Genomic DNA, 72,089 nt, shown 5'->3' on the forward strand with positions numbered 1-72,089 from the left:
TATATAACAGAAAAATTATCGCGTTTCAGATTTTTACTTCAAGTGGCAAATGTGAACACCATGAGTTTTAATTAACGATCACCATTAGTATTACGCAAAAAAGGGGGTGTAACAGATGAGACTTCTGCAGTTCTGAGTGAAGCCTTATGCGCTCAAAAATGCGGCATCGCGTGCGTTCATTACCTTGTCGGTGTCTAAGCAGCGTCAGGGCGGCAGCGGCCGGCGCAGCAGCCATCCAGCCCGCCGTCTCGGAACTAACTCTCCTCTAACTTCTCCTTACTACAATTTACCGAAGTTAGTTTAAAAAAACTATCTGGCTGTGTTTTCATCTGACCAATCATGGTCTCAATGTTAACCTTAAGCTCCGCCTACAAAAATTCTGTCTATCCAATGAGAAACGTTATACTTTTCGTGGTGGGGCAATGTTTTTAAAGTTTGCAACGTAACAGAGACGCTAAAAAGTCTCACACTAAAACCTGCAGCTAGTGTGGTCCTTTTAGCGTTATCGTAAGATCTATACTGCTCTTCTGGAGGGCTCTATCTTTTAACATGGGCTGGGGAGTGATCCTAATGTAACAGACACGCGAAAAAGTCTCAAGCTAAAACTTGCGGGTGGTAGTGGCCCTTTTTGTGTTATCGTAAGATCTATACTGCTTTTCTGGAGGGCTCTAGCTTTTAACATGGGCTGGGGGTGATCCTTGACGTACCTGAGACGCGAAAAAGCCTCACGCTAAAACGTGCGGGTTGTATAGTCGTACAGGTAGGCTCGCGGCGTGGGTGCCCAGCCCCTCCCTTATCTAGCTTAACACGGTTCTGCTCTCGGCTTCTGTCCTCGTTTCTCCCCTCGGAACTGCGTCTGCCTCACGGTGGGGAGGTACGACATGCATTTAGGCATTCTTGTGTTAGTCTGTGGTATTCCATTTGCTCACTCGTTCCTCGTATTACTTTGGTTAATTTAATGTCACGATTTATTCCGAGCTATGTGACATACTACTGGATTTGCTTATCATGTCAGGGTTTTCATGTAAGGTGTTGGATTTGCCTGACACCTTACATTACCTTGTATGGATCCCAAACACTCGAGCACTACTCAAGAATGGATCGTACCAGTATCCTGTGCGTGGTCTTCTTTACAGATGAACCACATTTTCCCAAAATTCTCCCAGGAACGCGAAGTCAACCATACGCCTTCTCTACCACAATTCCTGTATGCTCGTTCCATTTCATATCGCTTTGCATCCTGGCTGTGTGAAGCAGCACGCTGTGAATGCTGTATTCGGACTTACTTCTTATTGGCTCAACCTGACGTTGTTCGTTGCCGAAATATCGCAGAACTTGCCTGTGTTTCATTCCAGACAATGGCTGCTCAACGTGATAAAACAGAAGGGGGCGTCACAAAACTCTTACTGCTCCATGTAAACGTTAGCTAACTCGTCCTGTGTGAGGACGGCTTAACGATCGAGGCCCAGTGAGTAGACCCACGATCCTTCTGCAGCATCGTCCTGATACGCAGCCAAGGTAATTAACACCTCCTCACAGGAAACCGGTGCCAACAGGTGCTGATCAGACAGAACACATCACACGTTTACCTTTGGACTGTCACGCGCAACTGCCCTGCTAGAGTAGGGGATTTTCGAAGTCGCATATCCTCACACTGTGTCGGTTTACCTTCCCGGATACATGAAAGGGAGCTTCTTCAGTGAAATTCAATACTCTGGGTCATGGCCAGTGCGGCTCAGAAAGTTGCAGCAGATGACCCTCGTAGGCATGAAGCTTCAGTCTCTTCAGGAACAACCTTCGCGCTGTGGTTGGTGGCAGCTGCAACAGCCGTGGCGATTGACGGATTGCTTTGGTTGGGCTCCGAATAAATGCCTGTTGCACCTGTGGCATATCTGCATCAGTCGTGCTCTGATGCCCAGAACTCTACCTGTTCATCACACTTCTGGTTTACGTGAACCTGATGGTCGGACGTGATGGTGGTGTGACACTGTAATGTATCCAGAAGTTCCGTACTAGCTGTGTGTCAGAATTGGCCAGTATTAGATATTCCACACACTCTGCAAATTTGTTGGGTGGGGGGGGGGGGGGGGGGGTGGCTATTTTCGTCAGCAACTAACCCGAAAGAGAAAGAAAAAAAATTTAAGGTTACAGTGCATTAAACGATTTTTCACATAACAAGGACAGACTATGCATCATACAAGAGAGAAAAACAAGATTTAAACATGTAGAACTAGTGCAGTGTGAGGGTATAAGACGACATATCGTGGAATGTTATGTCGGCCATTGGTGCGACCTTCTCCCGGCAGCTGTATTTTTATATTGACGGTCATTTGGACCCGGCGTCGAGAGGCTCGGACAGGACGGCCAACACCTCACTGCGGGCACCAGCCAACAGAAATAAACCGCTGCGCTTGGGTCAGTGAAGCAGATCATCGTGAATGTAGAAGCGGGGATCAATAGCAAATTCATTTTGCTCGCTAAGCAGTCTGTGTAGTTCTTTCTTTTGTGCACTGTAGCTCCCCAACTCTTCTAAACCGTCGTGTCGCCTGATTGTTTCTACATGGAGTATCCCAGGAGGAATGGTCAACATTCAGCGATATGACGGGAACGATTACTCTAAGCAACAAAGACCGGTAAACATGGCCTCTAAAATCTATACTTTAAGAGCTATAAGCACTTCTCCATCTTCGATACTGCGAAGCTGCAAGCTCTTTGCTTTCCATGTTTTGAGAAGTGGTGGCATGGATCAAATCAAGAACACATTGTCCCATTGTTTTTGGTAATTTTGGTGTTACTTTTAACCATATACGGTCTTTTTTTGCCAAATACCGTGTTTTTCCTCCAAATTCCGTGTTTTTAGCAAACTCAGTGTTATTTTGTGCCAAAATGCGAGCGTTTCTTGTTGCCAAATTTTTGCTCTTTTCCTCGTCTCATCAGAGTGTTCTATACGGAAAAGACATTGTTATTTTAAGATTCTTTACGAAACAGACTCGAGGAGATAGAAGTCAAAATGCTTTATTACCATTCGATAACTAACAATTAGGAATATTGGTCAATTACAGGCTTTAGATTTACAGCATTCTCATACGGTCCACAGGTAGCGACGTTGACTACTATTCAAAACTTCCCAATTTCAAACCCAGCCACCGTTTAAATTTTGTATAAAAATCGTCCGCAGTGACGCCCGAAGACTTCAGACATAACGTCACTCTCGGTCTACCGACAGCCTTATCGAAAGTGGAATGATTGTGGGAAGGACTGACTCAGCATATAGAAAAGTCAAAACAACCGTCGCTGAAATTAAAAGCAAGGGTGATAATTTTAAGAGTGCAATGGAAATCCATTGTTAAATGCAGAGGATATAGCAGATAGGTGGAAAGAGCACACTAGGGGCCTGTATGAGGAGGAAGATTGGTCTGTTAGAAGAAGAAGCAGGACCCGATAGGGAACAGATAGGGGATTCAGTATGAGAGTGAAAATTTATAACAACTTTGGACGACTTAAGATCATAATAAGGCAGGACGGATAGATAACACTGCATCAGAATTTGTGAAATCATTGTGGGGAGTGGCAACAAAACGACTCTTTACAATGGTGTGCAGACTGCATGAGACTAAAAATATACAATCAGACTTTTGAAAAACGTCATCTACACATTCCGAAAAAAGTAAGAGCCTACAAGTGTGAGAATTATTGCACACACTGCTTAACATCCCAGGCATCCAAATTGCTGACGAGAATAATGTACAGAAGAATGGAAAAGAAAACTGAGGATTTGTTAGATGACGATAAGTTTGGCTTTAGGAGAGGTAAAGGAACGAGATGGCAGTTATGACGTTGCGATTCATAATGGAACCAAGGCTTAAGAAAACTCAAGAAACGTTCATAGGATTTGTCGCCCTGGAAAAAGCGCTCACAATATCACATAGAGCAAGATGTTTGAACTTAAGTCTGGGTAAACTATAGGGAAAGACGGTTTGTGTACAATATGTACAGAAACCAAGAGGGAACAATAAGAACGGAAGATCACGAACAGAGAACTCGGATTAAAAGGGAACAATGATGTAGTCTTGCGGATCTACCGTTCGACATATAAATCGAAGAAACGATGAAGAAAATTAAAAAAAGAAGGTGTAGGAATGGTATTAAAACTCAGAATGAAAGGATATCAAAGATAAGATCTGCTGTCGACACTGCTATCCTCACTGAAAGTCCTGTTTGAATGGAATGAATGGTTTAATGAGTGCAGAATATAGACTAAGAGTGAGCCGAAAAAGTAAAGAAGTGTAGTGACAAAGAGATTAGCGGTAAACAGCAAAATTAGAGGCGACGAATTACAATATCTCATGGCACTCCGCTACCATCGAAGCAAGATAACACATAACGGATGATGCAAGGAGGGTATAAGAAGAAGAACTGCACAGGCCAGGAGGGTATTCCTAGACAAAAGACCTACATACTAAACATCGACCTCAATTTGAGGAACAGCCTCCCGGAGTAACCGCTCTGTTTGAGGCGTCATGTCACAGTCTGAGCGGCCCCTTCCACCGGCGGTTTGAGTCCTCCCTCGGGCATGGGTGTGTGTGTTGTTCTTAGCATAAGTTAGTTTAAGTTAGTTTAAGTAGTGTGTGGGTCTAGGGACCGATAACCTAAGCAGTTTGGTCCCTTAGGAATTCACACATTTTTGAGCATTTGAGGAACAAATTTCTGTGAACTTTCGTCTGGGGCATAGCGTTGTATGAAAGTGAAACATGTACTGTGGGAAAACCGGGAAAGGAAGAAGTTGAAGCTCTTGAATAATGGGTCTATAGAAGGATGTTGAAAATTATATGGGCTGATAAAAGAATTGAGGAATGTCAAATCAGGCTTTGGAGAGAGATTTTCTGTGCAATATGTAGTGAGAACTATGTTTACATACGTATACTTCTTTGCCAGTAATGTTACTAAAAATTGTTAACGAGTGTGTTACGATGCTAGAATCCATTACGGCAGCTGTTATATATTTAAACTGTAGGCATATTAGTGCATACCTGCTAAGCGTGACCACGTAAAGTTACGAGGATTAGAGTAAGCTCTTGAAAACAGTGTGTCGCCGATTTCGGCTAAGCGTGGGAAATAAATTAGTGTTTATAATACAAGTAAGATGGAAAATGCAAATGTATTCTAAGAAATAAGAAAGTTCGTCGAAGGGACAGGGTGATACCATGTAGCAGATTAGTTTCAGTGGTGCTGGCTGGGACTGTGGAGGCTGGAAACTGCAGGGTAAGATAGAGATTGAAATAGATTCAACAAATAAATTAAAAAAAAGACGCACTACGAAGGAATTATTCCAATGCGACTGCAGTCGTTAGATGTGATGTCTGCGTACAGGCACGTCTTCGCTGGTTATCGGTTCAAATGGCTCTGAGCACTATGGGACTTAACATCTATGGTCATCAGTCCCCTAGAACTTAGAACTACTTAAACCTAACTAACCTAAGGACATCACACAACACCCAGTCATCACGAGGCAGAGAAAATCCCTGACCCCGCCGGGAATCGAACCCGGGAACCCGGGCGCGGGAGCGCTGGTTATCGGGATTCAGTTTTTGTTCTGGTCATCAAGGCTCAGTTAGAAGAGGAACTCATCACTGAAGACAATTCTACTCCAGTCAATGAGATTACAAGTGCAATACATGTCTGGAGACACTCTGGCAGCAGTGAGATAGCAACCTGACTGTCGCTCACCATACGGCCCGATAACCGGGAGTGGTTGTCACCCCCGTCGTACCTACAGCACAGCGACACATCGACGATATTCTGTTACCTTCATCTCAAGCCATCCTGGGCTTACACTTCAGTAAGATAATGCTCGCCCGCACACGGGGAGAATTTCTACTGCTTATGTTCGTGGTTACCAATCTCTACCTGTTCAGCATATCGTCGTATCTCTCCCCAATTGAGAATGTTTGGAGCATTATGGGCAGAGCCCTCCCACCAGCTCGGGATCTCGACGGTCTGACGCGCCAATTGGACAGAATTTGACACGACATCCCTCAGAAGGACATCAAACAACAATCAATGCCATACTGAATAACTTATTGCGTGCAAGACAGATGTGGACCAACGCGTTACTCACTTGCTAAATTTGTAAAGCTCTTCCTCTTGAAAAAATCAATCAAATTTATATAATATGGTAATCGACCGTTTGTCTGTACATATACATCACATCTACCGATTTCCGCGCCATTCAGGTGTCCTTTTTTTTTGTCTTAGCGTGTACTTGAGGTTTTTGGGAACATGCGCTACTCTGAGACGAACAGTTTGGCACTGGAGAGGAAGTCGTGGTGGGAGGCATCAAACCTGTCAGATGGCTGATGATCTCCTACTCCCCAATTGACCCCCTTGTAGTATTTCCCTCCCCCCACCCTCGCCCCCACCCCCGAACCCCACCCGGAAAGAAAGACTTGTATCATGCACAGAGTCATCTGACCTCCCATTGTTTTCCTCTGAAAGTTATTAGAAAATTTTGAATTATTCTGAAAATAGAACCAAAGAGTCTCAACAATGACCAAACTATCAAGAAACTAGTACAGCCACTCAGTAAGAAGACACAATCTGTCAATGTCTAAGTCTTCATACCTTTGAGGCGCTCTCCAGTGCCAGCGGTGTTAAAACGAACGGACGTTCGATAGCCATCAACTTGTTTCCTCGCGCACAAACGCAGGTACAAAGGAAGAAAGACGCAATATCAGATTTTGCTATGTGCATGGATTTTAGCATGTGTCCTGTTGTGGCCCTGCTTTGTCTGAGAACTCTATTTCTTTCATATTCGTTGTACCACAAGAAGAAACAAATGTGACTATGCCTCAAGTGATATCTGATCAACAAAAGTATGCTAAGAGGTGGTCGCATTTTGCTTTAACATGTCGCAAGAATATCGTGGAAAAAAAATTATATTCTGATTGAAACCCAAGAACGTATCTCTGAATAAGATACGATTATGTGTAGTGCAACATCTGCACATATAATGGTGGCAATAAAGCTTCGTAACTTCCCAATTAGAGATTCACAAGCAAGACCGAGCAGTTCAGTATTTCAAACAAAGTATTTTGTGATACTCCTGAAACTGTAAAAGAGTGACTATGGGAACGTTAATCGCATGCTGTTATAGTTGTTACGTGATGTGGTAAATGTATTTTGTTGTAAATATTTACAACTAAAAATATGAAAATGTTCTGAGATACATACTAAATATTAGATCACTTATTAACTTTTTTGTTACAGGTAATTGTATTGAATATATAAGAATACTAACAACAGGCTCCATAAAAACGGTCAAATCGGGGTCCAGAGTATTCCCAGATACCTTATGTGGAGCATGCTTCCTGTTGGAAACCTTTCTTTCACAAATACAAGAGAAAACGCACGATGAACCACACGCGTTGCTCTTAAGTAGACTGCTTACGCACTGCTGTTGCCGTCAAATAGTGCATAAAATTCTCATGAAGATATGCCTTATGAAACGCGCTCTTCATATGCCGCATAAAGACTTCACAAAGTGAGTTAGAAATGGCATTGCACGATAAGACAATTGCGCGACAGAGGAGCAGAAAATGAATGAAATAAAATGATCGTGTGGCATTGATGGTCGGGAGGTCCCGGCCGGGGAAGTTCGGCCGCCGAGTTGCAAGTCTTATTGCAGATGACGCCACACTGGGCGCCTTTTGCGTCAATGATAATGAAATGATGTGGAGAACAACACAACATCCAGTCCACGAGCGGAGAAAATCTCCAATTCGGCCGGGAATCGAACCTGAGCCCAGTGCATGATAAGCAAACACGTTACCACTCGGCTAAGGAGGTGGGCTGTTGTCAGATGAGAGTACATGTTACGAGTTTTGCAGAAGCATTCTGCTGTGCTACCGATAACAAGTGCATCACAGATTTCCTGTCCCTCTTGCCCAATGTACAGACTGTAACATCGGGGATAGACTACAACTCTGTCTCTCTCCCTTCTCAAACAGTACTTCCCCTACATGCCCCTCGTCTCTTACATCTCCCGTCTGGTTTCTGTACAAGTTGTAAACAGTCTTTTCCTTCACATCATTTTACCCCAGTTACCTCCAGAATTTAAAAGGCTGTATTCCAGTTAACAATGTCAACATCATTCTCCAGGTCCACAGGTGCTATGAACGTAGTTTGGCCTTTCCTTAAACTATTTGCTAAGAGAAGTCCTTGGGTCGGTATTGTCTCACGTATCCCATATTTCTCCGGAACGAAAACTGATCTTCCCCGAGGTTTTTCTATTCTTCTGTAAAGAATTCGTCTTAGTATTTTGAAACCATGATATATTAAACTGTTAGTTAGGTAATATACACACCTGTCAGCACCAGATTTCTTTGGAATAGGAATTATTACATCATACCTATCAGTTTTCTCTTCTTTGCTCGGTACTGGTTTCCCATATGAGCTCTTGATATCATACAACTATTTCTCTATCGTCCCATCTCCTTAATTTACTACATTTTGCAATCTATTCAGTTTAAATTAACAATTAATATACCAATAAACTGTGCTCAGAATCCACATCTGTCCCTGGAAATGTTTTACAGTTTAAAATCTGGTTCCGAAATTTCTGTCTTCCGATAATATAATCAATCTGAAACCTTTCTGTGACTCCAAGAAACTTCTTTCTATACAGCTTTCTATCATGATTCTCATACCAAGGGCTAGCCACGACCAAATTATGCTCTCTCCAAAACTGAACCAGGTGGCTTCCTCTGGCATTCCTTTCCCCCAGGCCATATTCACCTGCTATTTTTCCTTCTCTTCTTTTCCTGCTGCCCAATTCTAATCCCCCCATCATAGTTGAACCTTCGTCTCCCTTAACTATGAAAATATTTTATTTCATTTCATCACATAATTCTTCAACATGTTCATCATTTGCGGTGCTGGTTGGCATATAAACTTGTATTTCTGTGATCGGTGTTGGCTTCATGTCTGTCTTGGCTACAACTATTCATTATTAGACCTACTCCTACGCTAATCTTATTTGATTTTGTATTTATAAACCTGAACTCAGTGGATCAAAAGTCATCTTAATACAGCCCCTGAACTTCAATAATTCTCACTATATCTAACTTTATCCGTTTGCCTTTTTACATTTTGTAACCTAGCTGCGCGATTAAGGGATCTAAAATTCCACGCTCTGGTCCGTAGAGCGACACATTTGTTTCTCCTGACGACGACATCTTTCTGGGTAGTTTCGGCCCGGAGATCCGAATGGGGGATTATTTCGCCTAAGGAATGTTTTATCCAAGGGTATGCCATAATCATTTAACCGTACACTACAACTACATGACCTCGGGGAAAAATACGGCTGTAGTTTCCCCTTGCTTTCAGCCGTTCGTAGTGCCAGCACAGCAACGCCGTTTTGGTTAATGTTACAAGGCCAGATCAATCAATAATCCAGACTGTGCCCTTGCAACTACTGAAAAGGCTGCTGCCCCCGATCACGAAGTACAACTTGTCTGGCGTCTCGAAAGATACACCTCCTTTGTGGTTACACCTGTGGTGCAGCTATCTGTTTCGCTGAGGTATACAGTCCACCCCACCAAGGCCAGATCTATGGTTCATGAAGGGGCTTGATGAGTAAAATAATGTTACTTATCTGTGTAATTTGGTATGTAGTGAAGCATTTAATAGAAGTTACTTGCCTGCGACGATAATGTGTAACTTAATTTTGAAGTCATCTGTTATTAAACATGCAGGCATCAAAGAGAAGAATTCTTTTCCAGCACACAGTTGAACATAAAATGTGTATACGTACATTAAGGGTGCGAACAAGTATTCCAGTAATGCCGCATGAGATGGCGTAACTTGTCATTTAACTAAAATGTCATTCCTTGACTCCAGAAGACAGAGAGCTCTTCTCTCTATAATTTCTAATACAGTCATAATCAAATCATATAAAAGAACAAGAATTTTTGCAAAAAACAAATGTCTGCAATTTTCACTGAACTCAGCGTACAAAAACGAAACCTTGCAGACTGCTTGTATGTATTACCTGTGGACAAGGTATTTGAACACAAGGCACAAATATCATACTGAAACGCATCAGCTGTTCAGAGCAATGATTTTTGTCATGTAGAGGGGTAATGACTTACGAACGTCGTAAACTTGGAGAGATGACCGAAAATCAGCGCGCGTGGTATTTTAAGCCACACTGGAAAAATACTGGAGACTAGTGATTTTGATTTCACGCTTCTGTGTTTCCTGTCACTGAACTTCTGGGAAGAGGAAAGAACAAGAGTTAAGGGGTAGTTATCAGACCACTCCTCTACTTGAAAATAGCACTAGGTATTTAGTAGACAGGTATTTGTAGACGCTGGTACATAAGGATGCTACAATGACAAAAACTATGTTGGAATTTTGATTAACAGGTTTCTAGGGAAATATGTAGGTAAGTAGTTCATTCAATATAAGAAAGAATTTTATGACGTGTTTCCTAACACACAACTCATCTAACGAAAGGTGAAAGGTAACTTTGAAGTAATACCAGATTATCGAGACGTCGTAATAAAAAGCAGCGAACACTGTCAACGATTTGGTGCTCATCTAATGAAAGCTTAGAGCAAGTCGTGCGGGATTTAGGTTTATATGCTTGTAAGTAATAGAACCTAGTGAGTGGAACCAAAAGTCTAATGAGAGCACGGTATGGACTGACAGTAAGGAAAGGTAACCCAATACGGAGTTGCAGGAACGGGATTCGCAATTAACATCTCGAAATTGACGGTCACGAATTAGACAATTTGAAGGAAGCAAAGCAACACAAGATGGACAAAGCATGGAGGAAATGAAAAGCAAACTATTACAGGCTATGAGGGTATCCCTGCTCAAAAGAAGAGTATTAGTATAAAACATTGGTCTTAATTTGAGGACGAAATTTCCGTAAACGTGTGTTTGGAGCACAGCGTTGTTTGAAAATGAATCATTGACAGCTATATAATCGAAACGATTTGAAGTGTTTGAGATACGGTGCTATAGAAGAAAGCTTTAACTTAGATGGACGGATACGATAGAAAAATGAGGTTCCCAGAGAATCGGCGAGGATAAAAATATCTCGAAATTGACCATAAGGGAGAGCATGATAGGACATCAGGGAATAACTCCCGTAGTACTACAGGGAGTTGTAGAGGGTAAAAGCCGTAAGGAAGACAGAGATTGGAATACAATCAGCAGATAATTGGGAATGTTAGGTGCAAGTTCTGCTCTGAGCTGAAGAATTTGGCGCAAGAGAGGAATGCATGAAGAGCAGCATCAAACCAGTCCAATTTCTACCAACCGGTAGAAATTTCCTGAAACTATAGAAATTATTTTCTTTGAAAGTTCTTTACGTTTCAGAGACGGATGGGTCGCAGTAGGCATGGAAGTGTTTCTCAGAACCCGACAAATTTGTTACATTGTGTTTGTCACGTCAGAGTTATACGTAACTTCAAACATGTTGCTTTTTAGGAATGTGCACGTGAGAGTCTGGAAGCACCGTGATAGAAATAGAAGAATCTTTCAAGGAAGTGAATAATAAAGTATTTGAGTCGATGTTGTTCGTTCTCAGTCTGAAACTCCAATCCAGACTGAAGTCCCTTAGACGCTGTGAAAATGCGTAAGCTAGGTGCTGACTTGGTTTTAAGCGTTTCTTTTCTTTCATGTAGGTACGTAGTGATCCACAGTAATACGGACACAAAATCACTCTGCAAGTGCACTGAGCGCAGTTCTGCCTGTTACTGGTTCACTTAATATCGTGTAACACTAACGCACATTACTACTAAGCATCTGCCATTAATCTGGGACTATTTACGTTTCAGTGAAAATCCGAGCTGAGAAGGTATCTACAGGTAGTGAGCTCACAAAAAAGGTCTACCCGTTGGGGTTTTTTGTTTCAAATAAACGTCTGCTCAGTTGCAGTGTTATGTCAAATAGGACGTATGTTGTGGAGATGAGCGTGTTGCCAGTCAAATGATCTTGTCTAATGGGATCTCTAAAATAGGATATCATAAGGCACTTAGGCGCACAGGTGTCTGTATCAGTATCTGAGTCCATGTACACACTCAGAAAATCTTTGTACAGATCACTGAGGAGAGTAAATTGTACCATCGATAGTCGACTTTACCTGTTCTATTCGCAAACTGAGCGAGGAAAAATACGAGGTACCTTCAAATAGTAAGTCACTCATTAGCATGGCGAGCCAAGTAACTTCTACTGAATACTGCACTACACTTCCAAATGAGTCAAATACATCACACTATTTTTCAGAATAGTCAAAAAGCTCCTGAAAACAACGGTTCAAATGGCTCTGAGCACTATGGGACGTAACATCTGTGGTCATCAGCCCCTAGAACTTAGAACTACTTAAACCTAACTAACCCAAGGACATCACACACATCCATGCCCGAGGCAGGATTCGAACCTGCGACCGTAGCAGTCATGCAGTTCCGAACTGAGCTCCTAGAACCTCTAGACCACCGCGGCTGGCGAAAACAACGGTCGCAACTATAGTTTTCCAGGATAGAAACAAGTCGCACAAGTCGCACCGGTTTCGCTCTGTAATTTTACAAAATCATCCACAGACTCTCTGCAATTTACATCGAGAAATTAAAACAAAGTGCGTCAATATGAAATCTTACATTGACATTAACGAACACATTCTATTTAAAATGTGGTAACTTGTTTACAGTACAGTAATTGGATGATTACGTTTCCCCATGGCTGTACAACAGGGTTTGCAATGTCCATGGTAATTAGCCGCAAATGATAATGTAGTATTGTTATTGAGCGAGATGTGGTCCTATTTATACATGACACTCTAAGAAAAGCAGAGACGCACCAAGAGTGAATCGTCCGAATAGGATGGAAGTCGGTGGATGCGATGCGCATGTGCAGAAAAACAAATGATCACAGTTACAGATAAATTGGATGATTTATTCAAGAGAAAAATCTTCACAAATGAGCAAATCAGAAACGCGTTGGTCCACCTCTGGCTCTTACGCAAGCCATCATTCGGCTTGGCATTGATTGACAGAGTTGTTGTATGTCCTCCTGAGGATATCGTGCCAAATTCCGTCCAGGTGGTGTATTACATCGGCCAAATTCGGAATTGATTGCCGGGCCCTGCACATATTGCCCCAAATATGCTCAACTGGGGAGAGATCAAAGGCAGTATTTAGAAAACAGAGAGACAAGCAGCAGAAACTCTCTGCGTGTGCAGGCGGGAATTATGTAGCTGAAATGTAAGCCCAGGATGGCTTGCCATGTAGGGCATCAAAACAAGTTGTAGAATATCATCGACATTCCACTGTGCTGTAAGTGTGTCGCGAATGACAACCGAAGGTGTCCTGATATGAAAAGAAATAGCGCTACAGACCATCATTCCCGGTTTTCGAGCCGTGTGGGGTCGACGGACAGGTTGGTATCCCACCGCAGTCCGGGGCGTCTCCACAGACGTCTTAACCGGTCATCGGGCCTCACTTCGAAGCAAGACTCTTCCCTGAAGACAGTTCTATTCCGTTGACTGAGATTCCAGGCTGAAGACGCGTCCCACACAGCGGTGGGATACTAAACTGACTGATACCCACCATACCGCTTGATAACCAGGAGGGACAGTCTAGGGTGCCATTTGTTTTCGCACCAGGATCCCTTTAGTTGTCATCCGCTGTTTCCTTACAGAACAATGGTACGTCGATAATTTTCTACGCCCTGTTTTATTGCCTTTCATGGTAACCCATCATGGGCTTACGTTTCAGCAAGATAACGCCCACCCGGACAGGGGGAAGGTTTCTACTGCTTGTCTTCGTGCTTGGAAAACTTAACTTGGCCAGCAAGATCGTCGGGTATTTCACAAATTGAGAACGTTTGGAACTTTATGGGGTGGACCCTCCAACCACCTAGGGATATTTATAATATTGTGCGCCAATTGAACAGCATTTGGCATGATATCCCCCAAGAATACATCCAAGACCGATGCGCTGCAGACTTGTTCAATTTGTGAAGCCCTTTCTCTTGAATAAATTTTCCGGTTTTTCTGAAAGTGGAACCATTTGTTCGTTTGTAAATGTAAACCGCATCTACTGATTTCCGTCCCATTCGGATGATTCACTTCTGGTGGGCCGTTATTTTTTTGTTGAGAGTGTATGTTTTGATCGGTTCGAATAATGGATAACCAGTGCTATCAATTACTACACAAACTTCGAAATATGGTAAACTACTGCCATTTGTTACGAAATTCGTATTACTACAGGATATAGCAATTTATATTTCAGTCGCCGCTTTTATGTGAGTGTATAGAGACATGCCATTTCTACACTGGACGAATTTCATTATGGTGCCATGGAAAATTTAATTTTAACATTCGCTGTTTCCTCTACAGAGGCCGGCCGTGGTGGCCGAGCGATTCTAGGCGCTACAATCTGGAACCGCGCGACCGCTACTGTCGCAGGTTCGAATCCTGCCTCGGGCATGGATGTGTGTGGTGTCCTTAGGTTAGTTAGGTTTAAGTAGTTCTAAGTTCTAGGGAACTGATGACCTTAGATGTTGAGTCCCGTAGTGCTCAGAGCCATTTTTTCCTCTACAGAAATGCCTGATTCACTAAAAACGCTCAGAACGCTCTACCAATCGTTTAGTTCCTAAACAGTATAAATCTGCTCCTTGATTACGGAGCCATTCGAGAATCGCTTTGTGGATGTCCTCCGTAGTTGGAAAGCGTCCCCCCCCCCCCCTCCCGCACTCCACAGGTATTCTCTCAACTGCCGAAAGGATGGAAATCACATGGTACAAGATCTGCACTTGCTGATCAGCATCAACCATGTCTGTACGGCCTTGGTCGAATTGTTGGCACCATTTCGCTATGGCTGAATGCTAAATTGTATGTGGTCCATACACCGCCAGATTCTGTGTGCAGTTTAGACGTTTCGCTTACAAAAATGGTAGTGTCCCCTGCACCTCATCTTCGGAGTACGATTCCAGTTTCTGAGTCATCTAACTCGCAGACAGTGATGCACCTGTTATTCATACCCCAGCCGAAATGAATCTGCAGAAAAACCAGTACATGTACTCTCTTCTCACAAAGCGCAACGCTTGTTGCGCAATGGTCTTAGCGCGGAACAACATGTGTTACTTAGTTTTTGAAGTTTACTCGTAATCGTCCCTATGTCTTTACTGAAGAGCTAATCTTCCTTATTTTATCCTTAAGCAAACAGAGCATTGGAGGCAACCAGTCGCAAATGCTAATTTTCTTCACTTTCTTAACACTTTGCGGTACGCACGTCTCGTACAAATTTATTTGCGTGCCGGCGGCAGCGCTAATTCAAATTTCTTGGCTTGTCGCCGGCCGCTTGTCACCTTTCCGCTAATGGCAAGCTTCAAACACGTTGACTTTTGCGCGCTTTAATTTTTCTGGAAATCCCCCATTTTGCTGTTTCGTTCCACAAACTCTAATTTTCTTTTCAAGTATCTTATGTGCAAATTCTACACTGTTATAATAATTATCCATGTAGAGGTAATGCCACTTTCCATAACATGTCAATAGTTCCATCACTGTTTTAGCTAAAGGCTGTACAGAGCTGGAATTTATCTGTAATGAGGAAATGTATCCCGTACTCGAATGATGCAGCATCCGAATGAGTATGCCATATTTCGTAATTTTCGACGGATTTTAAACTTTAAAATTTAACCATTCACGCCACGGTATCATTCCTACATCAATTGAGATATTTTTACTTAGATTAAACGTTTCTTTAAACTTTTTGGGAAAACAACTTAATTAACAATTGCACTTTGAAAAGCCGGTCGGCATTATCAGGTTAATTGTTGTTGTCGGAAAAATGTAAAAATGATAATATTTGTCAGAATCGGTTGCGGGACATCGTTTTGCGAAGTATCGGTGTGTCTACCATAGGATTCGTTGACCAATAATCACCGATCCTTGCTTCTTTTTTACGATTCCCATAAGGATAGCTACCTCAGTCAATTTTCTTAGTTCGAGTCCTGTGGCGTCGACAAATTTGTCATTTTTTTAATCCAGTTTCCTTCCATTGCAATTGACTGTATTACTTGTTGATTTCGTTGCTAATATATTGAAATAGATCGTTCCCAATATATAAATAAATAAATATATATATATATATATATATATATATATATATATATATATATATATATATATGTATATACTCCGCAAGCCACCCAACGGTGTATGGCGGAGGGCACTTTGCGTGCCACTTCATTACCTCCCTTTCCTGTTCTAGTAGCGTATCGTTCGCAAAGAACGACTGCTGGAAAGCCTCCGTGCGCGCTCGAATCTCTCTCATTTTACACTCGTGATCTCCTCTGGAGGTATAAGAAGGGCAAGCAATATATTCGATACCTCATCCAGAAACGCATCCTGTCGAACTCTGGACAGCAAGCAACACCGCGATGCAGAGCGCCTCTCTTGCAGAGTCTGCCACTTGAGGTTGCTAAACATCTCCGTAACGCTATCACGTTTACCAAATAACCCTGTGACGAAACTCGCCACTCTTCTTTGGATCTTCTATATCTCCACTGTCAACCCGACCTGGTACGGATCCCTTACTGATGAGCAATACTGAAGAGTAGGTCGAACGAGTGTTTTGCAAGCCACCTCCTTTGTTAATGGACTACATTTTCATATACATATAATTCTAAGATATCCTCGACGCTCTGTGTATCTTTGGGAAATATGTCCGGACCTGGAGATCCTTCAAATTTATTACTGGCCCTCGGTAAATCAAAGTCTGACTATTGTGCACTGTCTTCCTCATCTGATTCATCCGAATCAGTTGGCAAGCGTAGTGTTCGCCGAATTCTTCTCGCACGTATTCCACTGTCTTCCGACGATTCTGCTTCACTTTCATTATTTTTGATATTCAGTGACTTCTTCCCAATCGGCCAAGTCGTCCGGAACGTCAGACAAGACGTCGGCGCATTGATCGTAAATAATCGTTTCGTCTCTTTCGTGTGTCATGGTGTGATGGCACAAGTACTTATAAAAACTAAAAACTTGTTCATGTGTGCAGCTTATTGCTACCTAAACAAAACACGTACAGAATGCAAAAGATACTGAAGTGCTGTCGCCGGCCACTGAGCTATACCATGCACACGACACCACTTTGGTGTCGCCGGCCGTTCACCGCTATTTCGCACACGACAGCACTGTGGTGTCGCCGGACGGCAGAGTGTTAATAGCGTTTCACGAAAAGATCTTTCTTCCAGGGATTCACATTCGGGTTCACAGAGTATCTCTATAGCACTCTCGTACTTCTCGAACAGACTGATGGCAAATCTAGTAACATGCCTCTTAATTACTTCGAAATCTTCCTACCTAGAAGAAATCCCGAATACTTGAGCGGTACGCAAGAAACAGTTGCACTTATGTTCTATAAGCGGTCTCCTTTAGAGACGAGCTACGCTAGAATTCTCCGTGCAAACCGATGTCGACCATCCGCTTTCTCTACAAAATTTGCTCGTACCAACTTATATAGTTTCGTTACGTTGCATCTAGATATTTAAAAGACATTCATCCGTGTCTGCTCGTTCTACGCTCTTACATCTTTGCCTGCTGGCGCTATCGGTCTCTGTCTAGTCACCGGGTGGCGCTGCAGTCGCCTGTTAGTTGACTTTTAGCTGTAGTTTCTTGCAGCGGGTTGTTGACCACATGGGCCGGCAGTCGGTCGCTGTCAGCGAGCGAGGGACGAGACGCACATGTGACGTACAGTGAGCTGATCACGGAGTTTACAGGGCACGTTTATCTACCGGCAGGTGGTCGGTAGAGTTGTGTTGGTCTGCAGTATTTGGGCCTAACGTCGAAGCAGTCGGTTTACTTTGGATTAAGAAGATATAGTATGTGTGTGTTGGAGTGCTGTTCACTTTCGAGTGCCGTCTGTTCTTCCCTTTGGGGTAAGGTACTCGATTATTAATTGACATTTGTGCTCCCGTGTTGAATTTGCTCCCGCTACGCTGGATTTCCCGTGGTTGTCCGTTAGCGTCTCAAGTATTAAATTTGCTTTCTTGTGCCTCTGTTTGAAATTATCTGAGTGCCATATTTGACGTGTTTTAAAAGTTCTTTTAACTGTACATATTTGGAAGATGACTGTTAACAGCTGTCAAATAATGTATAAAGTGACATTTCACCATTCGCTGCTTTTTTTTTTAATTTAAACCCAAATATCGACCGGTTTGTCACAAAACATCTTCACAGATTAGGGTTAAAACAGTTTAAGCCACAACATTACATCTGTCATTTCGTAAATAGTGGCCACGTCTTGCCATGGAGTTCAGTTTAATTGCAACTTGTTCAATGCCTGCTTACCTTATCATTCGGGCCTGAAATTAATCGTGTCATATGTTCTAGGCCACCATGTGCATTAGTGACAAATGAGATCGAAACTGAGTCTTATTTGTATTCGAAGTTATTGCTTCCGTGACTGATGTAACGACCATAAAATTGCCTACTGCCGTGGTAAGCAAACGCTAGCGGCCCAGTGAATTTTGGCTATGTGAGTAATTTAGTTCCATAACTCTGGTAAAATTTTTGCCCCTTCCACAGAAGCTTAATATCCAGTTACTAATGTAGTTATTTCAGTGTTAGCCTCCAAGACTTGCCTTTCACTTTTTTAAGTCACCAACGTTAATGTGTTTGAATAGCCCTGTGATTTCTTGATTATTACATTAACTTGCTATATTTTATTGTAAGATTAACTGGTTAATCCTCTTAGTAATTCTTAGTGCAATATTTTTGTTGTAATACGTAAGGTTTGGTTGTTACTTGGGGTCACGCTCACAATCAGTTTCTTGTCTTGGTTTGGGCATTTTCATATGTTCTATGATTATTATGCCTTAATTACATATCTACTTGTTTGCTCTCGGCTCTCTGAGCTGTACGTAGCGTTTGGAGGCGCTGCCCCGGTGTGTTATCTGTTACTCACCGGTTAATCGGGCGTGGCCTGCACGCGTCGGCTGTGTACGCACTGCGGGCGGTGCACGGCTTCTCGTCTCACCGTAGCCTTTGAGAAGTTGAGGCCTCCTGACTTACTACAGGATCTCTAGTAAGCTGAGTTTCTATCTCGCAGCAATCGGGCGTTAATGTAACCTGAAGTGTCCGTTATTATAAACCATCTTACTCAAACCTGGCCGGACGCTCCTGTACCTTCCAAGTTGTCCCTGTTTGATGTTTGGTTTTAACAGTTTTTATAATCTTATAATGCTCAATTTGCTAAATTGTATGCTATTATTTTTCCACATCAATAGCTGATTGATCAAGTATTGGGTAATTGCGTTGAGAATTGTTCCTGTGCTCGTTGCATAAAATAGTAGTACTTAATGGGCCTCAGCTCGCCAGATACCACACTTTTGAAATTTCATGTTACTACATTTCTTGCAAGCTATATTCAATAATGTCAGCCGGCCGGTGTTGGTGAGCGGTTGTAGGCGCTCCAGTCCGGAACCGCGCTGCTGCTACGGTCGCAGGTTCGAATGCTGCCTCGGGCATGGATGTGTGTAATGTCCTTAGGTTAGTTAGGTTTAAGTAGTTCTAACTCTAGGAGACTGATGACCTCGGATGTTAAGTCCCATACTGCTTCGAGCCATTTGAACCAATAATGTCAAGCACATTCTTAGACCACCCAAATGTTGGAATTGTAATTTTTAGCACTGTTGCTGTCACTGTTTGCTCAGTGCTAAGCGTGTGTTTGAGCTATATTTGATTGTATTACTTGTTTGTTAGTCCTTCCTAAAGTGGTGAATCTTATGCGTTTAAATTAACTAACTGATCATTAATTGATTTAACTGTGGGAATTTTGGAGTAACTGTCTGAACGTATTTCCTTAATTGTTTTACCTAATTTTCCGCTCAAATTTGAGCTGCTGTTAAAATATTAAATCTGTTCGTGGTGCTAATTATTGTCATTCATTAGTTGCATCTTCTTAATTGTATTGCAAGCAGCTATTACCACTTTATTTTATTAGTGTTTTTAATATCTGTGCAATAAAAGACTGTTGAATTCTTGTGAAGTAACAAATGACTTGTGATAAATGGCCTGCACCTTTCCCATGCCCGTTTAGTTGTTCCTTTATCCTGGGGCGGCCACTGACATTGCAGAAATTACTGAGTCAAGCACCGCGTCATTAATACTGTATCCCTGTATTTCGATCACGTTTATTACGCTGCAATCGGTTTCGTTCTAAACCAACATCTCAAGGTGACGATAAGTTTACCAACGGATTTCGTAACTAATTTATGCATGGTGACCAGACATTTTTGAATTATGACTCGGAACATTTCTGACACTTTATGAGAATTAGTTACGAAGACTATTGGTGAACTGCAGGTCACCTGAAGATGTTCATATACAAGGAAACCGGTTGTGTCATAATTAACGCATCTGTAATACATGTCTGATGGTTTTTGACACTTAGATTACTCATCTGAGGAGCACAAGATGATCAAAATAGTTACATGATTACTTCCTCTTTGCATTCATACGAATTCACATATACCGACATATAACGCAAACTACTATTCAACGCATCAAACAGAAATTTTCCCAAGTCACCCTGATTTCTCGCCCCCCTGTCCCCTTTCTTTCTCACCGCGTCGATTGTACTTGCTACATATAGGCACCATCAAAGAGACTCATTGTGGTCTTCTTATCTGACAGGTCATTTATGCACTTGGAGGACAGGAGCACACCATTAAGAACAGGACACTCCTGGAATATCTTTCTCGACTGATGAACACACGAGGTTCATGATAACGCACTGGGTACTGTCACTGAAAATGCGTTAGACCAAACCACGTATCTGAGAACACATTTTCTTATACTCGCGCCTTTATTAACCATCTTTAGTGTGGTACAGCGTCGCATACTTCTTGGAAATCTAAGAACACGCTCGTAGAAACTGCCTGTAGACCTGGGTCCGTAGTTCAATGCATGTCTCGTGTACAAGTGAGGCTTCCTAAATCCACATTGATTTGTGGACAGCAACTGACCTCATTCTAGGATACCAATTATACACTGACGGAAAAAAAACTAAACACCGAAAAATAAGTAATGTAGAGTAATAAAATTACGCCTATACATCCGTCTATGGTAATATGTTTAAGTGAAGAACATTGCAGAATTGCAGGTAAATGTAAGCGTGCGATGAGCCATGGCAAATGTGAAATGCTGGTACATTAATAACGGGCGTAACCACCAGACTGTTGAATCTAAGCATGCAAAAGTGCATGCATTATGTTGTACATGTGCCAGATGACAGTTTGTGGGACGGAGTTGCATGCCTGTTGTACTTAGTCGGTCAATATAGGGACTCTTAATGCTGTTTGTGGACGACGCTGGAGTTGCCGTCCGATGATGTTCCACATGTGCTCGATTTGAGACAGGTTTAGTGATCGAGAAGGCCAAGGCAACACGTCGCCATTTCGTAAAGCATGTTGGGTTACTACTGTGTAATGTGGGCGACGTTATTCTGTTGGAAAACACCACCTGGAATGGTGTTTTTTTTTGTTATGGTTTCAGGGCACAAAAAGCTACGGTCACTAGCGCCAGGTCTGTGAATTAGGAAAAGGTAAGAAAACGAAACCGGAAACCAGCAGCAATGGGACTGAAACTCAAAAAGCGCGGAAACTAAAAACAGAAGGATAGCTTAAAAAACCACTATAGAAGGGGGGTTGTTTGTCCCCAAAAAGAGCTTCAAATGACTGACGCCATCTCACTGGCACTAATAAACTCGAGAACGCGATCGGCTGAGCGCTTGTCATCTGCTAAAATGGAAGATATATCAGCCGACGGCTGTAGACGGGCGCGTAACGGAGTAACATAGGGGCACTCAAGTTGAAAGGTGTCTCACCGTCCACGTTTGAGAGCAGTGGGAACAGAGTGCGGGAGGAAACCCCCCTTAAAAGATGTCTATGGCTAAAAAGACAGTGCCCTATCCGGAGTCTAGTTAAAATTACCTCCTCCAGAAGACGAGTTCGGGAGGAAGAGGTCCAAGCACAGGGAAGAGCTTTCACGGCCCGCAATTTATTATTGGGAAATGTCGACCAATGTGCGTGCCATAAAAGAGCAACACGACGACATAAAACACTCCGTAGATCGGCGAAGGGAATCAGGTGAATAGCAGGCTCAAGAAGATAGACTGCAGCCTTGGCCGCTATATCGACCGCCTCATTCCCACAGATACCAACGTGTCCTGGGATCCAGAGGAACGCCACAGAGACACCCCCCCCCCCCCCCGCCCCCAAGTGGAGCAAGTGGAAGCAGTCCTGAATCCGGTAGACCGGAGGGTGGACAGGGTAGAGAACTTGGAGAGTGAGGAGAGAGCTGAGCGAATCTGAGCAGATAACATGCTGTTCACGAATGGCAGCACGACACGTCGATTCACCAGACTGACGTACAAGTTTGCAGTCGCGGTGCGTGGGATAGCCACGAGAGAGCACCTGATGGCATACTATCCCAACCCAGACCATAATTCCTGGTGTTGGTCCAGTGTGTCTGGCATGACAAGTTGGTTGCAGGATCCAGTGTGTCTAGCACGCAGGCAGGTTGGTTGCACGCCCTCAGCATGCTTCCTTGTAGCCAACAAACGGCCGTCACGGGCACCGAGGCAGAACCAGCTTGCCCTACAAAGATCTCTCGCTTGGTACTATTGAAGTAGCAAGTGGGGGTAGGTTGAGGTCAATGGCATGAGCTTTACACGGCGTCTGGCATTGAACTATCCTTAAAGTAAAAGATTTGTAACAGTTCGTTGTGTCACTGTGGCGCGAACTTGCGCTCAAATCACTGCTGCAGATGCAGTACGATGTGCTGGAGGCATACACCTAACAAGACTGTCTTCCTCTCGGTAGTGCCACGTGACCGATCGGAGTCCAGTCGTCTTCCGGCCGAACTTTCCTGTAAGCACAGCTGCCTGTAATCATGCACAGTGGCTACGTTACTGTTGAGTCCTTCTGCAATGCTGCAGAAGGAACATCCAGTTTCTTGTAGCTTTATTATACCACCTCGTTCAAACTCATTCAAGTTTGATAGTGGCGTATTTGTCGTCTTTAAAGACATTCTTGACTAACATCAGCTCACCGAGTCTCACGACCGTTACTGAGTGTATTTAAAGTAAACCTGATTTGCATTCTCATAGTGGCGTTACTAGCGCAACTCTTATGCGACTGGCGCGAAATTTGAGTAGACGTAGTGTTTCACGTGTAGAAACACGTTTAGCAACTGCCGTTTACATCGCACAACTCTTTCTTCCTGTTTTCGTCTGTGTCTTTTAGCTTAGAACGTGCTCAAGGACCGCGCATCACGCACACTCCACTGAAACTCCGTTGCCTCAGCTCCCAGCTGACTCTTTGCCAATCCGGTCCTCACAATCAGCGCTCCTTATCATTGTTTCTCGTTCGTTGACACTTCCCCTGACATTGTGCGGAACTTCCAGCATTTGTCGCGCTGAGCTAAACACATTGTTACCTAACAGGGACACACCGATAGTCTCCGGCGCATACTTCCGCGGTAGGAAGGTGTCTAAAAACAGAAACATACAACAATACAAGCAATAATCTCTGGTTAAGAGTACCTACAGCATCACAAACGACAGATATAAAGCCTTTATCGATTTGGATAAGTTTACCATTGTGGAACCAGGGAAATGAAGGCAAGTCAGAAATGGAGGAGGAAGTAAATTAAGATGAGATCGGAGATATGATACTGCGAGAAGAACTGTACGCAGCACTGAGATACCTAAACGGAAACAAGGCTACTCTAGTAGGCCACGTTCCGTCAGAATTACTGATATACTCGGAAAAGCCATCCATGACAAAGCTGCTCTGCCTGGATAAAACCAGTGAAAAAACTGTCTTAGTCGCGAGGGTTATTTTATTAAAAAGATCGGTTTCGGCCTAGGCTTATGGCATTATCTGATAGCACCATCAGGGGCTGAGTTCAACTGACTGTTCAACTCATCGTAAGCTTTAATAAAATAACCATTGCCATCAAGACTGTTCTTTCATTGATTTTGTATGGATTACAAGATCACTACTTTCCAAAAATGATACTGGAAGTTTTGAATGCTCTACCTATTGTACGAGGCGAAACGGAATGTAATAATTCGAATTCCAAAGAAAGTATATGCATGGGGAGAATTACATCAATGCAGTAGTGCTTAAACTTTATTCAAAGTTACTTTGGTATTGACACGTCCTCAGGAGCACGTGAAGGCGCGGAGCTGGGTTGCTACGTCCGGCACGGGAAACGCGCTTTATCTGACGCCTCATTCAACTCGACAAGTAATCAATGTTCGGATGCAAAACTGCTGGAATGAATGTCTTATGAAAGAGCCGCACTATGTGTTCATTTTCGTGTTATTTACGGTAAGCCCACTATGCGGACAGTATACGAAAATGCATTTCCCGACGATGTTACCTATTTATTTATTTAGTTTATTGAACTTAGATGAGCACCTTGTGCTTGAAAGCTTGAAAACCCAATCCGAAAGTCTAACACTAAATAATTCGAGTTAAATACCGGTATTATTCACAATGCTCCCTCTTGAGTCGAAATCCAAGACGTCGCTCGTTTGGTTTCATTGCGAGAAGCGTACCAGTACATTGATAATTAACCTGTTATCGTCTTTTATGATCAAACTTTCTACTAATTCTACAAAACATTACAACCGTTAATTGATATGGGAAAACTTATCGGTCTGGAAGAAAAAAGGATTTGAAATGCTAAGTACATGATTTCATTATTGTGGCAACTGTATTGCGACCAGTGATTGATATTTGTTTCGTATGACAGTGACTGAGTTCCTGAGATGAGCTTCATTTGGATTCAGTTGCCTTATTGTTAATAGTAGGAACTTACGGAAACATAAGAACTTACCGTGCATATGCTTGAACTGCATGCTCTAATTTTTTTTCCCCTCGAGACCACGGGAAAGGTTGACTGACATTACTCTCGTAATTATCATAATTTTCTGAAGTGACACTGTCGCTGCCGTTATTTGATGATATGATCTGTCCTTTTCTGAAATTTGTCCGCAGCTCGTGGTCTAGTGGCTAGCGTTGCTACCTCTGGGTCACGGGGTCGCGGGTTCGATTCCCTGCCGGGTCAGAGATTTTCTCTGGCCGGCCACTGGATGTTTGTGTCGTCATCATCATTCGTGAACGTAGCTATATTGGACTGTGCACAGATTGGGAATTTGTACGGGCCCTGATGACCGCGCAGTTGAGCGCCTTACAAACCAAACATCTTCTGAATTTCCCACAACAGCTTAATTATGCGTATAACTGAAGGCTCTCGTGCAGTCTTCAGAGGTGACATTCCTATTTCGTTGGTGACTTCTTTGCCTGCAGACACAGTAATGTTGTTATTGCTGGTAACTTCGTTGCGGATCACAATCATGTAGACCTTTTCGAATGAAACTTCTCCAGTTTGACTGTATATTAATATTCATTTGTTTCACACAGTTGCGATTTCAACTTTATAGCCATTATCAATTGCTAGGTGAACTGAAAATCAATGAAACGTACAGATTATACAGCGCAGGCATAATGTGAAAAACGTGTCAGCCGTTTTATAAGACCAGATATTTATGTCGCAATTGTTCGACAATGACCTGTCATTCAGGCCTGATATTACAATGAAATCCAGACTATTAACTGCTTACAGGCGTTGATAAATATCAACGGAGACAGTTGACAGTGTGTGCCCCGACCGGGATCGAACACGGGATCTCTCGCTTACATGGCAGACGCTCTCTACCCGACCTTTTTTTTATTTTTTTATTAGGGCAGAATGTCGACACTCGATTCCTGGCCATCCGCCGCCATGAACAAGCAACGTGTTCTAGGATCGGTGAGAGGATGTAGCGGGACTGTCTGTGTTGTTTTATTTTTTTTTGATTGTATTTATGGATTTATTTTTGTCTAGCTAAAAAATATCCTACTACTGCCATAGCCGAGATTCCGAGTCGTCTTCTCGCCTGCTGTGAGAGGTTCCTTCCTATTCCTTCCTTAGAGGAGTCTTCTTCATTTTCAGCGTCTCATACCCTGAACGCCCCAGTGAGTAGGAGATGCGCAAATAATGAGCCTGTACTTCGGGTGACGGCTGAAAGCAGCATGTGTCGTCGTCAGTAGGGACCAAAAGTCGAGTGTGCCTTTGCAGGCATCGAAAAATATGTAGTAAAGGGCCATGCCTTTTAGCCAATTAACGGCGTTCGTCCTGGTCGATGGAAAGTATACGCCGTAAGGGGCGCAACAGATCATCAGGGGAGATGTACACCGGCAATCGCCGCAAGAGTAATGCCAGCATGCGCTGCGTCAGAAGCCAGCACTCGCTGGTTGCACACAAGTCAGGCGGTGTGCATCCGAGTCAACGACTGAGCATGTCGGACACAGGGGTCGTCCGTCAGATGAATGGAATGCAGCCACTGACGAGTAGCGAACTTTCTATTCACAACCACGCACCACAATGAACGCACCGTCGTAGGTAGAAAAGGTATGTGTACCACTCGCCACACCGTGTTCCAACCAACTTCTGTGTGCGGTCGTATTGATAGCCTGCTGCTGTTGATAGAGGTGATAATAGTCTTTCGTGCTGGACATCCGTGTCGTCGGAAGGTCTGACCGTTAAGTAGCTGAGATCAGTCAAGAGCTCTCTGATGTGGGAGAGTGCCGGTGAAATGTGTTCTATAGGAACCGGGGGATGCAGATAGTGTGGTGTACTTCAGCTATCAGGTTGCCCGTCAGAGGGGCGTGGGCAGAAGTCCAAAGATACCTGAATGGTGCGAAAATTGGAAGTTGACCCTAAATAACGAAAAGTGTGAGGTCATCCTTATGAGTGCTGAAAGGAATTCGTTAAACTTCGGTTACATGATAAATAAGTCTAATCTAAAAGCCGTAAATTCAACTAAATACCTAGGTATTACAATTGCGAACAACTTAAATTGGAAGGAACACACAGAAAATGTTGTGGGGAAGGCTAACCAAAGACTGTGTTTTATTGGTAGGACACTTGGAAAATGTAACAGATCTACTAAGGAGACTGCCTAAGTACGCTTGTCCGCCCTCTTTTAGAATACTGCTGCGCGGTGTGAGGTCCTTACCAGATAGGACTGATGGCGTACATCGAAAAGTTCAAAGAAGGGCAGCACGTTTTGTTTTATCGCGAAATATGGGAGAGAGTGTCACAGAAATGATACAGGACTTGGGCTGGACATCACTAAAAGAAAGGCGTTTTTCGTTGCTACGAAATCTTCTCACGAAATTCCAATCACTAACTTTCTCCTCCGAATGCGAAAATATTTTGACACCGACCTACATAGGGAGGAACGATCACTACGATAAAATAAGGGAAACCAGAGCTCGTACAGAAAGATATAGGTTTTCGTTCTTTCCGCGAGGTATACGAGATTGGAATAACAGAGAATTGTGCAGGTGGTTCGATGAACCCTCTTCCAGGTACTTAAATGTGATTTGCAGAGTATCCATGTAGATGTAGATACATTTGTAGTGCCCCTGGCCACAGGGCAGTCAATCTATCAATCTACCGATTCCCGTAAGAGTTTGAGCAATGTGAATGCATCCGCACTGAAGATCATAGACCGGTAAGCCTTATCTATATGAAGATGGCATCTATTGTTTCGAACAAAACCAGCCAATGATCTTCTTCAGTGCGGACGTACTCACATTGCTAAGACTCTTACGGGAATCGGTAGATTGACTGCCGCGAGTAATGATAGTGGGCAGGGGCTCTACAAATGTAGTACATGGACAATAAGTTGGAAATGTGGGTCTCACGAGGAACGTGCCAGAGGTAAGTAAGTCCCTGCAGTCGCACTATACTCTGTGTTCTCGATGGCTTAGTCGGATAGAGCGTCTGCCATGTAAGGAGGAGAGCCCGGGTTCGAGTCCCGGTCGAGGCACACATTTTCAACTGTCCCCGTTGATATTTATCAACGCTTGTAAGCAGCTAATGGTCTGGATTACATTGTAATTTCAGTCTTCGAGAGCTGCAAGATCACCAATGTATCTTTACTTCCGTCCATGTCCGAAAGAACAGATACCATCTTCATATATGTTATTCAGAAATGACGGACTCTTGTGATTCACATATGTAACGACTTTTACGTTCTTCACATTATTCCCTGCACGTTATGATCTCTATGTATGTTTCATAGAATTTCAGTTCGCCTTGCGCTTGATAATGGCTACATCAGCATCTACATAATCACTCTGTAATTCACAATTAAGTATCTGCAAGCGGGTTCCCACTTGACGCTACTTCTCTATCGTTCGACTCTCGAAGAGAGCGCAGGAGAAACGAACACGTAAATCTTTCCGAGCGCCAACAAAATATTTTCACTTTGAGGAGAAAGTTGATTATTGAAATTTCATGAGAATGTCGTGAAATTTCTACTGTGTGAAATAGGTGAATATTAATACGTATGCAATCAAAAGATTGAGATTTCATTCAAAAATTTAAACTTTAATATTGACGTGAAATGGCTGTCATAAGATGGCAGTTTAAAGTTTCTGCCAGACCATCGATTTAGTATCTGGAGGACGGTGGTTTTGGAGCGTAAGCTTCGCCTTTTTTAAGATTATCAAAGATTGTCTCTTACTTCGACGCTCCGACAATGGAGCCGACCAATCATTTACTTCTTTCGCTTCAGCGTGGCAACCATCTGCTGAATAACAGAATGGTTGAGGGCATTGTCAAGGATAATATTTGACGCGCAAAGTACTCGTATTTTTTCTGGACTGAGCTCGTACGGCAATCGCCTGGCCACGAGAGAAACCTCGAGCTCTTCCACTGAATGACATCTGAGTAACTAGCTTCAGACACTGTTCAGTATCAACAATACACTACGGACAATAATAATAACAGACGAAAATTAACCCTTCAACAGTACGGGATTAAACCAAAATCTCGGCATGCTAAGGACATGTACATTTACATCTACATGGCTACTCTGCAAATCACACTTAAGTGCCTGACAGAGGGTTCATCGAATCACCTTCACAGTAATCCTCAGCTATTCCACTCCCGAACACCTCTTTATCTTCCGCGCGAGCATTCTCGTGCACACTACATTCAAGTTCGCAATAAATTTTCGAATATCATACCGTGAAATTTATTGCGTTTGTGCATTCTTGGAAGAACAAACTGTTACAGTTGGCAATAAAGGTTCGAATATCATACCGTGAACTTTATTGCGTTTGTGCATTCTTAGAAGAACAAACTGTTACAGTTGGCAATAAAGGTTCGAATATCATACCGTGAACTTTATTGCGTTTGTGCATTCTTGGAAGAACAAACTGTTACAGTATTCATCTTTCGTTTGTACACTTCAGACTTCGTCCAACCCCATAAACAAAAATCTGATGGCGTAAGGTCTGGCGTTGATGGTGGCCAGTTAGTCGTACTACCACGACCACTCCACGGCTGAGACCTCACACGTCTGGTCAAATTCTGAGGGGCTCCGTTATGGCGGAAGTCTATTGCAGTCCGCGTGGCCAAAGGACCGTCCTTAAGGTGTTCAACAAAATAGTTTTCAAAAATAGTTTAAGTAATCCTGTCCCGTCATTTGCTCTTCTAAGATTAATGGGCGTATCAACACGTTACCGATTATGCAGTACCAAACATTTACCTGAAAAAGAACATTCATCTAAAAACGAACTTGGAAATTGATTTCCTCTGTAGCATATGGATTTTCCTGTGACCATCGATGATTATTACGTGAGTTGTTGTTTCCATTCCGTGTACATGTGGCTTCATCAGTGAATAGTGCTAATAGCAACAAATGACGATTGTCATTTAACCAGTGACAAAATTGAAGTCGTATGGCACTGTCGTTATTGTGAAGATTGTGGATACGTTGTATGAAAATGTTCGTATGCAATGTTCGCCGTACACATTTTTGTAGGATGTTGGTAAGTGCAGAAATTCGCCGCGTGGTGGTAATAGGTTATTGGAAGAATGTGTTTCACACAATGTGCTGAAGAGTCTGGTAAACATTCTACGCTCAGGAAGATGACGTGTCGGAAAGCGTCGACAGTATTCTTCGACAGTAGTAGGAACACTAGCTCCATAGAAGCCGTTAACAAACACTATATCTTCGTGAAACTTCCTGGCAGATTAAAACTGTGTGCCCGTTCGAGACTCGAACTCAGGACCTTTGCCTTTCGCGGGCAATTGCTCAACCATCTGAGCTACCGAAGCACGACTCACGCCCGGTCCTCACAGCTTTACTTCTGCCAGTATCTCGTCTCCTACCTTCCAAACTTTACAGAAGTTTGTCGTCGTGAGTCGTGCTTCGGTAGCTCAGATGGTTGAGCACTTGCCCGCGAAAGGCAAATGTCCCGAGTTCGAGTCTCGGTCGGGCACACAGTTTTAAACTGCCAGGAAGTTTCATATCAGCGCACACTCTCATTCTACTATATCTTCGTATTCTTCATTAGCGTTGATGTGTGACATTTTAATTAGCCTGTGCACAAACGCAGTTAAACGACGTTTCTATCTGACACACTCTCAACCTTCACTCTACTTCACTGACAACACGCCGTGGACAACTGCACGCTCAACGAGCAAGTTTAAAGGCAGAAAGACATGCCGGGAAGAGAGGCCGACAGCAGTGGGATACGTAAAAGTGGTTGGGTGCGTAAGACACATACGTGAGCACCCCCTAGCCCAAAAACAAATGTACAATAAATGTGTTCCGTCTCGGAAACTATTCAGAATAGGGCATACGAGTATTTTTGCTTCGAATGAACATTCCTGTCACATCCTTGTATACTGACAATTCTCCTGGGCCAGGCTGTATATGATTCCATGGCTAATCTGCACTCGACTGTATGATTGTATATTTACATGGCATATTCATTAATATAAACACTATATTACAACATCCACTTCTAGAGCCTAAGAACCTTGTCCAACAGTGTCTAAGTGAAGAAAGTGACTTTTGTGTCTACCTCCAGAAGGCACGAACTACTTTCCCTTATTCCCGAGTATGAAAAACCAACGACAACGCCCGCACGCAAGAACACTCTGATATAAGGTGAGCAACGAGTCGACAGCTGTGCTTCGCAAAATCACCGAGGCGTGCTTCCGAGCTTTGGTAAGCCGCGCAGGGCCTAATTACACATGCCGGGTCTCAGCACGCTTTCTGCACACTCATATAGAGCGACACAGGAATTCGTCGCGCGAAATAGGTTAGACTTTTTTTTTCTTGTTTTGGGCGCGTAGCGTATGGACGTTGCGCAGACGCGGGAGAGTTAAGAAATGTGTTCAGAAACTTTATTGAGACAACATTATAATTCATAAATTTTTGAGAACAGATCGTCAGTCGATAAGAACCGAAAGAGCCTCTAGAGGCACGTATGTTGGGCAAAGAGACTGACTGAATTTTCGTTTTCTTGGACTGGTGTTCTGTGAGGAGATATCTAGTTTCAGATTTCATATTCGGAATTTCTTTCACTTTACTTACGTGTCTCTTTACGACTTCTCTGCTGCTGAACGGCATTTCTTCTTAGCCTGCGCCGTCGCCGGCCGCTGTGGTCGATCGGTTCTAGGCGCTTCAGTCCAGAACCGCGCTGCTGCTACGGTCGCAGATTCGAATCCTGCCTCGGGCATGGATGTGTGTGGTGTCCTTAGGTTAGTTAGGTTTAAGTATTTCTAAGTCTACGGGACTGATGACCTTAGATGTTAAGTCCCATAGTGCTTAGAGCCATTTGAACCTGCGCCGTCCGTTCAGTTGTGTTTACTCTCTACGTCCAGCGTCCTCAATAATGTATGTAGTAAATTCAATTGTATTACTTACCATTTACTGCTTTTCTCCAGGTAACGATTTTTAGATACATCCGCATGTAAGGATCTCTTCGGTCACTTGTCTTTTTAGTGCCATTGTTAGCTATTTACTTGCATTCCTCTCTCTCTCTCTCTCTCTCTCTCTCTCTCTCTCTTTGGAGGGAATTCGATTTATTCCTACAGTATGTGGCTAAAATTCTTGAGGTATCAAAATTATTCTATGTCGGACTACGTATCAGATAGTTCGAGTATGAACGTGGAGCCACAAATTCTGTATCACGTCGAAATGAGTATTCGGATAGATGTTATTTAGTTAAAAACTGACATCAAGATCCGTAGATTCTGTCTGACAACTGAATAGTAACCAATCCCTGGAGACAGAATTTTATTGTGCGTGAGTAGTTTCACTAAATGCTACATAACCTGGACTTTTATACTTGCCCTAGAGTCGGCCGCGGTGGTATCGCGGTTCTAGGCGCGCAGTCCGGAACCGTGAGACTGCTACGGTCGCAGGTTCGAATCCTGCCTCCAGCATGGATGTGTGTGACGTCCTTAGGTTAATTAGGTTTATGTAGTTCTTAGTTCTAGGGGACTGATGACCACAGCAGTTGAGTCCCATAGTGCTCAGAGTCATTTGAACCACTTGCCCTAGAACAATGAAGGGAGGAAGTAAGTAATTTGTGTAAATTTTCTTTCACTCTTGTCCTCCAACCCTGCTATTTTGTACGCAACGATTGTTGTTTGTTGTTGTTGTCTTCAGTCCTGACACTGGTTTGATGCAGCTCTCCATGCTACTCTATCCTGTGCAAGCTGCTTCATCTCCCAGTACCTACTGCAACCCACATCCTTCTGAATCTGCTTAGTGTACTCATCTCTCGGTCTCCCTCTACGATTTTTACCCTCCACGCTGCCCTCCAATGCTAAATTTGTGATCCCTTGATGCCTCAAAACATGTCCTACCAACCGATCCCTTCAAGTCAAGTTGTGCCACAAACTTCTCTTCTCTCCAATCCTATTCAATACCTCCTCATTAGTTATGTGATCTACCCATTTAATCTTCAGCATTCTTCTGTAGCACCACATTTCGAAAGCTTCTATTCTCTTCTTGTCCAAACTAGTTATCGTCCATGTTTCACTTCCATACATGGCTACACTCCAAACAAATACTTTCAGAAATGACTTCCTGATACATAAATCTATATTCGATGTTAACAAATTTCTCTTCTTCAGAAACGCTTTCCTTGCCATTGCCAGTCTACATTTTATATCCTCCCTACTTCGACCATCATCAGTTATTTTACTTCCTAAACAGCAAAACTCCTTCACTACTTTAAGTGTCTCATTTCCTAATCTAATTCCCTCAGCATCACCCGATTTAATTTGACTACATTCCATTATCCTAGTTTTGCTTTTGATGATGTTCATCTTATATCCTCTTTTCAAGACACTGTCCATTCCGTTCAACTGCTCTTCCAAATCTTTGCCGTCTCTGACAGAATTACAATGTCATCGGCGAACCTCAAAGTTTTTACTTCTTCTCCATGAATTTTAATACCTCCTCCAAATTTTTCTTTTGTTTCCTTTACTGCTTCATCTACATCTTCTTCCATTTCCATAATATTGTCCTCAAGTACATCGCCCTTGTATAAACCTTCTATATACTCCTTCCACCTTTCTGCCTTCCCTTCTTTGCTTAGACCTGGGCTGCCATCTGAGCTCTTGATATTCATACACATGGTTCTCTTCTCTCCAAAGGTCTCTTTAATTTTCCTGTAGGCAGTATCTATCTTACCCCTAGTGAGATAAGCTTCTACATCCTTACATTTGTCCTCTAGCCATCCCTGTTTAGCCATTTTGCACTTCCTGTCGATCTCATTTTTGAGACGTTTGTATTCCTTTTTGCCTGCTTCATTTACTGCATTTTTATATTTTCTCCTTTCATCTATTAAATTCAATATTTCTTCTGTTACCCAAGGATTTCTAGCAGCCCTCGTCTTTGTACCTACTTTATCCTCTGCTGCCTTCACTACTTCATCCCTCAGAGCTACCCATTCTTCTTCTACTGTATTTCTTTCCCCTATTCCTGTCAATTGTTCCCTTATGCTCTCCCTGAAACTCTGTACAACCTCTGGTTCTTTCAGTTTATTCAGGTCCCATCTCCTTAATTTCCCACATTTTTGCAGTTTCTTCAGTTTTAATCTACAGTTCATAACCAATAGATTGTGGTCAGAGTCCACATCTGCCCCTGGAAATGTCTTACAACTTAAAACCTGGTTCCTAAATCTCTGTATTACCATTATATAATCTATCTGATACCTTTTAGTATCTCCAGGGTTCTTCCATGTATAGAACCTTCTTTCATGATTCTTAAACCAAGTGTTAGCTATGATTAAGTTGTGCTCTGTGCAAAATTCTACTAGGCGGCCTCCTCTTTCATTTCTTAGCCCCAATCCATACTCACCTACTATGCTTCCTCTCTCCTTTTTCCTACACTCGAATTCCAGTCTCCCATTACTATTAAATTTTCGTCTCCCTTCACTATCTGAATAACGATTAAGTACATGTAATACGTTGATTAGACAGAGACGTAGTGCGCGACACATAAACGCCCATTACACATGAAATTGGATGGAATGTTGAAACTAAAAGTACTTTATCTTATTTGTCTTTCTTTATTAATACATTTTTATCTTTCAGAGTAGCAACTGTAGCATATAAGAGTGTACCACGATGATAAATGTTTGGAAAGTAACTCTGATTAAAATGGTGATTTATTATACTGATGAACGGATGAACGACCCTTGTGAAACTTTGATCTACATTACTGGCCATTAAAATTGCTACACCACGAAGATGACGGGCTACATACGCGAAATTTAACCGACAGGAAGAAGATGCTGTGATATGCAAATGATTAGATTTTCAGAGCATTCACACAAGGTTGGCGCCGGTGGCGACACCTATAACGTGCTGACATGAGGAAAGTTTCCAACCGATTTCTCATACACAAACAGCAGTTGACCGGCGTTGCCTGGTGCAACGTTGTTGTGATGCCTCGTGTAAGGAGCAGAAATGCGTACCATCACGTTTCCGACTTTGATAAAGGTCGGATTGTAGCCTATCGCGATTGCGGTTTATCGTATCGCAACATTGCTGCTCGCGTTGGTCGAGATCCAATGACTCTTACCAGAATATGGAATCGGTGGGTTCAGGAGGGTAATACGGAACGCCGTGCTGGATCCCAACGGCCTCGTATCACTAGCAGCCGAGATTACAGGCATCTTATCCGCATGGCTGTAACGTATCGTGCAGCCACGTCTCGATCCCTGAGTCAACAGATGGGGACGTTTACAAGACAACAACCATCTGCACGAACAGTTCGACGACGTTTGCACCAGCATGGACTATCAGCTCGGAGACCATGGCTGCGGTTATACTTGACGCTGCATCACAGACAGGAGCGCCTGCGATGGTGTACAGAACGACGAGCCTGGGTGCACGAATGGCAAAACGTCATTTTTTCGGATGAATCCAGGTTCTGTTTACAGCATCATGATGGTCGCATCTGTGTTTGGCAACATCGCGGTTAACGCACATTGGAAGCGTGTATTCGTCATCGCCATACTGGGGTATCACCCGGCGTAATGGTATGGGATGCCACTGGTTACACGTCTCGGTCACCTCTTGTTCGCATTCACGGCACTTCGAACAGTGGATGCTTACATTTCAGATGTGTTACGACCCGTGACTCTAACCTTCATTCGATCCCTGCGAAACCCTACATTTCCGCAGGATAATGCACGACCGCATGTTGCAGGTCCTGTACGGGCCTTTCTGGATACAGAAAATATTCGACTGCTGCCCTGGTCAATACATTTTCCAGATCTCTGTCATTGAAAACGTCTGGTCACTGGTGGCCGAGCAACTGGCTCGTCACAATACGCCAGTCACTGTTCTTGGTGAACTGTGGTATCGTGTGAAGCTGCATGGGCAGTTGTACCTGTACACGCCATCCAAGCTCTGTTTGACTCAATGCCCAGACGTTCCAAAGCCGTTAGTACGGCCAGAGGTGGTTGTTCTGGGTACTGCTTTCTCAGGATCTATGCACCCAAATTGCGTGAAAATGTAATCATATGTCAGTTCTACTATAATATATTTGTCCAGTGAATAGACGTTTATCATCTGCATTTCTACTTGGTGTAGCAATTTTAATGGCCAGTAGTGCAATTTCAAACCAATGTTAAAATTATACTGATGCTTACGTGCATGATAATTATGCTTCAATAAAATTACAGGCGAAAACCGGCATGAATGACTTCAGAGGCATGGAATGAAAACAACGAAACCATATAGAAAAAGAGAATGTGTGCTGCCATCAGAATAACCACACACAGTTCCTCCTCCACCACCATTGAACCACTCAAGTGATAGAGACTGAGCCACAGAGTGACCAAGTTGAAATCAGAGCCTTCCCACTAAAATTGATAAATTCCATGTCTACCTTTAATTTGAAAAAAAATTTGTGCAAATTGGTACTCATTTTGCATGCAATGACTCATACTACAAAGCAGGAAAGCCATTATCACGATGTCTTCACTTTTTTGAGATGTGTTGGTTGGGACACACAAAATTTCTTAGGCCAGAAATAGAGGAATAAGTTCAAATTACGCGATCAAATTCACTGAATTACATATCAAGGCTATGAGTTGATGGCTTAGTTAAGTAGCTGTAAATTTTACTTTATACTAAATTATCAATCTGTTTATGTTGCAAGAAATTAATTTACATGTGCATCATTATGCTAACAAATTGAAGAAAACATTAGTTTTAAATAAATGTGGAAAGATTCTCAATTAAAGAAACACCAGTGTTCATGGTATAAGGTTGCTGTCGGTATGAATAAAGGAGGAACTCAGGTTCACACAACACGATTCAAAGCAGGAAAAACTCTGACCATTTAATGATAATGATGCTGTTTCCAACAGAAGTGTCTGCCCTCATTAAGAGAAATAGATCGCGCGAAAATTTGTTTTAAGAAACATTCATGCTTACCAGCTCGGTGACGGAACCCAGAGCGCTATTCAAAACAGGCACCGAGCGGCACTTACCTCAAAGGGTCGTTTTTTAAGGGTTTAGGTGAAGATATCATAGGCAATAGCTCGGAGAGAAAAATAGGGAAACTCTGAGTGGCAAAGAAGCTACTTTGCCAGACGTCTTTCGAAGGTTGCCACTACACTGTCAGAGTCCATAAGAAAGTCTGTTTCCGTCGCCGGCAGATTTGGTTCCATACGCCCTTATATTCATACTTTCAGAAATGATTCTTGGATATAGAATGAACGAAGAGAGGATTTTGGTTATTACACAAGATAAGTATTGTCGTTCCTTGCATATTCTATTCTCAAGGGACTAGAACATACGTAGCGTATATACGAGCTTATGGAACGGCGTCATACGAGAAAAAAATGGAAGTGCGCCTCTTTCCAACTACGTAAAAACAGGGTCTTCTTCTTTGTCTCTTCATACCGAAAACTAGTAGTCACGGTCATACTCGCCCCCTCCGTGATGCTAGTCTCTAGAGGCTTTCTCACCTTCTAGCACCTTTAATTTGAACCATTACCATTGTTTTGTCTGTTGTAACACACCACCATACACTTTGTTTTTTGTACCATGTCTCAGAGGCCAGTGTCAGCTGCTGCTGAACCAACTTTGACACGTTTCAATCCTTCGGCTCTCACAGAAAGCTGAAAAACTTCCCCATCAGCAGGGTAGCGGTAGGGGGGAGCCGAGCCGCGCGGACTGTGAGAAGACGCCCTAGACCAAACGGCTAGGTACAGATGTGAAGATGTTATGATTTGCTTGGTGCAAAATACGGCAATTTCCCTTGTGGTAATCACACACGGTGGACCGAATCTTGACGGAGAGTATGGCTGCTCTCCCTTTGCCATACACTCCAACATCGGGCCACTGCCACATCCGAATGCCCCACAAATTTAGCAGTTCAACCAGCCAGCCAACTGGAGACCAACAACACTGTTTCATACGACTACACGGCATCTCCATGTTCTTCACAGTAATCACTCAACATCTCCCGCTGTTCGCACCACTTATATGCCATACCAGGGCTGGTGAAGTCACTAAACACGAGAGTATTAAGCACTACGGTGTCTGTTCTACTTGTAACAGAGAATTGCAGCTCTAATCATTTACATATTTGCCGAAAGTGAGCACATGTATCAAGTTCCCTTGACAACCGATCATGTCTTCCAGGTGCCTTACTGTGTTTACGCGCAGGGTATTTCGTATAGCTTTTTGTTGAAGGTGTTAGGAAGGCAATACACTAAATTACTTCTCTCTCACGTGAGCGTAAGGACACAGGCCTGCAAACCGACGCAGGAACTGACATCTTCATGAAGTGAAGTCTGTAGCTGTATCGCCCGATAGGACACTGGCAAAGCGACTGAAGGCAGACTTATTCTCTGCTTAAGCAACCTCTGAATATGAGTACCACAGGGAGGACACGGATCTCCGCAGCTGTCTTCCAAACTGCGTTAAGACTACTCCAGTAACTAGAATCGATCCTTCAGCGGCCTCATGCGTTGCCTACTACATAAATGTTGCAAATTACCTTATTTGGCGGAAGGGATCATCAGTTTTCTTACTGGTTTTATGTGAAACTTCCTGGCAGATTAAAACTGTGTGCCGGACCGAGACTAGAACTCGGGACGTTTGCCTTTCGCGCTTAAGTGCTCTACCATCTGAGCTACCCAAGCACACTCACGACCCGTCCTCATAGCTTTTATTTCGCAAGTACCTTGTCTCCTTCCTTCCAAACTTCACAGAAGCTCTTCTCCAAAACTTGCAGATTTAGCACTCCTAGAAGAAAGCATATTGCAGAGACATGGGTTAGCCACAACCTGGGGATGTTTCCAGAATGTTTCATTCTGGTTTTATGTGACCCGCCAATTGTGACAGGGCACTTTTCTAGTAGATACGCGTTATGCATCTTTAATGCTGTGGTCTCCATTGCCTTCTTCATCGCCATATGGTAAATTATTGCTAATTATCCTCTCTTTTAGGGATAGTTTCCCACATGTTGGACAATAGAGTTCCGTGAAACTCTTTCACATTCTCCTCCCTCTTTGATAGGGATATTGGCAGAATGTTGACCATGTCTGTACTGGAAGTCTAGCTTCGTAACAACTAGTCAAAATAAAGGAGAGCAAACTAGGAGCTCTATATCTTTGCCAACAAAATCACAAGAGGCGAATGCTATGCTACGAACATACTTACAACAATCGGGAGAGTCGAACGTAATATCATCCGCATACCACTCTGGTGGCTTAAGAACTGTTCCACCCCTCTCACTAATGTTAAAAGTACGTAATACTGACTATTGCGCTTATAGGAACCCCTGTTAAAAGCTCGGAACACTCTGATATAACTCCTGATAGCTTAAGGAGATAAAAAAACACAATGTATGGTGTGCATATCCTCGCTTCATCTTTCACGAATAGTTGTGTAACAGCGATAGATCCATGTTCAATTGTAACGGACAATGGGTGAAGAAATGACGTCAGGACACATTTCCACGGAAACCACGCTTAGCACTGTCATGATTCTATATAAGTAGAGCCGCTGGGAGGTTGAGGCAGTCCGTCAGAGACAGGCCGCAGCGAGCACACAGCATGCTGCAGAAGCGAACGTATGTGGAGGGCGCCGCCGCCATGTGCGAGTTACTGGAAGCAGAAAAGATGAAGAGGAGGCGGCGTCCATGCTGTTTGCGAACTCTGCGGAGGTATGGCGTGGTGTCTGAGCACATACGAGCTCCCACGAGTCACAGTAAAGTTATGCTCATGCGCTCTCTTTCTTTTTTTTTTCAGAGGCATGGATTTATTTGATTACGTCGTCGTCGACGACGACGACGAAGACGTGCATAATTTACTGGAGGCGTACAGCTGAACAGGTGGCGGCGTACATGTTATTTGCGAACTATACGAAGGTATGCCATGGGGTCTCAGCACATACGACCTCCCATGTCTCGCGGTAAACTTCTGCTCATGTAACCTATCTTTTTTTTCAGGGGCTTGGATTCATTTGAGTGTGTCGAGCATAACGCAAAAGCTGAGGAGGTGGAGCGCCGATTCTGTTTGAGCACTAAGATTCACAGCAAATTTTACCAAGCAAATGTTCATGTACTCTTATTTTTCAGACCCTTGGATTTGAGTACGACGACGACAACAACGACGCTATCGCCATCTAAAAGTCGCTGGAAGAGCAAAGGCTGAGGAGGGAGCGGCGTCGATGCTGTTACGAAGGTAGGCCGTGGTGTCTCAGCATGTACGAACTCCCACGATTCGCAGCAAACTTTGGTTCATGTTCTCTTGATCATGTACTCTTGTTCATGTACTCTTGTTCATGTACTCTTGTTCATGTACTCTTGTTCATGTACTCTTGTTCATGTACTCTTGTTCATGTACTCTTGTTCATGTACTCTTGTTCATGTACTCTTGTTCATGTACTCTTGTTCATGTACTCTTGTTCATGTACTCTTGTTCATGTACTCTTGTTCATGTACTCTTGTTCATGTACTCTTGTTCATGTACTCTTGTTCATGTACTCTTGTTCATGTACTCTTGTTCATGTACTCTTGTTCATGTACTCTTGTTCATGTACTCTTGTTCATGTACTCTTGTTCATGTACTCTTGTTCATGTACTCTTGTTCATGTACTCTTGTTCATGTACTCTTGTTCATGTACTCTTGTTCATGTACTCTTGTTCATGTACTCTTGTTCATGTACTCTTGTTCATGTACTCTTGTTCATGTACTCTTGTTCATGTACTCTTGTTCATGTACTCTTGTTCATGTACTCTTGTTCATGTACTCTTGTTCATGTACTCTTGTTCATGTACTCTTGTTCATGTACTCTTGTTCATGTACTCTTGTTCATGTACTCTTGTTCATGTACTCTTGTTCATGTACTCTTGTTCATGTACTCTTGTTCATGTACTCTTGTTCATGTACTCTTGTTCATGTACTCTTGTTCATGTACTCTTGTTCATGTACTCTTGTTCATGTACTCTTGTTCATGTACTCTTGTTCATGTACTCTTGTTCATGTACTCTTGTTCATGTACTCTTGTTCATGTACTCTTCTTTTTTGTTTTCAGACGCTTGGATTTGAGTACGACGACTATCGCGGTCTAAAAGTCGCTGGAGGCGCAATGGTTGAGATGACCTCGTAAATGACGGCGTCAAATATGGAAACGACACCAAACTACACCGTGGTGTTTGACGGTGGAGGAGCAACCAAATCGAGCTGCACCTGGCAGGAGTAGGAAATAGCACGTGCACACTACATAACTGGACCCAATACTAACGCGATTCTAAATAAAAAATAAAATTAAAAAACCACTTATTTCTAACTGCTATAGCGGCAGACGGGCTTTTAACACATACAGCCCGTATAAATGTTTAAAGAGGAAATATGAAAATATATTTGTTCTATCAGGAATAGCGGTAAATGAATGCGGAGTATATCAGTTTGAGACTCAATTTTTACTAAAGAAGCAAAAAACAAATCAATCAAAAATTTACAGCCCATGCGATCACTGACACACCGTACTTGGAACTTAACTACTGCTGAACCTTCAGCATTCCGCTTCTTATGAGTCACACAAACCGTCATAAAAATCTATAGGTAATTATCCGATGGTTGAAATTTTCAATGAGAGTTTACAGTGGAAATAAGGAGAAAAGCTCTAAATTCTGAATTTGTAATTATATCACACCAATATTGGTGTGAAAATGTTATGCTTCTAAGTCAACGCATTCAAATGATACACCCATTTATGTCATGCATTTTGATACTCGTAACCTCACTCATTAACCTATAGGGCACTTCCATTGACATAGAATCATGAAATTTGGTAGGAAGAAAATTTTCAACAGTACAAAAAAAAGAAAATTTTCAATTTATAATAAATTACGCCACACGTAAAACTATTCAACTTCAAAGTTAACGTTCTCGAAAGCCTTGGAATAAATGAGACTGATATCTTGTTGATAACAGGCAGAAGTCGTCGAGGTGTTAGATTCCCAGAATGGATGCGCTGTCTATACTGTATACGTAGTTGAGTTTGTACGGAACCCTCGGTGCGCGAGACCTGCTCACAGCTGGATAAGTTTTTACGCAGAGTGTTGCTCGCTGTTTTACTCGCTTCCAGCGTTGCTGCTGACGCAGAGTCGTGTAGTCAGTGGAAGCAGCTAGTAGAACGGACTGCAGAATTATGGCTGATGGGGCGCTATGGTTCCCATCGTCATTTGATAAGGGACGCTCCCCCACCGCTTTGTACACACTGCGCCCAAGTTTTAACTGTCCGCTACTTCCTGACGGAATTTCCATTGTTTAACCGTTTACGTTGCCGCTTGGGTTTGCCGTCTGAGTTATCAGCCGTTTTAGCAAATGACGCGCGGGCTGTCCACTACGTTTTACTTTTTATCCGCCAAACGATATGGCCTTATGGCGCAGGCCATTTAGTTTTTAGTCTTGGACCTCCGTTTCTGTATGACGTCCTTTTTATCCCTTTCTCCACGTTCCTCTTCTGTGAATTGGGACTGGCGTATAGTCGTTTTTTGCCTCCTCTCTGTCTTCGCCCTATAGTTTTGACTTGGTTGCGTATGACCCCAGTTGTTTTTGCACTCTAAAGAAAAAAAATCAAAACAAAAATACTGCCAGGCCTGTTAATGTTATCTATGACTAAAAAAGCTACACGTGTTGGACTGCAGGGTGCAATTCACATCTTACTATTTTTTGAGCACAGACAAAAAAAACATACAGAAAACAGAGCAAACGTGCTGCAGCTGTTGAATATATGGTTGGAGGTTGTAACATTATGTGATTGCCTTATTATTTTAAATCATTCACTAATCGAGCAGCCGCTCGGCAACAGCTACAGTTAGCAAATAATGTTGGGAGAATGTAAAAGGTGAACGACCTGTGACGTAATTTGTTTATTGTCGAAGCGCCGTCAGAGATGCAGTGAGTTATTGACTTTCAAAACCGCGGCGTGAAAAACGGACAGAAGAACACTTTTACACATTTTTTTTATGTACGAGATATTCTCGATGAACAGTTACTCATTCTTCTCTTGTCTCTTGTAACTTGTCGGATGCGCGTGTCTTGCCGCCGATTTTTATCGTTAAAAATAATATTATTTTAGTGTAAAGTAAAAGTGCAATACTGCATAGCAGTAGATTTATTGTGCGACGTGACTATTTTTATTACGAGAAGAGAAGTGCCAGTCAAAACGGCATCCATGTTAAATCTTTCATTGCAGTGTAAGTTCTTCTATTAATTGTCATAAATTCAGATATACATGGAATTGGTGTATGGACTATTTATGTAATATGGAATCTATGTCTCACTCCTTCATTAAGTTATTTTCTTTATGTTTCTGCCAAATAGAGTGTTCACAGTCACGAATTCTTTCGTCGAAATCGGACGGAAGTTTTTTCGACGAAATATTTTCTCCACGCCATATTCTACTGGTAAATGCATTATAAACTACGGTCCCTTAGGAAATTCATGTTGAGCTATCCAAAAATAATTATATTTTGAATAGGCATTTACTCTCCTCTGCAATGCAACTTCCGACTGATCAGACGATCCACCAAGAAACAGCCGCACACGGTCGGCGTTCGCAAATATATTTCCACCGCTGATTATAGCTATACGTTACAGCACAAAAGCAAACCTCTCGGTCATCAGAGGACTTCCGTCCTGTTTGACACATTCCTCTAGACGAACGAAGATTTATGCGACGTACTCCATTCCCCTGCCACATCTTGGGCATAAAATCGAGTCTTTAGTTTCACAACTACGGTGATTCTAAAATAGGCACAGGTATCTCCGAGGTAATACAATCCCCGTGTATATATTTGCTTGACAGACGTCCTGTTTACGGAGCTAAGGGCGGCATGACGTGTAATTTCACATGTGAAACACCGCTGCTATGCACTTGTCTCTTTCATTGTAAGAGGCATTCTCTGTTACTAAAGATCATTTCAAAAAAATAGTTCAAATTCTCTGAGCACTATGGGACTTAACATCTATGGTCATCAGTTCCATAGAACTTAGAACTACTTAAACCTAACTAACCTAAGGACAGCACACAACACCCAGTCTTCACGAAGCAAAGAAAATCCCTGACTCCGCCGAGATCGAACCCGGGACCCCGGGCGTGGGAAGCGAGAACGCTACCGCACGACCACGAGCTGCGGACAAAAGATCATTTCTCATTGGACTGATGCGAGGATAGTATAATTTTTGAACAATGATCGGATGTGAACAGTGGGGTCTATACACCTATGGAAAGCTAAATTGCACATGTATCACAAGGAATCGATGTTTTAAGGAAGTGTCTGTGTGTTTTGCGGGAGCAGCAGCAACAACATGATTTACACTGTGCAATGTCTGCGGAGAGAAGGAGTAATGGGCTTCCAGAAACATTATTAGTTATCCCAGACCTTTGGCCGGCTGCTAAGTAGCACGCAGGCTAGAAAATTATCGTCCCACGCGTCGCCTAACGTTAACACCATGGTACAAACACATGTGTCTAGAGTGGTACCGCGACCGGGAAGAATTAACTGCTGATGTATGGCGTCGCATTGTGTTCAGCGAATCAAATGTTCTGCACTGCCCCTGACGACGATTTCTGACAAGTATGGTGGCGACCAAGGGAGACGTTCCATCTTTCCAATATTTTAGAGCGGCACAGTGGAGTTACTCTACATCTGAATCTACATATATACTCCGCAAACAACCATATGGTACCTGGTGGTGGGTACCTTGTACGACTACTAGTCATTCCCTCTCCTCTTCCACTCGCTAACAGAGCGAGAGAAATATGACTTGCTATACGCCTCCGAGGGAGTCCTAATTTCTTTTATCTCCCTTTCGCAGTCCTCATGAGAAAAGTACTTTGGCGCCAGCAGAATTGTTCTACAGTGAGCTTGAAAAGCATTTCTCTAAATTTACTCAATAACGTAACAAAGCTGGCAGCTAGCCTCTGAACTGCTTCGATGTCTAACAATTAATCTGATATGGTAGGGAGCTCATACACTTGAGCGTACTCGAGAATGGGTATCACAAATATTTTATTCGGGTCTCCTTTGTACGTGGGCTACACTTTCCTAAACTTTCCCAGTCAACCGGAGTTAACCATTCGTCTTTCCTGTTACCAGCCTTTCTTGACAAATGGTTCAAATGGCTCTGAGCACTATGGGACTCAACTTCTGAGGTCGTTAGTCCCCTAGAACCTGGAACTAGTTAAACCTAACTAACGTTAGGACATCACACACACACACACACCCATGCTCGAGGCAGGATTCGAACCTGCGACCGTAGCGGTCTCGCGGTTCCAGACTGCAGCGCCTAGAACCGCACGGCCACCCAGCCTTACTTGCTCGTTTCATTTCATACGGGTTTGCGACGTTACTCCTACATAGTAAATGGACGTGACTATGTCAAGCAGCACACCTCTAATACCTCATTCGAATATTACAGGATTGTTTTTCCTACTCATCTCTATTAATCTACATTTTTATACCAAATATAAATTATGTCTAAATCATCCTATCTCTATGTACAATCACTCAACTACGGCAATTTCCTATACATTACAGTGTCGCCAGTGAAGTATCACATTTCCATAGGAGGGTCCTGACGATGTCTGTTCTCTGATGAACACTCGCCTCCGTGGTTCATGGTGTGGGTTCCTGTAGTCATGTCCTAGTTCATGAACCACGGGCAACGCATGAGTGGCCAAGTAAGTGGTCCCGACAGTCGGGATACCAGTTACTTTGGAATAAGGCTGGGCATCACGGACATATCCTGACTTGTGGTCACCTTTGTGCTCATACGGCAAAGACTACCAAATTCACCGGTTAGTTCCTCAGCCGTTAGGGGTTAAACTCAATGGGATTCGGGGCAAGTAAGGCTAGCAACCTGCTTCCCTGGCACTTTAAATATGATGCTGGAAACAATCAGAGCAAAATGCCTCGCACCTTTGGAGGTGACGGAGTCCCACCTCTAACTGACAAACCAGGGACTCCAAAGATACGACTCGGCAAACAAATGGTAATGAGATGGGGAGCTATTAATATCAATAGGGGCTACTCTGGGAAGAAGGTAGAGTTGGTAGAGGCTGCAAGTAAGATGGGACTGCACGTTTTAGCTGTTAGTGACATTCGGGTAAGGGGTGAAAAAAAAGAGGAAGTGGGAGAATACAAGGTCTACCTGTCAGCAGTCAAAGCAGGAATAACACAATGGGGTGCAGGGCTTTACATCAGGAAAGAAATGGAACCCAGCGTAGTTGCAATAAGGTTTGTAAACTAACGACTGATGTGGTGTCGAGCAAGAAAATTAGGATTGTGTCAGGATCGCATTGTGAAGGGACAGATCAAGATAAGATGGATAGTTTTTATGATGCACTCAGTGATGTAGTTGTTAGAGTAAAGGACAAGGACAGTGTTATGTTCATGGGTGATTTTAATGCCAGGATTGGAAATCGAACAGAAGGGTATGAAAAGGTGATGGGTAAATTTGGAGAGGATATGGAGGCCAACAGGAACGGGAAACAACTCTTGGATTTCTATGCCAGTATGGGCTTAGTAATCACAAACTCCTTTTTTTTAAACATAAGAACATTCACCGGTATATTTGGGAAGGCAGAGGAACCAGATCTGTCATTGACTATATAATAACAGATCAGGAATTCAAGAAGGCTGTGAGGGACACAAATGTATTCAGGGGATTCTTTGATGACACTGATCATTATTTAATCTGCAGCGAAATTGGTATTGTGAGGCCGAAAGTGCAGGAGGTCAGGTCCATGTGTAGGAGGATAAGAGTGGAGAAACTTCAGGATTAGGAAATCAGGCACAAGTACATAACAATGATCTCAGAAAGGTACCAGTTAGTTGAATGTAGTCAGTTACAGTCATTGGAAAAGGAATAGACAAGGTACAGGGACGCAGTACTAGAAGTGGCTGAAGAATGTCTTGGAGCAGTAGTGTGTAAATGTAGGATGAAGCAAACAGCTTGGTGAAATGACACAGTCAAGGCAGCCTGTAAAAGGAAAAATAAGTCGTATCAAAAATGGCTACATACTAGAACTCAGGTAGACAGAGAAAGTTATGTTGAAGAAAGAAACAAAGCCAAACAGATAAATGCAGCATCCAAGAAGAAATCTTGGGAAGACTTTGGAAATCGGTTGGAGACTTTGGGTCAAGCTGCTGGAAAACCAGTCTGGAGTGTAATTAGCAGTGTTCGAAAGGGAGGTAAGAAGAAAATGACAAGTATTTTGGACAGGTCAGGAAAACTGCTTGTGAATCCTTTGGATTCCTTGGGCAGATGGAGGGAATATTTTGAAGAGTTGCTCAATGTAGGTGAAAATACGATCAGTAATGTTTCAGATTTCGATGTACAATGAGATAGGAATGAGGATGGAAATAGAATCACATTTGAGGAAGTGGAGAAAATGGTCAATCGACTGCAGTGTAATAAAGCAGCTGGGGTGGATGAAATTAAGTCGGAACTCATCAAATACAGTGGAATGTCAGGTGTTAAATTGCTACACAGGATAATTGAAATGGCCTGGGAATCGGGACAGGTTCCATCAGACTGGACAAAAGCAGTAATCACACCAATCTTTAAACATGGAAACAGAAAAGATTGTAAAAACTACAGAGGTATCTCTTTAATAAGCGTTTTGGGTCCTATCTTCTCAAGTATTGTTGAAAGGAAAGTACGAGTATAGTTGAGGACCAATTGGATGAAAATCAGTGTGGGTTTAGGCCTCTTAGAGGTCGTCAGGACCAGATCTTTAGCTTACGGAAAATGATGGAGAAGTGTTATGAATGGAACAGGGAATTGTATCTATGCTTTATAGATCTAGGAAAGGCATATGACCGAGTTCCTAGGAGGAAGTTATTGTCTGCTCTACGAGATTATGGAATAGGAGGCAAACGTTTGCAAGCAATTAAAGGTCTTTACATGAATAGTCAGGCAGCAGTTAGAGTTGACAGTAAATTGAATTCATGGTTCAGAGTAGTTTCAGGGGTAAGACAAGGCTGCAACCTGTCTCTACTGTTGTTCATATTATATATGGATCATATGTTGAAAACAGTAGACTGTCTGGGTGAGATTAAGGTGTGTGAACATAAAAGAAGCAGTCTTCCATATGCGGATGACTTAGTTGTGATGGCAGATTCAATAGAAAGTTTGCAAAGTAATATTTCAGAGCTAGATCAGAAATGTAAGGACTATGGTATGAAGATTAGCATACCCAAAACGAAAGTAATGTCAGTGGGAAAGAGATATAAACGGATTGAGTGCCAAATAGGAGGAACAAAGTTAGAAGAGGTGGACAGTTTCAAGTACTTAGGATGCATACTCTCACAGGATGGCAACATAGTGAAAGAACTGGAAGCGAGGTGTAGCAAAGCTAATGCAGTGAGTGCTCAGCTACGATCTACTCTCTTCTGCAAGAAGGAAGTCAGTATCAAGACTAAGTTATCTGTGCACCGTTCAATCTTTCGACCAACTTTGTTGTATGGGAGCGAAAGCTGGGTGCATTCAGGGTACCTTATCAATAAGGTTGAGGTTACGGATATGAAAGTAGCCAGGATGATTGCAGGTACTAGTAGATGGGAACAATGGCAGGAGGGTGTCCACAATGAGGAAGTCAAAGAAAAACTGGGAATGAACTCTATAGATGTAGCTGTCAGGGCGAACAGGCTTAGATGGTGGGGTCATGTTACACGCATGGGAGAAGCAAGGTTACCCGAGAGACTCATGGGTTCAGCGGTAGAGGGTAGGAGGAGCCGGGGCAAACTAAGGAGAAGGTACCTGGATTCGGTTAAGAATGATTTTGAAGTAATAGGCTTAACATCAGAAGAGGCACCAATGTTAGCACGGAATAGGGGATCATGGAGGAATTTTATAAAGGGGACTATGCTCCAGACTGAACGCTGAAAGGCATAATCAGTCTTAGATGATGATGATGATGATGATGATGATGATGATGACACTCTCCTCCCAGGACGCGAACTTCATTGTATTACTGAGGAAGTCTTCCAGCCACTCACAAATCTGAGAACATATTCCGTATGCTCTGCAGACTTTCGTTAACTGTTTGCAGTGTGTCACACATTTGATAGAGATAGAGAGAAAGAGAAATTACGATCGTACTGAAAATGGAATTTTCTCTTAGGTCTGGTAACAACAGTAAAAACGATCAACGCTTATGCTCTCAGGTGGCCGTTTTACCTGGAACAGAGAATCGTTCACATAACCGCTGGTGATGTGTACGTGCACGAAGCTACATTCACATCCGATTTTGTCTTCCAAGTACTTCACTTTCCTTGTCAGGCATTGAGTTTGAATGATCTTATTGTCTGTTCAAGATTGATTTTGTACTGAGTCTTTTTTACCAGGAATTGCGTGTGAGCAAAGGATTTCCGCCGTAGACGTAGTGAGCGAGTCTATTATATCCATTTACGAGAAGAGCTTTGAAACAAACTCAGAGATTCAATTGTTTCATCATTAAAAGTAACATTGTTGGCTGAAAGATACCAGTAATAACGATATCTCTTTTTCGAGCACTGTGGTGTCTTAAAATATCTGTTCACTGTAAATGTCTGTGATGAATGAGTGTGGAGTCCTAGCATCGTGCTTGTGCTGTTAATAACGGAAAGTGAGAAGCTTAGGTCGAAGTCCACGTTCGAATGAGACGCTGTGGAGAGGTTTGTAATTTAATCCAGGGCCTTGGTGCAAAGTGTTCTAACGGGGAACCCCTGTCGCCTTGCCTGCTGGTGGAAAGTTCTTTCACCTCCGCGCTCTGATCCACCGGGATCTGAAACGACTACGTACAAGTCGAGCATGTGTAATACCTAAACAACTAGCTCCCAATATCATACCTTTTTCTTTTCTTTCGATATAAATTTAAATGAATGTTTTCTTTTCCTCATTAGTAATAAGAAATTTGTAGATTTTAAGAATTTTTGTTACAATTTCTCTTGAGAGTACTTATGTTTTAGATCTCACACAAAAAGGACGTAATTTTTACTCGTGCGTATTACATTTTTGGTCATCAATATTCAGGCGAATGACACGAATGACCATTAGAAACAGAAAAGTTAAACCTGAGTTCTAAAACGCGTACTTAAAGAGCTATGAGCAATTCTTGATCTTCTATATGTGAAACATGTCTCTGCGAGCTATTTGCTTTCCACATTTTGGGAAGTGTTAGTACGGACCAAAAGAAGAAAAAAAATGTCCAGTAAAAGTGTGCTCTAAAATGCATATTTTAATAGTTACGAGCACTTGTTCATTACAGCAGTTGTGCTTAAAAGTAGCGAAGACGAACAAGTGTTCGTAGCTCTTAATGTATGCATTGTAGAGCACATGTTTCCTTGACTTTTTCTTGTTTTGGTCCATACTACCACTTCCCAAAATATGGAAAGCAAAGAGTTTGCAGTCGAGCAGATTTGTCTCACAGTATCTAAGATCAACAATTGGTCGTAGCTCTTAAGGTATGAAGTCTAGAGCCCAGGTTTACTTTACGTTTTTGCATCGAATAATCATTCCTGCCATATCCTTGAATACTGAACATTAGTTATGAAACACTCTGCATAGAGTATGCAGCTTTTTTAAAAAAAAAAAAATCAGTAAAAATATTAGTTAAAAGAAGTCGCTGCATCAGTTTTCATTGTATTGATCTTTGGAACTCAAGAATGTAAATGTGTGCAACAGTCTTCGAGAAAGTATGGGTTAACTGTTCATGTGTTAACGAAGTATATTGGAGAATTGGTTTTTCCAACCTTGCAGCGAACAACAAAGAGTTTCTTCTTCGAGTATCTATGTCGGCAGTGTTGATTCAGGGTCCGTGAAAAGTCTCTTATATCGACGTGGATTGGCCGGTGATGTCCGATGAAGCGGGTACAGCGCCACGCTCCATCGGTGGTCAGCTGCTGCAGCTGGCTCCGCTCCCCGAGATCAATCAGCTGTTTTTACGGCGCTCGCCCATCTTGTCGCCGGTAATTTTGCCGCGAGATCGTGAAATGTTACCAAAAAGCGAAAATACTTATCACAGTTGTTGATTTAGCTGAAAAGAGTCGTAGTTAGATTCCACTCATTAGGCAATTGTGTGTATGTAATGTAGTATGTAGCATGAAGCAGTGAGTCGAGAATTTAATACATTTGTTGGTTGTTGGCTTTAATTGTGTTAACTGACCTACAGAGAGCATTGCTTTCTTATCTTTCACTGCATTTCACTAGCCCGCACTGTCTGCATACACTATGGTTAGCGTTCATCACAGGCGTAACGGGTTCGTAGTGCTTTCCGAATTCACAACTGGCACAACTGACATTGCAACGTTCAGATGTCACGATTCTAGTTGTCACTGTCTGCTTGGTGAGTAAATATAGTGTGACTCTGGAAGTGGGGATGAGGGGTACACTTACGATGGAAGGCCAAGACCTCTTTAATGTCATTCCTTAAACAACAACTATCAATTTCATTGTTTATTCAAAACAAGCAAGGGACACCGTGAGCATATTTTATAAAATATTACAGATATCTTGCTTCTCAAGCAAGACAGCAGATAACAATTATCAACAGACTTAAAGAGGTGACTCACAGAGATTTCAAATAAATAACAGTTTGAAGCTGATTTAAAGAAATGGCACTAATTTTTTTTTAAACTGTAAGGTGTCAGGCAAATCCAACACCTTCCATTAAAACCCTGACATGATAAGCAAATCCAGTAGTATGTCACATAGCTCCGAATAAATAGTGACATTAAATTAACCAAAGTAATACGAGTAACGAGTGAGCAAATGGAATACCACAGACTAACACAAGAATGCCTACATCTACATCTACATGACTACTCTGCAATTCACATTTAAGTGCTTGGCGGAGGGTTCATCGAACCACAATCATACTATCTCTACTATTCCACTCCCGAACAGCGAGCGGGAAAAACGAACACCTAAACCATTCTGTTCGAGCTCCGATTTCTCTTATTTTATTTTGATGATCATTCCTACCTATGTAGGTTGGGCTCAACAAAATATTTTCGCATTCGGAAGAGAAAGTTGGTGACTGAAATTTCGTAAAAAGGTCTCGCCGCTACGAAAAACGTCTATGCTTTAATGACTTCCATCCCAACTCGTGTATCATATCTGCCACACTCTCTCCCCTATAACGTGATAATACAAAACGAGCTGCCCTTTTTTGCACCCTTTCGATGTCGTCCGTCAATCCCACCTGGTAAGGATCCCACACCGCGCAGCAATAGTCTAACAGAGGACGAACGAGTGTAGTGTAAGCTGTCTCTTTAGTGGACTTGTTGCATCTTCTAAGTGTCCTGCCAATGAAAAGCAACCTTTGGCTCGCCTTCCCGACAATATTATCTATGTGGTCCTTCCAACTGAAGTTGTTCGTAATTTTAACACCCAGGTACTTAGTTGCATTGACAGCCTTGAGAATTGTACTATTTATCGAGTAATCGAATTCCAACGGATTTCTTTTGGAACTCATGTGGATCATCTCACACTTTTCGTTATTTAGCGTCAACTGCCACCTGACACACCATACAGCAATCTTTTCTAAATCGCTTTGCAACTGATACTGGTCTTCGGATGACCTTACTAGACGGTAAATTACAGCATCATCTGCGAACAATCTAAGAGAACTGCTCAGATTGTCACCCAGGTCATTTATATAGATCAGGAACAGCAGAGGTCCCAGGACGCTTCCCTGGGGAACACCTGATATCACTTCAGTTTTACTCGATGATTTGCCGTCTATTACTACGAACTGCGACCTTCCTGACAGGAAATCACGAATACAGTCGCACAACTGAGACGATACCCCATAGCTCCGCAGCTTGATTAGAAGTCGCTTGTGAGGAACGGTGTCAAAAGCTTTCCGGAAATCTAGAAATACGGAATCAACTTGAGATCCCCTGTCGATAGCGGCCATTACTTCGTGCGAATATAGAGCTAGCTGCGTTGCACAAGAGCGATGTTTTCTGAAGCCATGCTGATTACGTGTCAATAGATCGTTCCCTTCGAGGTGATTCATAATGTTTGAATACAGTATATGCTCCAAAACCCTACTGCAAACCGACGTCAATGATATAGGTCTGTAGTTAAATGGATTACTCCTACTACCCTTCTTGAACACTGGTGCGACCTGCGCAATTTTCCAATCTGTAGGTACAGATCTATCGGTGAGCGAGCGGTTGTATATGAGTGCTAAGTAGGGAGCTATAGTATCAGCGTAATCTGAAAGGAACCTAATCGGTATACAATCCGGACCTGAAGACTTGCCTGTATCAGGCGATTTGAGTTGCTTCGCAACCCCTAAGGTATCTACTTCTAAGAAACTCATGCTAGCAGATGTTCGTGTTTCAAATTCTGGAATATTCCATTCGTCTTCCCTGGTGAAGGAATTTCGGAAAACTGCGTTCAATAACTCCGCTTTAGCGGCACAGTCGTCGATAACAGTACCATCGGCACTGAGCAGCGAAGGTATTGACTGCGTCTTGCCGCTTGTGCACTTTACACATTCCGTGGTTTCGGGAATATGACTCGTTTTCGGAATTACGATGGTGGGGAGGTGAGCCTTGCTGGGAGGCCAGCGGTGGAGAGGCGAGGTCTTCGTTGTGAGCGCCGGTGTGTGACGGTCGCTCGGTATCAGCTTTCGTTGGTACAGACGGACTTTCTGTCTTTGCCCTCAGGGTAGCTTATAGTTAGAACAGTTAGGCACTGTACTGTTGCGAACCTTTACTATTCTGGACTTCACCTCCGGACTGGAAGTCGTCCTTTGAGTACACAGCGTTCAGTGATTGAGGGCACCTCCTCTGCCTATACTTACGTAGAGACGTTATCTGGACTCCGTCCTTGTGGCTGGGGGTTCGCGTTTCTCGTCTGTAGAACACAGATAGGAGAAGACAGTATTAGAGTATATTAGTCAAGGAACCACCTTCTGGCGTCCTTGTGTTTGAAAGAGTTTATTTGTGGCTGGAGTTCTTCAATCGTCGCAGTCGAGTTCGAGAACCATCACTTCGACGAACCGGACGCAGTACATTCAGGGATATCGCAAATTGCTATAAAGCTATAAAGCTAAACAGCTGTGATCACGTTAGTATATTTCCACTGAGGTTCCGCACAACTGTAGATCATATTTGAAAGTAGTGTCTTTTAGTGTTTGGTACGTAGATGATGTCAGTCATTTCGCGTTGTTGATATTAGACTGCGCAGTGATCGTAAGGGCAGAGTTGGGCAACTGATTAGCAATTTTACTTAGGAAATGTAAACTTTATAATATAAAGTTTTCTTTTAAATCTACAATATATCTATAAGCAGGAACAACGTTTATCATTTAGTAGGATTAGTTGCCTTCCTCATTCATTTATGTTTAGACTGTAATTTATAGAATTAAGAGATACTAAAATCTGCTTCAGGGGGTAGTCAGACAGGGCCAAATCTTCATTTTAGCGTTTATTATTTTCCGTTGCGCACATTCATTTTACACCCGCCTGGAGTAGCATCTTGGAATATATAAAGTAGACAAATCATCTGTGACTTTTAACAACGACACTTAATTGTTATATATGGCACTCACAAAAAATAAACCTTACTTTTCTTGCTGTCGAACCTTTAATATCAGCTTAATCAGGGGCAATAAAAGGTTTAAAATGTGCATATAGACCTAGTGTCGTTTGATTAGCTAGAAGGTAACAATCTTCTTGAGGTATTTTGGCAATTAGATGTCGCCCTGTATACAACAGTCGCCACTTTTTATTAATTTTCTTTATGCTAGAGGCTTTTAAGTCGAAGCTGGTTAAAATTCGTATTCCTTGAAATTTTCGTATCTGCTCTTCCACATTTTCAGGTCGGGTTCACACTGGTATGACTATCTTGTTCAAATCGCAAAAATCAAGCACTAGGCGTATGTTACCATCAGAGTTAGGGGCAGCGACTAACGGACTGCTACAGGGAGATAAGGAAGTCTCTGTCATCCCCTATTTAATCTTATGCTGTATTCCATAGACTCTGCCTGCATTTTACTCCATGGTACCGTATATGTAGCATGATAATAGGTCTCATGAGGTTTTACCTGTATATCGTAAATGTATCCCTTAACTGTCCCTGCTTTTGGAGAATACCATTGCATAATGTTTCAATAACTGTGCAAGTTGTTGCCGCTGTTTATCATCGTGATTATTCAGTGACGTTTACGTCTATGTTTTTTCTTACGGAGTCGACCTCACTTTCGCCGTTTTCAATTATACACAGGTAGTTTTGCCGAGTATGGTCACTGGCTATGTGCAATAGTTTGGGGATTCATATAAATTACCTTCAACTTTCTGCAGTGCTGTCAGTGTAAAGCAAATGCTTTTATGATTTCCAGTTCGACTAATCTTCCTTCATACAGCTCGAATAAGGTCGATCGTCGTGTCCCTTTCTCTTACATAATTCCCAGCCTAGAAAGCAGAGCACTATTCTTGAAGCTGACTGAATCTGCTGCGTACATACACGTATGACGCCTTAAATTCTACTATTTCGACCTGGCAATGTTCGTAACTTAATTTATCTGACTGATGCACTCGAAAAGGTCGTAGTCCATAACGGATACACTGGTACCGCTATTAATAATTCACTGGCATGCCGTGTGTGTTTTCTTTGATTGCGGCTTCTACCAACTCAGTATTTTGCTGACCTCTCGTTCTCGGACCTGCACACAGTTCTTCTTTCAAATCCAACACCTCGCTGTATATGAGCGCGGATGCATTTACCTATCGATTGCCCTCCATTCGTGCTCCCACAATCACCTGTGGAAGGCTTACATTAGTCGTGTAGAGTTCGACGCTTGCGATGTACTTGGTTGTAGATCGTCCACAATTTGTGCTATTCTGGCACAGTGAGATTGCCGCATCTGTTGAGGCACCTCATTCTGTGGCTGTAGCCACTGCTGTTGTTGATTAGGATCTGGCAATGGTATTACATAATGTTATTCACAGGATGGTTCCTACCCTGTGGTGTTTGGTTTGAATGCCAGGTTTCTGGCCCTGCCTTTTGTTCTTGTTCATTCATCTCCCTCATATTCTTGGGTCGAACTGAGGTATTATAGTCCCCTTCATTTCTCCTCTTTCTCTTAAAACTGTTGCTCCCGTTCTTAAAGGGGTTCCCAGTGGAAATGTTTGTATTATTACATCCACTATTTCCTTGACTTCCATGCACGTTCTGGTACAAAGAAAGCCATGAAGTGGCAACCACGGGAGTCTGTTTTGATATAGACATTACTCTTTGCAAAATGTATGAAATTTACTTGACTTCAGATTTGTTTATTCAAGAAATTAATTGTAACCCATCTTCTTTTGGTTTTACGCCACGTAATAAAGGAGTAATTTGATAAAGAATCTGCTGTCTTGCAATTTGCGGCCAACAATACTTATTAAAATCACACTGTACGGCATGTTATTGATATCTGAAAAATGTAAAATTAATTTTTCATACATGTAGGGACGCTAACACTACTGAAATATGTGGTTTGGTTATAAATAACAGCATATATTTACCGGAAATACATTAAAAATACATATCTCCAACCACGTCTTTCTTGTAGGAAAATTCGAACCAGAATAAAAAAATTATGAAAATCTATTTCTATTGTTCTTATTGTTCTAGTTATCTGTACTACATAAAATAAATAATCAGGAAATGTTGATACCGCTTTTCACATACATCAAAATGAGATAATTAAAATTTTTACATACTCGTTTGTACAGAGAATAACAGTTCGTTTTATTACGTTAACATTTCATCTCAACCATAAATTAATGTTTCTCGTTTCGAGAGGACCACCACAGTATATCCATGGTTTTGTCCACCGTCTGCACATCATTAAAAAGATGGAAGTGTGTTGGGACCCTTGTTGATCACGTTGGACTCGTATATTTACATGGCAGGCAATATTAATACTCCTCAAACCTTTCGAAGATTATGCAAGTATCTGTAATGAATTACTGCCTGAAAAAACATGCTTAGATATTCAGTTAGATCTCGATAACATTTCAAAGTGGTGCAAAGATTGAAGAATTTCTCTAAATATCAGAGGTATAAAAGTGCGAAAGTTGCTACCCACCATATAGCGGAGATGCTGACTCAAAGATAGGCACAACAAAAAAATTGTTCAAATGACTCTAAACACTATGGGACTTAACATCTGAGGTCATCAGACCCCTAGACTTAAAACTACTTAAACCTAACTAACCTAAGCACATCACACACATCCATGCCTGAGGTAGGATTCGAAACTGCGATTGTAGCAGCAGCGCGGTTCCGGACTAAAGGGCGTAGAGCCGTTCGGCCACATCGGCCGGCCAACAAAGAGACTGTCACAATATAAGCTTTCGGCTAGCAGGGGCTACGTGAAAAATAGACGACAGACACACACTCACTCACGCAAACGCAACTTACACAGAAATGAGTGCAGTCCCTGGCAACTGAAGCCACATTGGGTGCAGAAGCACCAGTGCATGATGGAAGCAGCGACTGGGGAGGTCGCCACTCCCATCTACCACTAAGTATCGTTTTCTGCTTTGGATCACGTTCAAATTTCGTCGAATAGTTTCGATTGTTTTTAGCGTTTCCAACCATGTACAGAATAGCAAAAATTGCGGTCGCACTGCAATCCAGAGGACTGCGATCACTTTCATGTCCCACAACGCCAGTAGCATCAAAGGTTGTCAAGAACGTCGTCCTGTTGCTCATAGCACTGAGAACTGCAGTTTTACCGTGAAATGTCCGGAAATCAACACTCCAATGAAAGCAGTGGTTTCACTGACGCCGTTTACGGCACCCCCTAGGTTTTTTTGTGTCAGTTTTGATCGGTGGTGAGTCTAAAATCTTTTCTCATCACATGAAAAAAAAAGTTGATTTCAAAGCTAGGTGTAGCCATTCTGACCTCCGTTACACAGGTATCAAAAGGAGTGAAATGTGGGTAAGAGAATGTGTGGCGACCATTCCGTCGTTTGCCGCATCCATGACGGCGTTGGCAGAGTTGTGGTGAATTTGGTATCAACCTTGCACGCCGCATGAACAGTCGTCGGGCCTGAAGGTGAAGTCGCAGGGCACCACGCATTTGCACCATGACAGAAGGGAGGGAGGGAGGGAGAGATGTGTCTGTGGCTGAAGTTCTTTGCATGACGAATCGGAAAGGACATAAGCGCCTGTGTTTAGGCAACTCATTCACCTGTGCAGTGCACAGATTTGCGTGATCTCAAGGGGAGAGTTTTCAGTAATGCTAGTAGATACTGAAGTAGATCAAAAGTAGCTGTATTTGGAAAATACATTGTCATGTGCAGATACTAGCCACTGATTATCATTGTGTCTAGTTATTTGGTTACCCTTGGTTTAATACAAGGGTCGGATATCATATGGCATGAGTTCTTATAACTTACAAACGCGCTGTGTCAGAAAGCAATTTTTGGTCATTTTAGGAGGAGAGTGCATTGCTGTCCTCCAGTTAATGAATCAGATAAGCAGTAGGGCAGTCGCGGCGTCACTGTTCTTTTGGCACGAAAGGCACCACAGCACGTGGGCTCGTAACTCCCAAGTCGCCCAAAGACACAACTGCGACACATGCGCTGCTCGGACACGTGACTGGCAATCTACTTATGACCACTTGTCTGCTTCCATCAGGGGGGTGGAGGGGCGGCGGCAGACCGAAGGTGGAATCGGTATACAAATCCACTCTCAAGGTGCGCTTTGTTGGTCATTTCAGGTTTAGAAAGTTAGCGTCTTCCCCCACAGCTCTGTCCTAAGAATAACAGAAACATATATTTCGAGGGATGTAGCTGCCACTGGGCGTGTCAGACTATCCACCTGTTCAGGCTTAACAGTGTTTTTCTAAAGTTAGCAGGTGCATCCATTTTTCCATCCACTAGCCGGGAGCTTGAAATTTCGTCGTAAGATATCGAAAAAAAAGGAAAAAGAAACGCCCATCGAGAATCATTCCGTGGTGCCCTAGCCATCTTCTCCAGCCACCACTGATATCAATTTGATAGGCTGAATAATTAAATTGATCATGAGGGTCAGTTTGCATAATGGATTACACTAACCACATAGGTCAAATGGAAATCCACGGATGGAAGACGATGTTCTTTTTGGGGAACACTATTGAGATCCGGCATCTGAAGCTGACGTCCGATGGTTTCTACAGCATACATTTTGTAGTGGCTACGTTACCGTCACCCTGCACAGAAAGTGGTCTTGAGTCTACAGGTGCCAGCCGAAGTGTCCAAGCGGTTCAAGGCGCTACAGTCTGGAACCGTGCGACCGCTACTGTCGCAGGTTCGAATCCTGCACGGGCATGGATGTGTGTGATGTCCTTAGGTTAGTTAGGTTTAAGTAGTTCTAAGTTCTAGGGGACTGATGACCTTAGAAGTTAAGTCCCATAGTGCTTAGAGCCAGCCAGTCAACAGGCAAACACAGGAGTCGTTCATAGCATTATGCATTCGGGTAGAAATGCTGTCTGTGAATTGGAATCAAGTCTATCCATTCTATCACATACTTGCATTGATCCTGTAGAGATAGCTTTTAGTGATTACAGCCACTGATGAATATTCGTGCCAATCCCACATCTCGAAACGAATCACATTTTTCGGATCTGTTTGCTAAGGATCCCATATAGCAAAAACTCCAGCACTGTTCTATTTATTTATTTTGTTTGACAGTCTCTCTGCATCATGTAACTGCTCCTCAGTGTCTGGCCTGCCATCCCAGCAACTTCGTCCGTGTGATCGCGGATGTAAATAGATGACTGAGCAGTACGTTCATTCATCGTTAATCCTCGAAAATATACTCCAAACTTTACCAAACAACGACGTACATATCTCTAGCACTTCGATCATACTCCAAACTTTACCAAACAACGACGTACATATCTCCAGCACTTCGATCATAGTGCATAATTTGCGATCTTTCTCTATGTGGATGGGAGACACAGGACATTCTTGTATTCTTAGGATAAAGTTAGATACCAAAAGATCTCCTCGCATAGTCTTCGACCAAAGCTCTCTGCAGCACTGGCACTAATTTAATCTGCAGTTGACCAGAAGTAGACCGCTACATTCCATGAACAGTGCGAACCGAGGCTGTGATTGCTGTCCTACACCCATCCAAGAGCACAAGATTTCTCCAGATGTGCGAAGGTCGAGAACATTGGCTCCACTTATCGGTGTATAGTAGACATGAAAATGTTGTGATGATATAACAGATGGTTAAGAAGAAGAAACGGGTAGTTTTTCAGCATGATGGAGCTCCAGATGGACGGAGTTTGCAGTATTTTGCGTAAATCAACTGTGCTATCAATTGTAAGTATAGTTCTAGTTTCTGGGATCATTACCAAGAAGAGAGAACATAAACACATGCTGTCGAAAGGTTACAACATTCTGCATTTAAAACACGCTATAACGTTAGATCGTTGCGGTTTTCAATCTATTAGTCATACGGAATCGCTGTTACTATCCCAATGTAAGGAATATATCCCAGTGTAAGAAATACATTACCTGCGCATTACATACATTTTCTTTGCAGGTTTCTCTACGATAAACTATGATGACAAACTGTAAAATGTAAAACTACTTTCTTAAAACATCGATTCCTTGTGATACATGTACAATTTAGCTTTCCATAGGTGTGTAGACCCCACTGTTCACATCCGACCCTTGTCCAAAAATTATACTATGCTCGCATCAGTCCTATGTGAAATGATCTTCAGTAATGGAGAATGTCTCTTACAGTGGAAGAGACAAACGCATAGCAGTGGTGTTTGACATGTGAAAATACACGTCATGCCGCCGCTAGCTCCTTAAACAGGACATCTATCAAGCAGGTATATTTACACGGGGATTCTAGCACCTCAGAGACACCTGTCGCTAACTTAGAATCACCGTAGTTATGACGCTGAAGACTCGATTTTATGCCCAAGATGTGACAGGGGAATGGAGTATGTCGCATAAATCTTCGTCTAGAGGTATGTGTCTAAACAGGACAGAAGTCCTCTGATGGCCAAGAGGTTTGCTGTTAAAGATCGCAAGTAGACAGTGCTCTGAGTCACACACAGAAGACGCAGTTGTATGCGAGTCGAACGCGGGCTATGTCACACAGCTAATGCACCCCGTCAGAGCAACGGAACAAAATGGTCAAATGATCTGCAGCCTCTCTAGAATGTATCATCAGTCTACCATTAAATCCTATCTCGTCACGACTCCATTTTAAGCGATCACTCCATACACTCTCTGTCATTCTTTAACGCATAAGCAAGTAAGTTTAGAGACATGCACATTGATGTATTTTACCTCATTTATACGTATTTTCCATCATTTTTTTGTAATTTTATCGATTTTATGCCATTTCTATCCATGCGGAAATAACAACACTTCTCGTTCCATGTTCTAAAATGGTTTGTATATATAGTACAGCTGCCAACACGCAGCGCTATTTTTCTGGCCGGGTGGCATAGTGTAGCACTGTATTCGAATGCATCCAGTCACCTTCAACCATATATTCAACAGTTGCAGCACGTTTTCTCTGTTTTCTGTATGTTTGTGATTGAGCACGCAAAATAATGAGATGTGAATTGCAGCCTGCATTCGAACGTAAAAACTATACCGATTTTGCTCATAAAACTGAAAGAAAATGGACTATGCCTATTTTCGTGGAAAGAGGACATTTATTATCGTTATGATTGTGTTGTCCTTTCATAACAGTTTCTTTGTTATAGGAGTTGCGTTGATGTTACAGTCCAGTGCCCGCAACGGCGTGCTAGGAGTTCCATACGCGATTGCGTCTGGCCCCTTAGAGAAACAACCCGCAGTCAGGATAGCCCTCATTTATCACGGTTTTGTTCTGAGGGATGTTGGTATTTCACTCTGTTGTACGTGCAGCTTTTTTTAGGCATCGATAACACGAACAGGCCTGGCAGTGTGCTCGCCAGAGCGCATTGGGGGTTACATGCAACCTGACATAAGATGACATCGCTGACCGGAGTGGCCGAGTGCCTCTAGGCGCTTCAGTCTGGAACCGTGTGACAGCTACGGTCGCAGATTCGAATCCTGCCTCGGGCATGGATGTGTGTGATGTCCTTATGTCAGTTAGGTTTAAGTAGTTCTAAGTTCTAGGGGACTGATGACTTCAGATGTTAAGTCCCATAGTCCACGCACACACGCACCGTCATACATAAGTTCTGTTTATTGAACATGGTCACGGTAATTTCTGTTTATTGAACATGGTCATGTCATCGTCAAGAATTTCTGTTTATGGAACATGGTCATACGTTACTGTGTATGTTTTTATTTTTTGATTTATGGCCCAAAAACCACTGCGATCACACGCGCCCTGTAAAAACTATAGAAGAAGAAGACAGAGAGGAGTCAAAAAACGACTATACGTCAGTTCCAATTGACAGAAGAGGAACTTGGAGAAAGGGCTAACAAAGACACCAACAGAAACGGACGTCCATATTGCTTTGGCGGATAAAAATTAAGACGTGGTCGACAGCCCTCGCGTCATTTTCTAAAACTGCCGATAACTCAGACGGCAAACCGAAGCGGGAACGTAAACGCTTAAAAAATGGGCATTCCGTTAGGAAGTGGCGGAGAGTTAAAACTAGGGCGTAATGTGTACAAAGTGGTCGGGGAATGCCACTTATCAAATGGCGATGGAAACCATAGTACCCTATCAGCCATAATTCTGCAATCCGTTCTACTAGCTGCTTCCACCGACTACACAACTCTGCGTCGGCAGCAACGCTGTAAGCAACTGAGAAAGCTAACTCCACTCTACGTAAAAACTTGTCCAGCTGTGAGCAGGCCTCGCGCATCGAGGGTTCCGTACAAACTCAATTATGTATACAGTATAGACAGTTCATCCATTCTGGGAATCGAACACCTTGACGATTTTTCACTGTTATCAACAAGATATCAGTCCCACGGGTTTCAAGGCCTTCGAGAACGTTTTAGTTTCATTCAACTTTGAAGTTGGGTAGCAACAAAATAGTTTTTCGTGTGACGTAATTACAAATCGAAAATTAACTTTTTTTCTTTTTGTACTGCCGTCCGGAGTGGCCGTGCGGCTCTAGGCGTTACAGTCTGGAACCGAGCGACCGCTACGGTCGCAAGTTCGAATCTTGCCTCTCGCATGGCTGTTTGTGATGTCCTTAGGTTAGTTAGGTTTAATTATTTCTAAGTTCTAGGTGACTGATGACCTCAGAAGTTAAGTCGCATAGTGCTCAGAGCCATTTGAACCTTTTTTTGTGCTGTGGAACCTTTCACACCAAATTTCATGATTCTATGTCAATGGAAGTACCCTATAGGTTAATGAGTGAGGTTGCGAGTTTGAAAACACATGACATAAATGGGCGTATCTTTTGAATGCATTGACTTAGAAGCTTAACATTTTCACACCAACATGACAAAGTATCTATTTTCTTCGCGTGATATTATTAGAAATTCACAATTTCGATCTTTTCTCCTTAGTTCCACTGTGAAACCTTTCTTCATGAAATTTCACCAACAGTTAGTGAACCAGATTTTGATAACGTTTTGAGTGACCCATAAGTAAAGAGGCGGAATGCCTGTTCCCATCCACATGGAAGGTTCAGCAGTAGTTATGTTCCAAGTAGAGTGTCAGTGATCGCATGGGCTGTAAATTTTTATGAGGATTGCAATTTTTGTTTTTTGCTTCTTTAGTGAAAATTCTAGTCTAAAACTGGTGTGCTCCACATTCACCAACCGCTATTCCTGATAGAACAAATATTTTTTTCATATTTCCTCTTATAAAATTTTATACGGGCTGTATGTGTTTAAAGGTCGAGAGGAAACACTTTTGCGTCTGTCAAGAAAAGACTTAAAGCAGTATCTTCCATAAGTCTGCCGCTGTAGCAGTTAGAAATATTAAATTTATTTCAGTTTCTTATTTTACATTATTCAGAAGTAAGTTAATATTGGGTCCAGTTATTTAGTGCGCACGTGCTATTTTCTACGCCGGCCAGGTGGCACTCGATTAGGTTGCTCCTCCGCAGTCAAACACCCCAGTGTACTTTCGTGTCATTTCCAGATTCGAAGCCGTCACGTTTTGCGCACCAAGTGGCTTGTAACCAGCGTCGTCGCCGTCGTCTTACTCAAATTTAAGGCTCTGAAAGAAAAAAGAAAAGCGTACATGAGCAGAAGTTTACTGCGAGTCGTTGGAGTTGGCATGTGCTCAGACACCATGGCACATGTTCGTATTGTTCGGAAACAGCATCGATGCCGTCACCTCCACAGCCTTTGCGCTTCCAGCAACTTATAGAAGGCGTTCGTCGTCGTACTCAAATATAAACGTCTGAAAAAAAGGACAGTACATGAGCGAAAGTTTGCTGCGAATCGCGGGAATTCGTACACGCTGAGACACCTTCGTAAGAGCATCGACGCCGCCGCCGCCGTCGCCGCCGCCGCCTCAGCCTTTGCGCTTCGAGCAACTTTTGTCGTACTCAAGTCAAAGTCCATGAACAAACGTTTGTTGCGAATTGTAGTGAATGAACAAACGTTTGTTGTGAATTGTGGGAGTTCTAACATGCTGAGGCACCTTGGCAATAGTTTGCTGCGAATCCTAGTTCGCAAACATCGACTCTCCACCACCTCAGCTTTTGCGTTATCGTCGACGAACTCAAATAAATCTAAGCACCTGAAAAAATATAGAGTACATGAGAAAAAGTTTACTGCGAGACATGGGAGCTCGTATGTGCTTAGTCGCCATGGCATACCTTCGCTGAGTTCGCAAGCAGCATCGACGTCGCTACTTCCTCAGCTTTTGTGCTTCCAGCGACTTGCACACGGCGGCGGCGCCGTCCAAATACGTTCGCTTCAGCAGCATGCTGTCTGCTCGCAGCGGTCTCCGAAGCACTGCCTCAACCTCCCAGCGGCTCTACTTATACAGAATCATGACAATGCTAAGCGTGGTTTCCGTGGAAATGTGTGCTGACGTCATTTCTTCACCCATTGTCGGTTACAATTGAACATGGATCTATCACTGTTACATGGATCTATACGTGAAAATTGAAGAGAGGAAATGCACAACGGCTCACCCACTGAGTCTATGATGGACGTCTGTACTGAAAACTTGGTGTTTTTAGTCCGCTGTACCAATACTATCCTGCTGTCCGTACACTGTGTTGTTTATATCCTTAAGCTCTCTGGAATTGTATCAGTGTGTTCCGAGCTTTTAACAGGGATTCCTATAAGTGCAATAGTCAGTATTACATATTTTTTGAGATTAGTGACAGATGTCGAACAGTTCTTAAGGCACCAGAGTGGTATGCGGATTATATTATGTTCAACTCTACCGATAGTCTTATGTACATTTTTATTTCGTGGTACCCCACAACCTTTTTATAGCAAAGCATTCGCCTCTTGTGACTTTGTTGGTAAAGAGATATAGAGTTCCTAGTTTCCTCTTCTTTATTTTGAGTATTTGCTACGAAGCTATACTTCCGGTACAGACATGATCAACATTCTGCCAACATCCCTGTCAAGGAGGGAGGAGAATGTGAAAGAGTTTCAGGGAACTCTATTGTCCTTGTTGCGGGAAACTATCCCTAAAAGAGAGGATAATTAGGAATAATATACGATATGACGATGCAGAAAGCAATGGAGACAACAGCATTTAAAGATGCATAACGTGTATCTACTAAATCAGTGCCCTCCCACAAGTGGCCGGTCACATAAAACCAGAATGAAACGTTCTGGAAACATTGCCCAGGTTGTGGCTAAGCCATGGCTCCACAATATCATTTCTTCTAGGAGTGCTAGTTCTGCAAGTTTTGGAGAAGAGCTTCTGTGAAGTTTGGAAGGAAGGAGACGAGATACTGTCGGAATGAAAGCGGTGAGGACGGGTCGTGAGTGTGCTTGGGTAGATCAGATGGTAGAGCACTTGACCACGAAAGGCAAACGTCCCGAGTTCGAGTCTCGGTCCGGCACACAGTTTTAATCTGCCAGGAAGTTTCACATAAAACCAATCAGAAAGCTGATTATCCCTTCCGCCAAAAATGGTAATTTGCAACATTTATGTAGTAGCAACGCACGAGGCTGCTGAAGGATCGATTCTAGTTACTGGAGTAGTCTAAACGCAGTTTGGAAGACGGCTGCAGAGCTGCGTGTCGTCCGTGGAGTACTCATATCCAGAGGCTGCTTAAGCAGAGAATGAGGACGTGGTCGGTCGCTGTGCCAGTGCTCTACCGGGCGATATAGCTACAGACTTCACGTCATGAAAGATGTCAGTTCCTGTGTCGGTTTGCAGGCCTATGTCCTTACGCTTACCTGTCACTGTGAGGGAGATGGAATGTAGTACATGGTCTTCCTAACAACTTCAACAAGAAGCTATACGAAATACACTGCCTGTCACAACGTGAAGCACCTAGGCGGTTTTCAATGGAACTTGGTACAAGGGCACACCTTCGGCGAATATGTAACTTATTAGATTTGCAATTACCTGTGACAGGTAGAACAGGCACCATACTGTATTAGTATTCTCGTGTTTAGTGACTTTACCAGCCCTGGTAGGGTATATAAGTGGTGTGAACAGCATCAGATGCCCAGTGATTATTGTGAAGAACATAGAGATGACGTGTACCCGTGTGAAACAGTACTGTTGATCTTCATTTGGCTGCCTGGTTGACTTGTGAAATACCTTAATTTGTGGGGCATTCGGTTGGGACAGTGGCCCAATGATGGACTGCATGAAAAAGGGAGAGCGGGCATACTCTTCGTCAAGCTTGCTGTCGACCGGTGTGATTACCGCAAGCTGAATTTTGCACCAACCAAATCATAACATCTTCACGTCTGTAACAGCCGTACGACCACGAGTACTGTATTTCCAGAAACATTATGTCTTATCTCACACCACTGGCCGGAGACTATGCAGCATGCAGGCTAGACAATTAGCGGCCCACGTGTAGCCTACCGTTAACTCCACGACACAAACAAATCCGTTTGGACTGGTGTCACGACCGGGAAGAAATAATAGATGATGTATGGCGCCGCATTGTGTTCATCGATGAATCAAGGTTCTGCACTGCCCTGGTCACTCTCGCTGACAAGGAAATTTGGAAATTTGTGGTAAGTTCCCATGGGAATGAAATGCCTTGGTCATCGGTTCCTAGCCGCGCAGGATTTGCCGAGCTCTCTGAGGCGCTGCAGTCATGGACTGTGCGGCTGGTCCCGGCGGAGGTTCGAGTCCTCCCTCGGACATGGGTGTGTATGTGTGTGTCTCCTTATGATAATTTAAGTTAAGTAGTGTGTAAGGTTAGGGACTGATGACCTTAGCAGTTAATTCCCATAAGATTTCACACACATCTGATCATTTTTTTCATCGGTCCCTAGGCTTACGCACTACTTGGTCTAACTGAAACTAACTTACGCTAAGGAAAACAGAAACACCCATGCCCAAGGGAGGTATCGAACCTCTGACGAGCAGCGCGAACCGTGGCAAGGCGCCTCGACCTCGCGTCTACCCCGAGCGGCTCGCTGACAGATATGGTGGCGACCAGGGGAGATAGCCCATCCTTCCAATGTTTTAGAGAGGCAAAGTGGTGTTACTCTACATCTAAGTCTACATACATAATCCGCAGACCACAATATAGTGCCTGGTGGAGGGTACCTTGTACCACTAATAGTCATTTCCTCTCCTATTCAACGCACAAATAGAGCGAGGTAGAAACGACAGCCTACCTGCCTCATTAGGTGGCCTAATTTCTTTTACCTACTCTTTGAAGTCTTTATCAAAAATGTACTTTGGCAGAAGTAGAATTTTTCTACAGTCAGCCTCAAAAGCCTATTCTCTAAATTTACTCTATAGCGTAACAAATCTGGCAGCTAGCCTCTGAATTAATCCGATGTATTCCATTAATCTGACATGGTATGGGCCCACACACTCGAGCGGTACTCAAGAATGGGTGCCACAAATATTCTATACTGGGTCTCTTTTGTACTCATGGGCAACACATTCCAAACTCCCCCAGTCAACCGAAGCCAAGAGTTGGTCTTCCCTGTTACCGTTCTTACTTGCTCATTCCATTTCATACCTCCTTGCGACGTTACGCCTACATAGTTAATCGACACAGCTGTGTCAAGCAGCGCACCATTGATACTTTATTCGAACATTACAGGATTGTTTCTTCTACTCATCTCTTTTAATTTACATTTTTATACCTTTAAAACAAGCTCCCCTGCATCACACCAAATAGAAATTATGTCCACGTCATCCTACATCTATCTACAATCACTGAACGATGATACTTTCCCATACATTATAATGTCGTCAGTGAAGTATCACATTTCCATGGCGGCGTCCTGAAGATACCTTTTTCTCTGATAAACACTCGCCTTCCAGGACGCGAATTTCATTACGATACTAAAGAAGTCTTCCAGCCACTCACAAATCTGAGAACGTATTCCTATGCTCTGCAGACTTTCGTTACCTGTTTGCAGTGTGTCAGACTCATTTGCGGACATTGTACTGGAGAGAGAGCAAGAGAGAGAGAGAGAGAGAGAGAGAGAGAGAGAGAGAGAGAGAGAGAGAGAGAGACAGAGAGAGAGAGAGCGCTAGAGAGCGGGAACGAGGGAGAGAGAGAAGTTATGACCGTAATAAAAATGAAACTGACTCTCAGGTTTGGTAACAATAGTAAAAACGAAGAACGCTAATGCTCTCTGGTGGCCGTTTTACCTATCACAGAGAATAAATCACATAATCGCTGGTGATGTGTACATGTATGAAGTTGCACTCACATTCGATTTTCTCTTCCAGGTGCTTCAGTTTTCAAGCATTGAATTTGAATGATCGTATTGTCTGTTCAAGATTGATTTAGTATGAGCCGGTTTTACCAGGAATTTCCTGTGAGCAGAGGATTTCCGCCGTACGCGTATTATATCCATATATGGGAAGAGCTGTGAAACAGAGAATCACGTGTTTTCATGATTAAAAGTAACATCGTTCGCTGAAAGATATCAGTAATAAAGATTTCCCTTCTTCGCGGACAATGGTGTCTTAAAATATCTGTTCACTGAGATGTTGGTGATAATGTGTGTGTAGTTCTAGTATCGTGCTTGTGTTGTTGACAACAAAAAGGGAGAAGTTGAGCTCCTAGTTTCTGTTCGAATGAGACGCTGTGGAGAGCTTTGTAATTTAACCCAGGATCTTGGTGCATAGCGTGCTGATAGGGAACTATACGACACACCCCTCGTCGCCTTGCCTGTAGAATACTGGTGGTGGAAAGTTCTGTCACCTCCAGGTTCTGAACCACCAGGATCTGAAACGACTACCTACAAGTAAAGTGTTACAGCAAAAGCGTGCTCTAGTAGCCTCGGCTAAGGAGGGCGTGCGGTCCCTGTTACTCACTCTGTGTCACTTGTACATTGATGACGCCTAGAGAAGTGCTCAGTTGTCATTCCAATAATCTCAGCATCAGATAACATTGCATTACAGGCTTTTCACGTCTGTTAATAACTCGTGTGTACAGAGTTTGAATTCGAGGGTAAATTATAAAATATGTAGTGCAAGGAAGAATGATTGGGATTTAACGTCCTGTTGCCGACGACGTCGTTAGAGAGTGAGCACCATCTTGGACTGGGCAGTGTGGGAGAGGAAATCAATCATGGCTTTTTCAATGGAACCATCCCGATAGTAGGCAAGCCGCTGTCGTTGGGGTACTGGGTTTGTTCCGCGAAGCAAGAGAACCCGAATGCTCACATGGATATCCTGATTTCAGTTTACATAATTAACTTCATTCAAATTCCACACTTTCTCAAAGGGGTCGGCCGGTGTGGCCGAGCGGTTCTACGAGCTACAGTCTGGAACCGCGCGACCGCTACGTTCGCAGGTTCGAATCCTGTCTCGGGCATGGATGTGTGTGATGTCCTTAGGTTAGTTAGGTTTAAGTATTTAAGTTCTAGGGGATCTCAGATGTTAAGTCCTATATTGCTCAGAGCCATTTGAACCATTTCTCAAAGGGATTTAAGTTGAGTGCATGGGCTGGCCAGTCCAATCGCCGTTTAACCTCTCGTTCCAAGAGCGCCAGCACCTGCGAAGTTGGATGCAGTTGCTCACTGTCATCAATAAAAATGAAGTCAGAGCCGAATGCACTCCTGGATAGATGCATATGAGGAAGGAATCCGGTGTCAAAATACGTTGACTGGTGAAAGTACCATGTTCAAAGATTTCTATTCAGTAAGCTATTTTAACATTATGCCTCCTCACAACGTAAGATCTAGAGCACAAAAACGATCATATTCGACAGTATTGGACGTATCCTCATATGGGGAGATGGCGAGAGGTGGAAACATATAATGCACACAGGCACATTAACGTGCGTATTCGTTTTGGTGGTCCAGGTGTTACGACTTGGGCAGGCGTAATGTTGCATGGACGTACTGATTTCTAAATCTTTGAGTACAGAGCACTCACCGGCCAGCGTCATTGTGACACTGTACTTTTTCCCCATGCGCGTCTTTCTTGAGGTGCATTAGCCCCTGACAACGTTTTTATGGATGCGACGGTATCGAACAGTGCAGGAGCAGCAGCTCTTGGAACGAGAGGATCTTGGAACGAGAGGATATTTCTGTGGCAATCTGTGGAGGTCAGTGGGCCAGCAGCCGAAAAAGAAGTACAAGAAAAAATAGTGATTGAAACCAACAGCTGTACTGTATACCAACGTCATTTATTCAAAGCATGCTACCTGTTTTGTCGCTTAAAAGCATTAGCAGGCTCTTGTACTTGGGAAAAATACAATTACAGATCAGAGTAGTAACTTTATGTCAGGCCTGATGAAGCAATTATGTAGACTGCTCCACATTCGCAAGTTGTGGACAAGCCCTTTTTCACTCTCAAGCCAATGTGAGAACAGAACGATTTCAAAGGGTATGAGCTAGTATGTTAATAGTGGTCACGATAAGTGAGATGTGTACCTAAGTTATGAGACGAATGCATATAGTTCCAAAATTCACATGGGCACCAGTTTTTAGCCATGTGGGGCAATATATGGGAGAAAAATGCCTTTACCTATCGAAGTGGTGAAACTAATACTTTGAAATGACGCTCAATCGGCGAACAATTCTTGAAAATGTTGTGCAACGTTTGGCAACAAGTGAAACAGGCAAATACGAAAGATTGAGAGTGCCGGAAGTGGATAGGACAACGTATCGGGAAGTAGCCGTAATAGGGGGTTTGGTCAGTGGGCATTGGTGACAAACCCGTAACCCCTAGGAGTAATGTAAAGAAATACGTGACTCGATACCACGGACCGTGCGAAGTGGTGGAAATGATACCATCTGTCCGTTTTCAGATACCAATGCTAACAAAAACTTCGGTTATCTACGTAGGGCGAATTAAGCCATTTGAGTGAGCTGTGGATGCCTTGACACAAGAACAATCACCGTCTGCTGTGCGGAATACGAAATATGGAAAAGTGAAGAAGTAGTCCGACGTGCACTTCCGCCGCATCAGTAGATAGGATCTGAACTACCGTTTGATTATATTTTATCTAGGTTAAGGGGGAGAATTGTTATTTTTGTTGTTATTCTATCCATAGAAAGTTTGGGGTATTTGTTTACTTTTCTTCTTTGATCGTATCGTATTTTAAGGAATAATTCAATATTACATTGAATGTGAAGTTCTATAGTTTTGTCCGATTAAGTTCACCTTTCGCCGGAAGGAGGAGATGTGATAAGGATTCCTTTCTCTCAGGTAGCATAACGGAATGAGGATCCTGGAGAAATGAAGCATGAAATTGCAGGGAAACGGGAACAAGTACAGACCAAGGAAGTACTCTTATACGGTCCAGTCACATTAATGTAATCAACAACTCAAAACTTTTTACATGGCTGCACGTTCAGAGACCGTGAATAGTTACAATTGAAAGAAAAACAGCCCTCGGTCAGTATTTTTAACGAATTAACCGGGTTTCGACACTGCTAGGAGTATCTTCCTCGGAATTTAAATCAAAGAATGGTCTATATTCTATAACATGGTTGCAGTCATAGTTCTGTGATCATGTTATAGAATATAGACCATTCTTTGATTTAAATTCTGAGGAAGACACTACCAGCATTGTCGAAACCCGGTTAGTT

This window comes from Schistocerca gregaria, chromosome 8, assembly GCF_023897955.1.
Source record: "Schistocerca gregaria isolate iqSchGreg1 chromosome 8, iqSchGreg1.2, whole genome shotgun sequence".
Classification (NCBI taxonomy): domain Eukaryota; kingdom Metazoa; phylum Arthropoda; class Insecta; order Orthoptera; family Acrididae; genus Schistocerca; species Schistocerca gregaria.